The sequence below is a fragment of the Euleptes europaea genome, chromosome 13 (genome assembly GCF_029931775.1).
Source record: "Euleptes europaea isolate rEulEur1 chromosome 13, rEulEur1.hap1, whole genome shotgun sequence".
NCBI lineage: Eukaryota > Metazoa > Chordata > Lepidosauria > Squamata > Sphaerodactylidae > Euleptes > Euleptes europaea.
In genome coordinates, this window is record NC_079324.1 from 52,248,056 (window position 1) to 52,319,185 (window position 71,130).

A 71,130-nucleotide genomic window follows, 5' to 3' on the forward strand; every position below is an offset into this window, starting at 1 on the left:
CGATAAAATGGAGGAGAGAAGAAACCCATAAGCCAGCCCGAGCTTTTTAGAGGAAATCTGGGATTTTTAAAAAAAAAAATGTGATGGAAGCAAACAGGACTGCGGCCTGGAGTCGCTCAGGATTTAAGCCCAGGTCAGTCCAAACCTAACCCACCCCCCACAAGGACGGGTAAGAAAAGGGACGTCACGTGTGGAAACATCTCTTCAGCTGCAGTTGCCTTTGCAACCATTATTTTCCGCCTGCTCCACCCTCGGCGAGGAAGGCAGCAAGAGAAGCACAGGAAATTCTCGCCAGCTGGCTGCTGCAGGCGCTCTTTGCCTTGCCGAAGGGCCCAAAGCGCTCTCCCCCTCCTGTGTGGGCGGGGGTGGCGGCCGCCTGATAGATCGACTGGAGGCTGGGAAGGGAAGGCATGGGCCGGGCTTTCTCTTTTTTGGGCCGGTGGTGACCGCCGGCCCTGCCTGCCGTTGGTTATTATGGATTCAATCATTATTCAGGAACGATTAGTCGAGCGGCTGCTTTCTCCCAGGACTCAGCTCCAGAGAAGCCACTCGGTGAAGCTGAAGGTATATTTATAGCCCTAGCCGAGCCGGAGAGCGGGCGGAGGGGTGGAGGGGAGTGCCCGAGAATGGTGCCCGAGCAGAAGCATTTAGCCAGGCAAGAGATTCCTGGTGGGCAGAGCAACAGGAGGAAGCCGGTAAGGGGGAAAAGGGCGAAAGGGCCAAGGGCTGGGCTGGGAGAAGCAGCAGCGGTGGAGCCAGAGAGGCGGGGATGGTGGATAAAAAGGCGAGCCGTGAAACCCGTGGTGTCTTCCTGTGTCCTGGTTCCTTGCAGTGGTTTCCCTGCTGGCTCCGATTGGGGTGGGTTCACAGGGACGTGGGGGTGGGGTAAGCACACATTTGATGAATGTGCTCGGGGTGGGCCTGCCAGGGGGTTAGGTTTTGGACAGGGGTCTCTTTCGTCTGCCACGCCGGGGGGGGGGGATTCTGGAGGTCGTCCCACCCCTCATTTCCTGCCTGTCTGGGTGGGAGGGAGAGAATCCTGACCGGTGACCTGTTTCATGTCTGCCTGCATTGTGTGGCTTATGGCAGGACATGTGCGAATGGTGAGTGTGTGTTTTGGGGAGTGGGGGGGGGGCTGCGGTTGTGTGTCTCCGATACGGTTGCCGTCTCCTCCCCTGCTCTTGTGGGTGGATTTATTCGTGTTGTTCCATATGATTTAAATATAGCATTTATGTCCTCCTAGAGAGGAGTGCAAAACGGGGAAGTGAGATGCATTTGATCTCTCTCTCCTTTTTATGCCTCGGGCATGGAATCGGGCGTGAAATCTATCTACAATGGCGTTCCTGCGTTCGGGCCCCAGCTTTGCTTTAAGATGCTGTTGGGTCTGGCTGGCTGTTGTGTTGGAGCAGGGACCAGAGCTGACGGATGGTTAAGACAGATGGCAGGCGGCCGGGATCTGTGTGGTGCATTGAGTGGGGGGCGTTTTGTTCTGTCGTCACCCGTTTTCTGAAGGTTTGGGAAGAAAGGAAGAGCTGAATGAGTTACCGTGGGTGGGGGTGAAGGCCCTCTCATCCTCATTAATTCAAGCACTGATTGGCGGTATCACAGCAAGAGATGAACCCTGCAGTCCACCCTTCCTAAGATATTAATGTTAATACTTCACATTTATATGCCTCGTTTTCAGCGTCCAACGAACGTGACATAGGTAATCCTAACAAGGCAGGATAGTATTTGTCTACCACGGTACAGATGAGTGGCAAGAAGTGGGGCTGAGAGCATTTGGTTGCCCTCAGGCTTCCTAATGAGTTCGTGTGATGAAGATGAGGTTTAGGGGTGGCACCTATCCATTGCCACTGCAATACCCCCTTCAGTAGGGTTGCCAGGTCCCTCTTCGCCACTGGCGGGAGGTTTTTGGGGCAGAGCCTGAGGAGGGTGGGGTTTGGAGAGGGGAGGGACTTCAATTCCCAAATCTTCAGGAATTTCCCAAGCCATAGTTGGCAACCCTTGTCCAGTGGGTTTGTGGCTGGGCAAGATCTGAACATCCTGAAGAGTAGTTTAAGGTGCAGTCCTGTGCAGCATTACTCCAGCGTGGTGCAATGGTTAAGAGCGGTGGTTTGGAGCAGTGGACTCTAATCTGGAGAACTGGGTTTGATTCCCCGCTCCTCCACATGAGCGGCAAAGGCTAATCTGGTGAGCCGGGTTTGTTTCCCCACTCCTCCACATGAAGCCAGCTGGGTGACCTTGGGCTAGTCACAGCTCTCTTAGAGCTCTCTGAGCCTCACCTACCTCACAGGGTGTCTGTTGTGGGGAGGGGAAGCGAAGTCAATTGTAAGCCACTTTGTAACTCCTTAATAAGTTAGAAAAAAGGGGGGGTATAAAAACCAACTCTTCTTCTTCTTCTATTGCTTCTATTGGGCTGGATTGTGCTCATATTATATAATACTAAGCACTCCACTTTATGTTAAAAGCAACTATTTCTGCCACTGTAAGACAGCCTTTAGTCTAATAGACGTGTGTTGGGGGAGAAAGGAATAAATGGCCATCTGTCAGCAATGCTGATTCTATGACCTTTGGCAGATCATGGGGGGAGGGCATCTTTGATGAAAATAACACCAATTCAGTTCTGTAACCACCACGGATTCAAAGCGCATAATCAAATCTGTGCCAAGAATTGACTACCTATTATTGTATTTAGGATTGTCATCTGATCCACCAGTCTTTAATGCAAGTTTTTATCAGGCCATAGGAGGGCCTCCTATTGTGTGGCAGGAGCATTTGCAACCTCTCCTCCTGCCCCTTGAAAGTGGCACTGAGCATCTCTGCAAGAACTAGGCTTTCTCTGAATCAGCCTGAACAAGTGTGCATGAAACACAGTTGACTTAAGAGCAGCTGTCTTCCTTGTTCTCTCTCTCTTGGGGTCATGTAGGGTTGCCAACCTCCAGGTACTAGCAGGAGATCCCCTGCTGTTACAACTGATCTCCTGTCGATAGAGATCAATTCACCTGGAGAAAATGGCTGCTTTGGCAATTGGACTCTCTGGCATTGAAGTCCGTCCCCTCCCCAAACCCCGCCCATCTCAGGCTCCGCCCCAAAAACCTCTTGCCAGTGGCAAAGAGGGACCTGGCAATCCTAGGGTCATGGCTGTGTGTGTGTGTCAAGGGTGTGTGTGAAGGGGCTGGGCAGCATCTTGCTGAGGGCCCCGAAACCTGGAATGAATCCTGGGTTTTACACACATTTCTGTGAGAACGAGAGAAATCAGTGTCCCAGTGGGGTATTTACGTGTGCATAATCTCTAGCATTTGCAACGTTTAAGGGTACCGTCTCAGTAGCAGTGATGGCGTTGCCCTTGAGTGCCATGGGGATTACTGACCTTGTAACAAAAAGACGTTCCGTATCTGAGAAAAGGTTCACTGACCATTGGTTTTAACATTCTAGCGAGTTAGATGACAGAAAACATTTCTGAGATATCAGAAAGCATATAAATTCATGTGCCAGGGAACACAAGCACATTCTTTTCCAGAGTAAACAGTAAAACGTTTCCTGATGCCAATCTATGCTTCCAGGTACTTATTTATTTAACTTAAAATGATCACATCAGAACATCATAAAATAACCCCCCCCCCAATAAACTCCCAACTAGGCTGCAAATCCAACTCTCAAAAAGGGCAAAAACGGGCAACAAAAGGACCAATGTCCCCATTAATACTGTCAAAACCATCGTAAAATGTTTCGAGATAGGTCAGTGTCTTTGACAAAAAAAACCCCTACAAACAGAAATATAACACACAGATACCGCAGTGATTTCAAATGGAAATAACCTCCATCAGTAAACACTCTATGTCCCCCATAATCCATAGTCAAAGCAGAGTTCTCCAGTTCTGCTGATCTTTATAGGTTCAAAATCTTATTTATTTACCATTAGGGTTGCCAACTGCCAGGTAGTAGCAGGAGATCTCCTGCTAATTCAACTGATCTCCAGCCGATAGAGATCAGTTCACCTGGAGAAAATGGCCGCTTTGGCAGTTGGACTCTATGGCATCGAAGTCCCTCCCCTCCCCAAACCCCACCCTCCTCAGGCTGTGCCCCAAAAACCTCCCGCTGGTGGCGAAGAGGGACCTGGCAACCCTATTTACTATTATTAATCCTGCTTTTCAGCCAAAAATTGGTTCCCAAACCAAGCCAAATGGCATAAAAATGACAATGAATGTTTGATTTTAAAATGGTTCTTGAGGAAATTAAAACAGTAACAATAATAACAAAAATTTAACCTAACAAATCCCCTGGCATAGGTGGACTCCCTCCATAATTTTATAAGACTGTCTTAGATACACTGTTAGACCCCCTGACTACAGCAATTCAAGAGGGGTGTGTGTATAAAGTGCAGCCTACTTATGGCAACCCGGTAGGTCTTTCAAGGCAAGAGATGAACAGAGGTGGTTTGCCATTGACTGCCCCTGCATAATGACCTTGGAGAGCCAGTGTGGTGTAGTGGTTTAGAGCAGTGGTTTGGAGCGGTGGACTCTGATTCGGAGAACCAGCTTTGATTCCCCACTCCTCCACATGAGCTGCGGAGGGTGATCTGGTGAACTGGATTTGTTTCCCCACTCCTACACACGAAGCCAGCTGGGTGACCTTGGGCTAGTCATGCTCTCTCAGCCCCACCTACCTCACAGGGTGTCTGTTGTGGGGAGGGGAAGGGAAGGCGATTGTAAGCTGGTTTGATTCTCCCTTAAGTGGTAGAGAAAGTCGGCATATAAAAACCAACTCTTCTTCTTGGTATTCCTTGGTGGCCTCCCATGCAGGTGCTAACCAGGGTCAACCCTGCTTAACTTCTGAGATCTGATGAGATCGGGCTAGCCTGGGCCATCCAGGCCAGGACAATTCAAGAGATACAATTCTATAAATCCTGTCCAACATCATGGAATTAAAAAGAAGAAGAAGAAGATATTCCTTGAAGGGCGGATTCTCAGCTGGTAGCTTTCTGTTCTTCCCATGGTGGCCTTATCAGTAAAAACCAGGGTAGGGGCAGGATTTGTCACTAGACAAGAGCTGCAGTTAAAGTGGATGCCTGCCACAGCTTGTGTCTTATTAGGAACTGCTGCTGGCACATTTACCAGAAGAGCCAGAAGGATGGGTGTATCCAAATGGCTGAAAATATTGATTTGGTGTAGGTGGCCTACACAGCTACCCTTGGCTGTGCGGAATCATCTGCGAATCAAGGCACCCTGGCTGTGTGCGTGAGCAAAAGGCAGCCTTTCAAGGCCATGCTCTTTGTGCTCCAGAACGCGATGAAATGCCATTTCCTCTTGGCGGCCGATGGAGACGGTGAGGCGTAGGATCTCAAGGGCAGCTCCTTGCCAAGGCCCTGCGTCTGCACCCTCTACGCCACTTTGGAATCGAGGAGAGAGAGAGAAGTGATGGATGAAGGCACCTGGATGGGTCCAAGCTTAGAAGATATCCCAAGCTGGGGTTTTTCTTTTTGAAACGGTTCTTAAAGCGTTGACGGAGTTGGCCGGGGAGAAAGACGCCTCTGTGTCAGGGGAGCGGAGAGCTGCCAACAGGCCCTCTTGAGTTATCGTGAGCGATGAATGGTGCATTCACAGGGTGTTTGCAGTGCGGAGCCAGAATTCCCCTGGCATGAGCAGGACCATGAATCTCCAGTCCCCCTGAGGGCAACAGGAAGTGGCCGGCCTGATTTTGGAGCCAGTGTAAACACTATGGGGAATGGCGCCTTTGAGTTTGCACGCTTACCCTTCTCCGCCTTGTGAAGGTTGTGGGGACTCTGAAGCGCTCTCTGGCCTGGGCTGTGAGTCGTCTTTGGTCCAGTCCTGCAGATCTGAACATTTTACTTGTCCCTTTCTTGTAGTTTGGTATCGTCCTGTCCAGCGTAATTGGAGAGTTTGCGTGTAAACGGGACTTTGGGGTCCCTTTCACCATCAACATTTGGCACTCTCTTGGATAGCAGAAAAATGGAGAGTATCTCCAGGTAGTTGCTGGAGATCTCCTGCTATTACAACTGATCTCCAGCCAATAGACATCAGTTCCCCCTGGAGAAAATGGCCACTTTGGCAATTGGACTCTATGGCATTGAAGTCCCTCCCCAAATCCCGCCCTGTTCAGTCTCCACCCCAAAAATCTCCAGGTATTTCCCAACCCAGAGCTGGCAACCTTACTGAAGGGGGGGGGCAGTTAGGCAGCACTGAAAATAAAAAAGTCAAAAAAATGCCCTATAGGCTTTAGCAAGGCTATGCCAGCTATTTTGCCAACAGCCGGCAACAATACCTGTCACTCAGCTACTCTCAATATCCTATCCATTTTGAAGACCGCTTATCTTTTGTTTGTGTTCTCCCTTCTCCTTTTCTTTAAGCGAATCTACATGTAGGGTTGCCAGGTCCCTCTTTGCTACCCGCGGAAGATTTTGGGGGTGGAGCCTGAGGAGGGCGGGGTTTGGGGAGGGGAGGGACTTCAATGCCATAGAGCCCAATTGCCAAAGCGGCCTTTTTCTCCCGGTGAACTGATCTCTGTCGACTGGCGATCAGTTGTAACAGCAGGAGATCTCCAGCTACTCCCTGGTGGTTGTCAACCCTATTTACATGACCGTATTTTTCTCCATGCCTGGGGGGGATAGACCCGGTGTGTGGCTTTTGTCCCAGACTCAGGGGCAAGCCATTGTACTGTTAGACACAGCAAATGTCTTTGTGTTAGGAAGGCCAACGCTTTCTGCCATCCCTATTCTCAGAGAACCACCATGGGAGACAATTTCCATCGTATTAACTTGGACTTAGACTCATCTGTTTCACTCTTGGACTTCGTTAAACTTGGGTCTCCTTTGAAATAGCTGATTAAAGAAGCACTTCATTTCTCATTAATCAGCCATAAGTCCCCATCAAAATGCTGCGGAGAGAGATAATTGGGACCAATAAATCTCTCTCTTTTTTTAACCTTAGCAGTATAGCCAGCATCTATTACCAAGGCCCTCTTCAGCTCATCCATCCGTCAGATAACATAATATTCTTCCTGGGGAGATGCCAAGCAATTTAGCAGCCATCAGCTTCCCCCTCCCTTCTTAAGTTTCACTTTCTCCTGAACTTATAATTGACAAGTGTTCCCAAGCTAGGGTTGCCAGGTGCTTCTTCGCCACCGGCAGGAGGTTTTGGGGGTGGAGCCTGAGGAGGGCGGAGTTTGGGAAGGGGAGGGACTTCAATGCCAATGTCCAGTGGCCAAAGCTGGTATGGTGTAGTGGTTAAGTGCTGTGGTTTGGAGCGGTGGACTCTGATCTGGAGAACCGGGTTTGAGTCCCCACTCCTCCACATGAGCGGCAGAGGCTGATCTGGTGAACTGGATTTGTTTCCCCGCTCCTACACATGAAGCCAGCTGGGTGACCTTGGGCTAGTCACAGCTCTGTTAGAGCTCTCTCAGCCCCACCTACCTCACAGGGTGTCTGTTGTGGGGAGGGGAAGGTGATTGTAAGCCGGTTTGAGTCTCCCTTAAGTGGGTGAGAAAGTCGGCATATAAAAACCAACTCTTCTTCTTCCTCAAAGCAGTCATTTTCTCCAGGGGAACTGATCTTTAGTGGCTGGAGATCAGTTGTAATAGCAGGAGATCTCCAGCTAGTACCTGGAGGTGGGCAACCCTATCCCAAGCACCCACCAAGCTCCATTGGGGCCCTCTGCCAATTCCTTGAACTCCTTGGTTCTGCTGCTTTTGCTTGCTCCAAAACTATTCAAGATGATCCCTTGTTCTCTGTGACCAACCACTGCTTGTCTTCTTCTTGCAGGACCATGAAAAGCAGTATGTGGGGTTTGCTACGCTGCCCAACCAGGTGCACCGGAAATCCGTGAAGAAGGGCTTTGATTTCACTCTCATGGTGGCAGGTGAGGATTTTCAGGCACCTCAGTGGAAGCCCTCTTGGGCTTTGCTACCTGCCCTAGTTAAGATGCTGTTGGGTCTGGCTGGCTGTTGTGTAGACGACTGGGGAAGGCGATGGCAAACCTCCCCGTAAACACAGTCTGCCTAGTAAACATCGGGATGTGACGTCACCCCTTTCCCCCTTATCAGAAATGGCTCCACAAAACTTGCCCTACGTGTCTTTTTTTTGTGTTGCATGTATCTCTGCTCGTCAGTGGGGCAAATGGGATCTCCTCCTGCCAGTGGTTCCAAGCCGAATGTGCTGTTTACAAAGCAAAAATATCTGAATGCAGAACCGATCTAGTTTGACCCTTAAAATCTCTCACTGAAAAAGCGAAATGTGGCGTGAGACTATCCATCTGCGGAAAACATTCTGTCCCCCTGTGAAAGATGGCAGTTGTATGATCCAGTCAGGGTTTGTGTTTTCCTGCCATCTGGCTCTCCAGGACTTGAAGCTGCTATGATTTCTGTCTCCCTTGACGTGGTAGTTGCAAAGTGTTGTAGGGGCCATGGAGCCATCTGGATAATAATAATAATTTGAAGTCTTTCTCTGTGGGTTTTTTTATTTTGTTTTCTGTTCTTTTATGAATGGCACATGGACCACTCCTACACATATCTCTTCCAACCCCAGCCTTTGTAGTTTATTTATTGTCAGTTGGGTTTCCCCACAATTTGTGGCTGCCTATGACCAGCACAATTTGCAGTCCAGGATTTAGGTCTTAATTTCATCCATGCAAGGCTTGGAGCTGGATTTCCTAGGATGGAAATTTTGCTTTGGATGGATGTATTTCCTCAGTGGCAAGGGTAGGGTTGCCAGGTCCCTCTTTGCCACTGGCGGGAGGTTTTTGGGGTGGAACCTGAGGAGGGCGGGGTTTGGGCAGGGGAGGGACTTCTGGCTGTTGGGCTGAGGCTTGGGAAACTGTCATTCAGACATCACAGTAAACTGTGGCTTGTTTCAGCTGCACTTTGTGCAAAAACTGTGGTTCGTTTACCATTTGTAACTAACGAAACCAAGTTTGTGTGTAAATGCTGAGGGGTCTGTTCCTTGTCATAGAATCATAGAATCAATTTGAATCATTTGTGAATCATTTGTGAATCATTTGTGAATCATTTGTGAATCATTTGTGAATCATTTTTCACAATAGAATAATAGAGTTGGAAGGGGCCCTACAGGCTATCTAGTCCAACCCCCTGCTTAATGCAGGATCAGCCTAGAGCATCCCTGACAAGTGCTTGTCCAGCCTCTGCTTAAAGACTGCCAGTGAGGGGGAGCTCAACACCTCCCTAGGTAGCTGATTCCACTGTCAAACAACTCTTACTGTAAATATTTTTTTCTAATATCCAGCCGGTACCTTTCCTCCTGCAATTTTAACCCATTATTGTGCTTCCTGTCCTCTGCTGCCAACAGGAACAGCTCCCTGCCCTCCTCTAAGTGACAGCCCTTCAAATACTTAAATAAAGCAATCATGTCCCACCTCAACCTTCTCTTCTCCAGACTACACATTCCCATCTCCCTCAGCCTCTCCTCGTAGGGCTTGGTCTCCAGACCCTTGATCATCCTCGTCACTCTCCTCTATACCCGCTTGATTCTGTCCACATCCTTTTTGAAGTGAGGCCTCCAGAACTGCACACAGTACTCCAGGTGCAGTCTCCCAAAAGAGAGGGCACCTTCCCTGAGCTGCCTGCTCTGTGTCCAGGTAACCGCAAGGAACAGCATTGCATTTGACAACCTGTGGTTTGTGAATTCAGATGTCACAGCAAATCACAGATGATGGTTAAGAAACCTGCTGCAACCCGTAGTTTGAAATTCCATTTTTGATGCCAGCTGACAGTCCAGGATGTGTGTTATCTGTATCGACACATCACCACTAACTGTGGTTTGGTGAAACCACCATTTATTGTGATTGTCTGAATGTGGGCTTGGGATGCCCTGGTTCAGATGGAGGCCCCATCAAGGACACCGTGCACGTGAGTTCTCCTCTTCCAACATAATGGCGTTTTGGTGAGCCTCAAGAATGGGGACAAAGCCAGATAAAACTAGGCTGGGTGGAGCTGAGATACTACATCCGACCAAGGACACAATATCCTAAACAAGAACGTTTCCTGCTTGTGAAAGATAATCCAACTCCTGCCCCCGGTACCCAAAAAGTAACAAAACATTGTCTTGGAATTCAGCCTCAGAAACGGTGTCCAAGATGTTCTCCTAATTCAGTACTTGGATTTGTTTTTTAGGAGAGTCGGGTCTGGGCAAATCTACACTGGTGAACAGCTTGTTCCTGACAGACCTCTACAAAGACCGGAAGCTTCTCAACGCGGAGGGTATGTTGTATCCAGAGCGGGGATTAAGCGGAGCTTTTTATGATGGGGACCGAATGGACTGTCTTTTACAGCTGGCTTCCCTGACCTCACCGCTGCTAGTCCAGCTGGACGAGCAGTGCTTCCATGGGAAAAATAGCTACTGAGGTGCCAAAACTGTCATGGCAGCTCTTAGCCTTTGCAACTGGAAGTGCCTCTGTAACGTTGCACTTCCTGTTCTCCCATTGCCATTGCTTAAATGCTTCCTCCCACCACCACATGGTTTGCCTGCTTATACATATTATTTGACAACTCGTCTTTCTAGAGCTTTTTGTTTAGCTAGATTGAATGCTAACCCCTCTATGGTTATGCAGGGCAGAATTTTGAATATACCATATTCAGACAGGACCTGTCCTTGCTCTTCTGGCTCTATCGATTCACTAGCTCATTCCATTTTGGAATGCCGCTTTTACGAGGAACTTCGATCACATTATATTTCACCCTTTTTAACGTACAAATCTAATGCCTCTGTGTCTGACATAATGCCTTTTCTACTAAGCGATAGGGATTCCAAGGCTACATTGTCAGTGGCAAGATTTGTTTCAGTCCTTATATCCCTCAAACACTAGATATATGCTGCTCAAGATCAATGGATCAAGGAGCTTCTAAGGGATAAAAGGTTAAAAGAAAAGGAAATGCTTCCTTTCCTATATGTGCCCTTGATTGAGAGACGCAAGCCTCAATTCCCCACTCCTCCACATGAAGCCTGCTGGGTGACCTTGGGCCAGTCCTGGTTCTCTCCGAACTCTCTCAGCCCAACTCAGAGGCAGGCAATGGCAAATCACCTCTGAATGTCTTTTGCCTTGGAAATCCTACTGGGTTCCCATAAGTCTGCTGTGACTTGACAGCGCTTTCCACCAGGGAAGAAAGACATTCCTGATACTAACTTGCATTACCTTCTTTTATTTAATGTTTGTATATCAAGAAAGAATCAGTCAGACGGTAGAGATTGTGAAACACACGGTGGACATTGAAGAGAAGGGGGTGAAGCTGAAGCTAACGATAGTCGACACTCCAGGTTTTGGAGATGCTGTTAACAACACTGAGTGGTGAGTACCCACCCCGATGTTTCTGCTGTTGCTAGATGGTAAGAAGTGGGGGAGATGGAGTTGCAGAGCAGTGTAGCCTTCTGTCATCCAGTTTCCCTTTGGGTAGTCATCCTCCTTTTTATCCAACTGGCCTGTAAATTTAATCTGAAAATCGTTGAACTGTCTTGTCCCCTGCCCCCGAATCTAGGAAGTTGTAGTTCTGTCATTGTGTAAGGAAGGGGACTGTAGCTCATTGGCAGAGCACGCAGAAGGTCCCAGGCTCAGTCTCTGGCATCTCCAGCTAAGACTCTGGTAGTTGGCGATGTGAAAGATCTCAGAAGAGAAAGAAAAATAGGGATACGCCAAGCATAAAGGTAAAGGTAAAGGTCCCCTGTGCAAGCAAGCACTGGGTCATTCCTGACCCATGGGGTGACGTCACATCCCGACGTTTCCTAGGCAGACTTTTTTGTTTATGGGGTGGTTTGCCAGTGCCTTCCCCAGTCATCTTCCCTTTACCCCCAGCAAGCTGGGTACTCATTTGACTGACCTCGGAAGGATGGAAGGCTGAGTCAACCTTGAGCCGGCTACCTGAAATGACTTCCATTGGGATCGAACTCTGGTCGTGAGCAGAGCTTGGACTGCAGTACTGCAGCTTACCACTCTGCGCCAAGGAACGTGCCAGCAAACCAAAAAAAGGGGGGGGGAGATGCAAGGTGAAAGGTGACAGCTTTATTGTCATGAAAAGCCCCAATGTGTTTCGCTGTATAAGCTTCGTCAGGGGGATCAGAGTTCTGAAAGGTTCAGCAAAAAGGAACTCTGACCCCCCTGATGAAGCTTATACAGCGAAACTCGTAGGGGCTTTTCATGACAATAAAGTTGTCCTCTTGCATCATTTTTCCTTTTTTTCTGGTTCGGCGAAAGATCTCAACCCGAGACTCTAGAGAGCTGCTGCCAGTCAGAGTAGACATTACCGTCCTTGGTAGACCAACCCAGGGTAAGGCAGCTTCATGTGTTCGTGTGAACTCTTTGTCAGAAATACTGAATCTGAACGCTGCCTCTAACCAGCACGGCCAGTAGTCGGGGACAGCCCTGACCTTTTCCGTGTGCGTGTTTGAACCCAGTTGGAAGCCTATCACAGATTACGTCGACCAGCAGTTTGAACAGTACTTCCGTGATGAAAGCGGCCTCAATCGGAAAAACATCCAGGACAACCGGGTCCACTGTTGCCTGTACTTCATCTCTCCGTTCGGCCACGGGTGAGGCATTTCGTTCCGGGCACAAGCTTGGGCTGCTATGGATACTTTAGGGGTCGCTTGAGGTGTGGAGGGGAGGTAGTTGTGAATTGCCTGCATCGTGCAGGGGGTTGGACTAGATGACTCTGGAGGTTCCTTCCAACTCTATGATTCTATGAGTAAAGGAGGGCCGCTGAATTGTTACGCCAAGCACAGAGGGTCTCCTTTGTTGGGGGAAATTAGCTGGAGACTAGATAAAGCTATGCAAGAGGCTGGCGAGGGGATCTTTTTAACCAGTTATGCGCCAGTTGAGCAAACCAATGGAAAATACCTAATAAAGAGGAGGCTTTTATGAATCTTAAGGTTTTTATTACAAGTAATCAAATAGGGTAAAACACACACACACACACACAAAATTTCCAAAACATACAGAGCTAAGAAAGCAAAGGTTTGAGGGGGTGGTGACAAGGGGGAAGTTATATTTACCTTCTTGAAGAAAGAACAAGGTCCAGAATGGAAACAGCTGCAAGGAAAAGCTAGCAGTGAACAGCACCACTGGCAAGGGAACAGCACATGCAAGCACCGAGGCTAATACTTTTGGATCAGGGCATGTGTCGGCAGCGGCAGGTTCTTTCTCTTTGGGTGAAGCACCCTAGCATGCAGCCAGGAGTGCAAGGGGGAAAGCGGACCATCTTTCCCAGTGGCCTTTGTGATAGGCAAGCACAATGCTGTGATCGGACCCAGGCCTGGGAGACCCGGGTTCCAAACCTCCATTCTACCCAGAGGCTTACTGGCTGACCTTGGCCCAGTTGCTCTGTCAGCCTTACCTACCTTCTGGGTCGTCGTGAAGATAAAATGCAGAGGGGATCAGCCGCATGCGCCATCCTCAGCTCATTGGAGGAAGGGAGGGATAAAAAGGGATTGATTTCCATGTCGGCACTGAGGGTTAGCATGGTGAGGCATCTGCTGAGGCCTGCCTCCAACGGTGGGTCTACCACTGACTGGAGATGCTCAGTCCATCTGCTTCCTTCAGTAATGGAAGATTACCTCTGCAGGGACCTCTGGGGCAGTTTGCCGTTTCATGAAGGGAGAGGGATCCAGAGGGAGGACAGCAGGGAGAGAGCCAGCATGGTGTAGTGGTTAAGAGAGGTGGACTCTAATCTGGAGAACCGGCTTTAATTCCCCACTCTTGCACGTGAGTGGCAGACTCTAATCTGGTGAACCGGGTTGGTTTCCTCACTCCTCCACATGAAGCCTGCTGGGTGACCGTGGGCTAGTCACAGTTCTCTCATCCCCACCTACCTCACAAAGGTGTTTGTTGTGGGGAGAGGAAGGGAAGGAAAGTGTAAGCCAGTTTGATTCTCCCTTAAGTGGCAGAGAAAATCAGCATATAAAAACCAACTCTTCCTCTTTTTTGCTCATGGAGCTTAATGGAGTATGTAAGATTCATGCTGTGCTCCTTCTTCTGGGAGGGTCTGTGTTCATGTGCATGCCTGAGGTAATGGCATACAAAGTGGGGATGGGTAAGGAAGGGTACCTTGCCAAAGGACCCCCCTCCCAAAACCTGGATCTGGCTTTACCCACGGATGTAAAAGTGGAAGCTCCCTTTGTTTGAAAAGTTGAGATAGCTTACCTCGCTTCTCTTTGTTGCAGGCTGAGGCCGGTGGACGTGGAGTTCATGAAGGCTCTCCACGAGAAAGTCAACATCGTGCCCCTCATTGCCAAAGCTGACTGCCTAATCCCTTCGGAGATCAAGAAGCTAAAAGAGCGGGTGAGCAGTGCTGATTTTCAGCTTGGGAGTCCTGGAAGGAGGTGCTGGTGGTGGGGCTTTCAGGCTTCCCGGTTTGGGGATCTGCCTGGAATCCTTCATATGTGCAGCACGATGTTCAGAGAGCCAAACGACACGTTGCTGCCGCCGCCATGGGTTTGACCCGTGGCTGCCGCCATTTTGTAGAAAAATTTGACCATTTAAAAAAAATGCCGTCTTGTCTGCCCCCCATGCCTTATCAAGTACCAAATCAGCCATGGGGAGGGGCTGTTTCAGCACTTGAAAAGGTGCAGGGAGAGGAAACAAGATTGGAAGCCAACTTGGAAGGCTTTAAGAGGAGAGTGGACATGATCATGGAGGAGAGGGCTATCCATGGCTACTAGTCAAAATGAATACTAGTCATGATGTGTACCTCTTCTCTCCAGGATCAGAGGAGCATGCCCATTATGTTGGGTGCTGTGGAACACAGGCAGGATGGTGCTGCTGCAGTCATCTTGTTTGTGGGCTTCCTAGAGGAACCGGGTTGGCCACTGTGGGAACAGACTGCTGGACTTGATGGGCCTTGGTCTGATCCAGCAGGGCTTTGCTTATGTTCTTAAGATTTCCTAACCCCACCCCCGCACAGGCCTGATCAGGATGGGACCCTCTTGGTATTTTGTAGTAGTATCATAATTCGGCCCAGAGTGAACCCGAGATCAAGGGAGGCCTTCACCAGGCTCTTTGCCCACAGAAAGGCTACTGAGGTTTTTTTTTTAAATGATCCTGTATCTTTACGGCCAGGAAGGGTCCCCTGGCTCCTGATAGGAACTGGGCCATCTAATCCAGAGTGGTGGTTATTTAATTTACTGAAAATATTCATATCCTGTCTCTCGGTATACGTTCTCAATATAAGTACTCAAGTATTGGTTCCAATGGACCCCTTGAAAGTGTTTTGTTTTTGCACCATCGACTGGATTTGGTGGTCTAATGTGCTGTTTCCATTCTTACTGACTTTCTACATGTCTAAATGCAGATCCGGGAAGAGATCGACAAGTTTGGAATCAAAGTTTACCAGTTTCCGGAGTGCGACTCGGATGAAGATGATGAATTCAAGCAACAAGACAGGGAGCTGAAGGTGGGAGTGAAGATTTGCCATAACAGTTTTGCCGTTACATTCCTAGAAGCAGAAGGGAAATGGTTAGTGGTAATAGTTAGTGGTAACGCGGTGGGATTGGGGGCTGGTGGTAAATCTGCCTATAAGTGGACTCTAATCTGGAGAACCGGGTGTGATTCCCCACTCCTCCACGTGAGCGGTGGACTCTAATCTGGTGAACGGGGTTGGTTTCTTCATTCCTCCACATGAAGCCAGCTGGGTGACCTTGGGCTAGTCACAGCTCTCTTAGAACTCTCTCATTCCCACCTACCTCACAGGGTGTCTATTGTGGGGAGGGGAGGGGAAGGGAAGGTGATTGTAAGCTGGTTTGATTGTCCCTTAAGTGGTAGAGAAAGTCGGCATATAAAAACCAACTCCTCCTCCTCCTCCTCCTCCTTCAATATTATTTTAATAACAGAAAGAACAGGCTTTGCTTACTTTCCATTGTTTCCAGTTGCATGTATGGAGAACTAACATGTAACTGTTTCATAGAAGTGCTCGGCAATTGCAGCCTTGGCTAATGAAGGCTGTTACCGCACTAGGTATTCCCAGCGATGTATTAAGAGTTTGAAAATGTTATAAAAAACATCGCTTTAAAAGGGTTTTTGGATACCACGGCTAAAAAATGGTTGGAAGACGTCTTCACAGCTAAAGGGGCCAAACAAAGTGTGAACAGTATTTTTTATAACAGTTTCAAACTCTTAATACATTGGTGGGAATAAACAGAAAGTGCGAGCAGAATTTTTTATAACATTTCCAAACTCTTGATACATTGCTGGGAATACCTAGTGCGGTAACAGCCGAAATCAGGGGCAGCTGCAATTTTTAGAGGACCAGCTGCCACCTAGTGGCCACCCTACTAAGGACTGTGCATGTACAAGCAGACCTCGGAGATATTGCAAGTTCGGTTCCTGACCACTGCAATAAAGCGGTACATATATGCCCACCTTTCCTGGAGGAGGAAGCAGAAGAGGACTTTCACATTCTTTTCAGCCCTGTTGGCATGTATAAGGCTGAAAGGGGCATCAGAGAATCAGGCTCTGCTTCCTCCAGACGTCTGTCCCAGCATGAAATGAGATATTGCCCAGATACATTGCAGGGACCTGCGGGGCAGTCTCTCATACCTAGTGAGAGTAGATGGACCAGGCTTCTTTGCCTGGTGATGGGCCCTAAGCTGAATGGTCTCTGAAGATGCCCTCTCTTGCAGAACCTTGGTGCCAACCCTAAATGACACCTCCGTGTCAGATGTGTAGGGGCTAGTGGAGGCTGCCTGACAGTGAGCATGGGAAGTTATCTTATATTGAACTGTGCTGGGTGCCCTCCCTCTGAGCTATGCCCCCCATACTCCAAGATGCTCTTCTCATTGCAGGTAGGGTATCCCTTATCTGGACATCACATATCCAGACTGATCCGAAAATCGGACCCTTCGAGCTGGCACACAGGCAGATCCCTGCTGCCTGCTTTTAGTGTTCCCTCTCACCTAAAAAAATAAAACACAGTCTACACTGCATCATGGGGAGGGGCTGTGACTCAGTAGTAGAGCATCTGCTTGGCATGCAGAAGGTCTCAGGTTCAATCCCCGGCATCTCCAGTTAAAGGGACAGGGCAAGTAGGTAATGTGAAAGGCCTCTACCTGAGACCCTGGGGAGCCACTACCGGTTTGAGTAGACAATCCTGACTTTGATGGACCAAGGGTCTGATTCACTATGAGGCGGCTTCATGTGTTCATGTGTAGGTGGAGACTGAAAGCCTGCTGTTGTTAGTTTGTTTGTTGTCGCTCTTGTTTAACAGCTGATGCAGGTATTCTGGTGAGATAGTTACACCTTCGCTTTCTGATGGTTCAGTGTACACAAAATTATTTAAAATATTGTTTACAATTACATTCAGGCTATGTGTCTGAAGTGTATATAAAACAGAAATGAATTTGGGTCCCATCCCCAAGATATCTCAGTATGTATTTGCAAAAATCCCAAAATATCCCAGTATATGGAAAGATCCGAAATACGGACTACTTCTGGCCCCAAGCAGCCCAGATGAGGGATACTCAACCTGTATTACTTCACATTGCAGTGGTAGTTACGAGTGGTGATTGTCCAGAGTTTCATTATAGCAATCCAAGCACAGATAAACTCGAGGGAAGGGGCTGCTGAAGGTGAATGCTGAAGTTAGCTTTGCAGGGCCTGTTTTCTGAGAGGTGCTCAGGACGGAGAGAGGGGCCATGCGCTGCTTTCTCAATTCTACCTTTCCCCCATCTGTGCCATAGACAGGAATTCTGTCTGTTTCCTTGTGTGATCACACTGCTGGGTTGTTTCTGTCTATCCTTGACCTTGGCTGTAAAATTTCCCAACATGGTCTGAATCCCGGCTCCTCTCGTTCTAGGAGAGCGCTCCCTTTGCAGTCATTGGCAGTAATACAGTGGTGGAAGCCAAGGGCCAGAGAGTACGAGGGCGGCTCTATCCCTGGGGCATCGTGGAAGGTATGTTTTGAAAACCGGCTGGATTCATGGAGGAGCGCACCTTTGACACCCTGACGGAGAAGTGGCATCTCCTGGTTCAGAGGCAACCTACCATGGAGCGTACACAAAAGAGAGATGAATATCATGGCACCAGATACTGGTTGCCCTGACCCAGATAGCTCAGGCATGCCCGATCTTATCAGGCTTGGGATGCTAAGCAGGGTCAGCCCTGGGTTGTACTTGGATGGGAGTCCTCCAAGAAAGTCTGCGTTTGCTATGCAGAGGCAGGCAGTGGCACCCCACCTCTGAACACCTGGAAAGCCCTATGGGGTCGCCGTAAGCTGGCCACAGCTGGACAGCAAAAAAGAAATAAAAATGCTGGTTAGAAGTGAAGAGACTGAGGTGTGACAGTGGAAAATCAGAAAGGAGGAAGTTGCAGGAGTCAAAGTGTGCAGGTTGGTTTTGAACGCTGCAGATGTTCAACAATGCCATCTCAGCTGAACCAGCATGTTCAATTGTGTTGTGATGTTTTTGTGGGTACGTGAAGGTTGGCTCTGTGTTTGCAACAGTGTTGTGTATTAGATAGACTGCTGGGAACACCCGGGTTGCAATCCCGGCTCTGGCCTCGACGCTCACAGCATATGTTGTCTGCTTGCTGTTTATCGCAGTGGAAAACCAAGCACACTGTGACTTCGTGAAGCTGCGGAACATGTTGATCCGGACGCACATGCATGATTTGAAGGATGTGACTTGCGACGTCCACTATGAGAACTACAGGGCGCAGTGCATACAGCAGATGACCAGGTGAGTCCCGATGCTGAAGCCCCTCACCTAAAGGACGTGCACGCACAAACCCATAAGTGAATATTATGCTGGAAGTTCCTTCTGAAAAGCGTGCTGAGCAGTTTTTTTTGAGTTCAGGATTACAAAACCCTTTAATGGAGATCTGGCCCAGGTTTAAAGGGGATCTAGCTGCCAACAACGTAAGAGGGAGAATGGGTATGGAGGGTGAAACTGGGTCTTCCTGATGCGCATTTCATGAATGACTTGTGTCGCTGTTCTCAGTCACTTGCCCAGTTTGTTTATTCTTTTTAAATTCACTTTCCTAGAAAAAGTCATACTGTTATAAATCAGAATAGAAAGCAGTGTACAAAAATAGCTTAACAGGAAGAATGAAGGAGCTTTCAGTGTGCTATTCGTGTCTCTGAGGGTTGGTTCACACGTGCATGTTTGTCCCGTGACTGCAAAAATCACACATGTGTCAATGAGCCTTTGCATTTCTGAGACCCTGATAGAACTTCTGTATCATCTGGTGTACTCTCAAACATGGTGTTTTTCAGTGGAGTCCTTTCTCAGGTTTATCTGCCAGTAATTCAAGTGCTGAATAAATGTGGTATAGAAATCTAACAACATACATGCATATGAAAAGTAGCCTTCAATTACTCAGCCTTTGACTAAAAGGTAAAGGTACTCCCCTGTGCAAGCACCGGGTCATTACTGACCCAACGGGGTGACGTCACATCCTGACGTTTACTAGGCAGACTATGTTTATGGGGTGGTTACCATTGCCTTCCCCAGTCATCTACAGTTTACTCCTAGCAAGCTGGGCACTCTTATTACTCGGGAGGATGGCAGGCTGAGTCAGCCTTTAGCTGGCTACCTGAAACCGTCCTCCGTCGGGATCGAATTCAGCAGAGATTTTGACTGTAGCTTGCATTCATTGAACTGTCTTCATAGAAAAGTACTTACTTACTTTAATGATACAGGCCAATTTAATAATGATAATGGCCAATTTGGCCCTGAACAGTGTCACACTAAGATGATGAAGAAGAAGAGTTGGTTTTTATATGCCGACTTTCTCTACCACTTAAGGGAGACCCAAACCAGCTTACAGTCTCCTTCCCTTCCCCTCCCCACAACAGACACCTTGTGAGGTAGGTGAGGCTGAGAGAGCTCTAACAGAGCTGTGACTAGTCCAGCGTCACCCAGCTGGCTTTGTGTGTAGGAGTGGGAAAACAAATCTAGTTCACCAGATTAGCCTCCGCCGCTCATGTGGAGGAGTGGGGAATCAAACCCGGTTCTCCAGATCAGAGTCCACCGCTCCAATCCACCGCTCTTAACCACTACACCATGCTAGCTCCCAGAATTAAAGAAAAATAAAGAAAGAAAAATATATATTAGTATTTTTTAATCTTAATTGACTGGGGGAAAAACTTGGCAAGTGTCAATGTAGTATTAAAATCCACCCCTGCGTTGAAAAGTACTGTGTTTGCTTTGACATTGGGTGATGCGGACGTTTTGTCTCTGGTGTTGGATCTATGATAGCTTATTCATTGTTTGGTGCTATACAGTCAACGAATGATGAAAATATACACAGGAACCACCCTAGCTTTCCCCCACCCCCAGTGTTATGATTTCATCTGAAGACTGTTTTTTTTTCTGCTTCTACTGTGCTTCCGCAAGCTTCTTCTGAAATCTTTTTTATATCTTCTTTTTCTAGACCTGGAGAAGTAGATCAATGGTAGAGTATTTATTTACTTATTTAAACAAGTATTTATACCCCACCTTTCCATTTAAAAACTTCCGAGGCGACTAACAGAAAATAAATAAAACAAAATTAAATCACTAACAAAATCATAACGAAACAGCAGCAACAGTAACCAACAAAGTTGTTTTAAAACACAAGGAAATAAAGGAGACCATGTAATCTTCACTGGGGTGCCTGAAAGATATCAAGGAAGGCAGCAGGCAAAATGTCCCTGAGAAGGATATTCCGTAACTGGGATGCCACCACTGAGAAGGCCCTGAGAAGGTCATAATCCACCTAAACCCTGAAGGTGGGGCTTCTGGAGCAAAAAATCTGGGACATTCATATAGGGACAGGTGGTCTGTAGATACTCCAGACACAAGTCTAGGGGTATGAGCTTTGTATGTATAACTCTCCAGGTTCAAACCCTAACAACCCTTGATAAATGGCAATGAAAGGTACCTCTGACTGTGCATACAAGTAAAAACATGTGAAAAGGAAGGGTGTTTCAATCCCCCCCCCCCAGCCCCTTTCATTTGAAAATGCCTGCCAGCAAACATTTGTCTCAGCTCTGCCCAAAGCTTTTTGGTTTTTTACTTCTGATTGTTTTATTTTTTAACAAGTTAAAACTTTTGGCCCATGTGATTTCTTTCAGATTTAATTTAAGTTTTGTCTGAACATTTTTTTCTTTTTGATGCATTTAATTAAAAAAACACTACCAATTATGAGAATGGGCAGGCTGTCGAATAAAAGTCAAGGTATCCGCTATCCACATTTGGTGCCAGCATTTCCAGTTTTCCTGTCTTCTTAAGTGAGATAGAGACAGTCAGGAAATCGGCACAGTTGTGATAGTCTGGGGTAACGATCAGAATGCTGGACTAGGATCTGAGAGAGGCGGGCTTCCATCTCCCCTCTGCTAAGATGCTCACCGTGAGCCAGTTGTTCTCCTTCAGCCTAACCTACCTCACAAGGTTGTTGTGTGGATACAATGAAGAAAGGAGAACTGTGTACCCTACCCTGACCTTCTTGAAGGAAGGGCATGATAAAAAATGTACGAGATAGCTAGTCGGAAGAATGATCTTCAGTGTTGAATGGATCCCATCTTTTTTTAAACACATTTTCTTGATGCGTTCACATTCATGGTGCTTACGATATTTGGATTTGAATGGCGCCATCTAGTGGTTTCCTGTTGCATGTTGTTTTATGTTTTGAAACTAAACCATGAACCTTTAACCCTATAAAAAATTAACACATACAAAGGCCATTTATGCATGGGTTGTTTCCCTCGCGGTCACCCCGCGGACTGCCCCGGCGCTTTCTTTTGACTATGCACGCCTTTCCCGTTCGTCAGAGGTCGTTTCGCTCTCCTCGCGCGTTTCCACGCGTTTTGTTCGTGTTTTCCGGATGCTGTTTTAGCGAGAATCCCAAAAATGCAGACAAAGCACGTGGGGAGAGCGAGGCGGCCCCTGATGGTTGGAAAAGGCATGCATAATCAAAACGAAGCACCAGAGAAGTTGTTGGGGGTGACTGCGGGGAAACGGCCCTTCATAAATGGCCAAAGTCAAAAGAGGGACTTTAAAAAAAGAAGTGTAATTAATTGTAAGAGTGTCACCTACTGGTGAAGTGGTGCTAATGTTCTCCAGAGGACACTGCCCCAATCTGGATATATCAAGAGCAGCAATTTCCAAACTGTTTCAAGAACACCCACAGGTGTGGGGGAAGCTTATTTGGTGCTTCTTCATGAGATAAGTTAATAGCTTAGACGCTTCCCTGAATGATAAGTTGCCCAAAACTGGTAGCCACAGGGAGTGCAGATCTTGCCCTGAATTCAAAGAGGGCAACCATAAGGCCTCACTGCATACTTTTTGGGTCAATCCTAGAACAAGCCAGAGAATCCCCTGCAGTAGGGCTGGCGAAGATGGTCCATGCAACTGGGCACTTGCTGAGACCCCCGCGGCCTAGTCAAAAGCCCACGCCTCACATGAGATCCTGGGTCAATCTTGCATTTCTCCATGGGAGATGTTCCTGGAGGCAGCAGAAGAGGCCAAGGAGAAGACAATTGCCCTTGGCTCCTGTCTCTGGACACTCCTTGCTCTGGGCCAGGAGGCCCCTGAATCTTTGTGGTGACCCCGTCTCACTCCTTTTAGAAACTCTGGCACCAACAGGTCTAAAAGGAGTGTGAGAAAGGTGTACTACCTCCTGGCAGTATAGCAACAGTTGGGTGGGGGCTAGGCGAGCCATGGCTGTCTTGATCTTAATGAATGGGCAGGTTCATATAGGAAAAGGGGGTCCGTCCCACCTATAAAGCCAGGCAACCGAGACGACTGCCTAGGGAGCCAGATTTGGAGGCTGCTGGGCTCTGGTTGTGTCTGCCTACTCTCAGCTGTCTGCTTGCTGAACAAACAGTATTAATGAAAGAATTAGAGCTAACATTCTAAGGCAGGGGTGTCAAACTCATTTGTTACGAGGGCTGCATATGACATCAGTGTTACTTGGTCGGGCCACATGTACCATAAAATTTATGCCAGGGACTGGAGATACAAACTTGATAGAAGACACAGGTAAAGCCAATTAATGATATTATTTTTACTTTATTTTTTACTTACAATACAAACATGCTCATTAACAGTAACACCCTTACAGTATTTTCTTTTATTTAACAGTCTTTGATAATTGACCCCTCAGCAGCGGAGGGGGCTGCCCCAGCTGGTGAGCCAGCAGCAGAGGCTTGCCACCCCATATCAGGAGCGGTGTGGGTTGGTAGCTGGCCTGTGGGCCGGAAAAGAGCTCTCAAGGGGCCAGATCTGCCCCCCGGGCCTTATGTTTGACACCCCTGTTCTAAGGCTTATACTTAGTGAAATCCTATTTCTTATCTGTTGACGGTACACAGATCCACTTCTTGATTTTAGTCAGTTTGTGCTATTCCTACAATTCCTAGAGTCTATAAGTGTAGAAGAAACATATTTGTTTTTATTTGCTTATTCGAGGCATGCCTAAATGCAGATTTACGATCCTCGCATACAAATTTGCCTTGCCGTAGAGATAAATTGCATTGACAAAGCACATACCCGTATAATAAAAGGAACCAAAATGCAGTTTTTTAAAAAACAACATTCATACGTGGAATAATTGGAGGGGGCGTATGTGTGCAGAGGATGCTTCCACTCTGGGGGTGCTGTCTGATCTAGGGCCAGCCCCGCAAGTATGCCTTCAAAGTTCCCAATTCCACTAACAATATTTAATTAACATGCACCAGAAAGCAGCCCGGAGGAGGGGGGGTGGTTCCGTATCACATGCCTTGGACTTTCTGTGAGACTCTGCCTATGAAATCTAGCATTTTACCCACTGATGCTAAATGGACACTCGACCTGAGATGTTATTCCAGTCACTGAGATATCTGAGACCACAATTGCATGTTTCTAGGTACAGCACAGGCTTTCGAGGAAAAAGGGAGAATGCTAAGGCAGGCTCAGGAGCAGAGCCTCAGAGGAGCCTTAAGCAAACCTCAAGAACTGCTAAAACGTGTGGTGTCGTCAATCAAAAGAGTTTCCGTCTAAACATTAGGAAAACCTTTCTCACAGTTCGAGTGGTTCCTCAGTGGAACAGGCTTCCTTGGGAGGTGGTGAGCTCTCCTTCCCTGGAGGCTAGATGGCCATCTGTCAGCAATGCTGATTCTATGACCTTAGGCAGTCCATGAGAGGGAGGGCACCTTGGCCATCTTCTGGGCAAGGAGTAGGGGTCACTGGGGTGTGTGTGGGGGAGGTAGTTTGGAATTTCCTGCATTGTGCAGGGGGTTGGACTAGACGACCCTGGTGGTCCCTTCCAACTCTATGATTCTATGATAAGTTCCCGGGATCCTGTAAGGATGGTCAGGGACAGGGTGTCCATTCCGCTTTCATGGCTGTCTGGCAGCATTGTGTGTGCATGTCTCTGCCCTCCTCCTTATTGAGCATGATCCTTGATACGGTCCAGATTGGCCTAAAGTTCCCCACCCTTCTTTTCGTCATCCTTGTAGCAAGCTGACTCAGGACAACAGGATAGAGAGCCCCATTCCGATTCTGCCTCTACCTACGCCAGATGCGGAAACAGAGAAGTTGATCAAAATGAAGGACGAAGAGGTAAGCCGTTTTGGCTTTGGGCCTGTTGAGACATCAGCCATTTGGCCCAAGTTCATTGGCCCTCTTACTGAATACAGTTTTGTGCCACCCCAATCCAGCCGCTCCTTGGAACAAAGGGAGGAAAACAGGATCACACCAAGGGGGTTCATCTAATCCAGCTGCAGCCGTGCTTTCAAAAGCATTTGGCAGAAATTAAACAGGGGAAAGAAACAGATTTCCCAAATTTCACAGGTACAAGTTAGCCACAGTAAATGAAGAGACAGTGTGGTGTAGTGGCTAGAATGTTGGACTAGGACAGTCCCGGGTTCAGGTCCTCACTCAGCCATGGAGCTCATAGGGTGATCTTGAGCCACAGTCTATGTCCCTCTCAGCCTAACATATTTCATAGGGCTGTTGTGAGGAGAAACTGGAAGAGGAGAGAACCCATGTACATCAGACACGGAATGGAGAGACCTGGGTTCAAATCCTCACTCAACCAGGAAGCTCATCCTAAGCCAGACATATTCTCTCTCCCTGCTTAACTTGCCTCATAACCAGGGGAGGGAACCAAATAAGACATCTGGAGCTCCTTGGGTGGAGGGGAGGGGGAGCCAGCGTGGTGTATTGGCTAGAGTGTCAAACAGATCTGGGAGGCCCAGGTTCGAATCCCCACTCTGCCTGGGAGGCTGGGTGGGTGTCCTTGGGCCACTCATTTTTGCTCAGTCTGACTTACCTCACAGGGTAGTTACTGTGAGGACATAATGGAGGCGGGGAAGACAACATTGTAAGCCACTTTGGGTCCCTGTGGGGGAGAAAAGTGAGGTATAAATTTCCAAATAAACATATCCTTGACAGAGGGGTACCAATTCAGAAATTGTTTCAGAGGGTAGCCATGTTGGTTTGCAGTAGACTAACTAGGTTTAAGTCCAGTAGCACCTTAGAGATCAACAAGATTTTTTTTTTTTGGAGGGGGATATGCGCTATCGAGAGTCAGAGGCCATTCATGCATGGTCGCTTTAACCTCCTTTATTCCCTGTTTCAGCCAGGATCAAATTTTTCTGTATGCACGTTACCTCATTCCTTGTCGGCTCAACCCTATTTCAACGCAAAATGAACCCGGCTTTTCCCATTACCCTTCTGGCCCGAATTAAACCGTTCATCCTGGCTCATTCCGGAGTCACTGAGCGAGCGCACACCTTTCTCTGGTTGAGCTTTGCCCCACCCTTTTCCAAACCCCTTTTCAAGGCAGCATGCTGATAGCCAAACAGGGGAAGCACAAAAGATTGGCTTCTCTCTCATCCAATCACAAAGCAGTGTGTAAATTCCAGCCAATGCATATAGTCTCCCCCAACCCGGGTTACTTTGATCCTGGCTGAAACGGGGAATAAAGGAGGTTAAAGTGACCGTGCGTAAATGACCAAAGCTCCCTTTGTCAATCCAGGAATTGTTCAGCGCATTTCTGACCCTGCTCAGCCATTAGCGGATACTGCTGCTATCGCTATTTGCCAGGCCCAAGTTGCCTCACTGCTGACCTCTTGTCTTGTTGCAGTTGCGGAGGATGCAGGAGATGCTGCAGAAAATGCAGCAGCAGATGCAAGACCAGTGAGAGGAGGCAGGCTGGGAGGACAAAGGGAATCCGCCTCGCCACCACCAGCAGGTCAGCGGGAATTGTGGACGCTCTAGGAAGGACTTTTCCCCGTGCACAAGGACTTGTGAGCAGGAGCGGCACCCTCTCTTTCTCATTCAACAGTAGCACCCTTTGCCAGCGGATCGCCCGAGAGGTGGACGGGAAAAGAGGTCAGGTCGCCGCAAGCCCTTCCCACGTTCGGAATACGACCTCAAAGGCATCCAGCTATTTTATTTCTCTTCTTTTTTTAAAAAAAGAAAGACCATCCATTTCTCACTCTCTCCCCAGATGTACTCTCCGTCTTGTTTAGGGAACTTCTTGGTATTTCGAAGTCACGGTTTCTATGGCTAATGAAGTTGAGGACTCTGTGTAAATGCACGTACTTGTTTACTCCTAACCAAGGTGCTGCGATCCTCCTCCTGCCCCCTCGACTCCCCGTTTACCCTCCACCTCTCCAAGTTCATGCTGGGCCAACAACGGCTTGGGACCCAGGGTTCACAAGACAGTTCTGGTCAGATCTGTCACCTGGGAGATTCTGTCGTTTTCCTGCCACTTTGGAGTGGACAAGCAGAAAGGTGTGTTGATCCTCAGGTGAATGCTGGTTGGATTTGGAGGGGGGGTTTCCAAAGATTCTCAGAAACATTCCAAGATGGGGTGTGTGTGTGTTTCCTACTAAGCAACTCAAGGCTCTTTTGCACTTGGGGGAGGAAGCAGAGGCCTGCTTGAGAGGGCTGATAACTAAAAACCAGCTCTCACTGTCCCTGTTTTAGATGGAATTGGGTACCACAGAATGGTGTGTTGCTAATAGTAAGAAAGGAGTAACTCAAGAGGGTTTTGTGTCATTCCACCATGCTGGTCTGTGTTCACTCTCAGGCCAAACACAGCACAGATTGGATTCCCAGGCGAAACTACAAACTGGTTCATACGCAGCTGAGTGGATTCCCTCGGTGCACTTTACGAAGGAACAGTTTTGGGTCTCCTTTCGGGCTTCCACTGAATCCCCCCCTAGAGTAGACGTTGCAGCAAGATGGGTAGTTCTGCTAGCCTCAAGTTGCACTGTGAAATCGAAAGTGGGTTGATGAAAATTGTATTGCTTCAGTCAGGTCCACGGGTACAAACGTTTACTGTGGAAATGTTTGGTGTGTTTTTTGCTCTTGGCCCGCAGTCAGGCTGTGTCATGGATTTTGTTGTTTAAGGCTGCATACGCATATGTTAGCTTTACCAACTACAAAGTGCATGATGCAGTTCAACTCTGAGCGAAACTACACCTGAGAATTTCATTGTTTCTTCATGCGGAAGATTACACAATCCATAATGTAGGAGTGAGGTGGGAAGCAAAATACACATGCAGAAAACACCCAGGGACTGTAACTGAAGTGTGCAGTTGTAAATATTGGAAGTACTGCTGTACAAGCAAAAGCCGTTGAAAACTGGCAGGGGAGCAGATTTTCTACGCTGGCTTGCGAAAATGTTTGTAAGGGGCAGTTCTTTCTGGGCGTGTCCCCTGTCCTCCCATGGCCAAGGGACGTTTCTGTCTCACATCACCTTTCACACCAAGAAAACTCAAAATGTTGTGTGCAGGTCAATTGCCACATACGTACATGTTCCTGTTTTGCATCGAATGGCTCCATGCATAGCCTCGTTCTAAGGGTTTTTATCCCACTAGAACTTGGAAATTTCGGCAAATGCTGTGGGGGGGTGATAAGTGAGGTATAGGAAGTGAAGGACGAGTGGAAAATGACTGATGGCCACCAGGGAGGGGGGAGTCAATGCAGGGCATAGCAGCCCTTCCTTTGATAGACTGGAATTTTTCAAACCGGCTTTGCCACATGGCTCGTAATATGTTCAGTCGCCTTTTCTTTACTCAAAGCGAAGGATCTCAGGGCTCCAAATCGCTTTCATCCAGGCTCATTCCTCAGTTCCGTTGGGATGCAGCCTGAAAGGATCGAGGAGAACCAGACAGCATCTGATGGCCGAACTACACCCTGCATTGCAAATTCCAGGCCTTTAAGGGTTGTGTAGAAATTCTGGCAAGTGCAGGTCATCAGGCCGGAACAAGCAGGGCTGCACTTGTTGAATCAACAACCCTTAAAAGTAGAATCATAGAATCATAAAGCTGGAAGGGACCACCAGGGTCGTCTAGTCCAATTTCCTGCACAATGCAGGAAATACACAACTAACTCCCCCCAACACCCTAGTGACCCCTGCTCCATGCCCAGAAGATGGCTAAGATACCCTCCCTCTCATGGTCTGCCTAAGGTCATAGAATCAGCATTGCTGACAGATGGCCATCTAAAAGTAAAGGTCCCCTGTGCAAGCACCGGATCATTCCTGACCCATGGGGTGATGTCACATCCCGACTTTTACTAGGCAGATTTTGTTTATGAGGTGGTTTGCCAGTGCCTTCCCCAGTCATCTAGCCTCTGCTTAAAAACCTCCAGGGAAGAAGCGCTTACCACCTCCTGAGGAAGCCTGTTCCACTGAGGAACTGATCTGTTAGAAAATTCTGCCTAATGTCTAGACGGAAACTCATTTGATTTAATGTCAACCTGTTGGTTCTGGTCTGACAGGAATCCCGTCAAACCAGAACCAACAGACTGCCTCTTCATCTGGTTACCCTTTTGGAGAGGGCCGGCCCACACTTTGAGAATCCTAGCTCCTCCAAGAAGGGGTCTGCAGTCTTCAACAGAGTCCCGGCTCCTTTTTCATTTTGTAAGGAGGAAAGCAGCTTTGTGGATGGGGAAGGTCAAGAAGGGGGTTGGGGGAAAGGGATACTTAACACTTTCCCCATCCCCATTACCCTGTTCCAAATCTCCCACCCTCCTGCCTTTTCTCCTGCTATGCAGAGCTCCTAATGGGTATTTGCAAAAACACGCACACATGTGGGGTGGAGCGGGTTGGAGCTGGGTGGTTTGAAACCAAGAAGCAGGAAAAGGTTTAAGCAAACCCTCGTCTTGAAACCTTCTCTGTTCCAAGTACCCCCCACCTCAGCTGTTCTTTTCAAAAATATATGTGTATTTCTGTGCATAGGCTTCCTTGCAAACACCCACATGTAACACGTAATTGGCCCTGGCAGAGTAGGAGATTGGAAAGGGGTTGAGTTCCCCTGGTATGCATGGCTGGCTGTTATTGATGTTTTCCAGTTTTGAGGATACCATTGCTTAGAATCATAGAATCATAGAGCTGGAAGGGACCCCAGGGTCATCTAGTCCAACCCCCTGCACAATGCAGGACATTCACAACCACCCTATACCCCCAGTGACCCCTACTCCATGCCCAGAAGATGGCCAAGATGCCCTCCCTCTCGTGATCTGCCTAAGGTTATAGAATCAGCATTGCTGGCAGATGGCCATCTAGCCTCTGCTTAGAAACCTCCAGGGAAGGAGAGCTTACCACCTCCCGAGGAAGCCTGTTCCATGGAGGAACCATTCTAATGGTTAGAAAATTCTTCATAATGTCTAGACGGAAACTCTTTTGGATTAATTTTAACCTGTTGGTTCTGGTCTGACCTTCTGGGGGACCAGAAAACAACTCGGCACCATCCTCCATATGACAGCCCTTCAAGAACTTGAAGATGGTTATCATATCTCCTCTCAGTCTTCTCCTCTTCAGGCAAAACATACCCAGCTCCTTCAACCTTTCCTCATAGGACCTGGACTCCAGACCCCTCACCATCTTTGTTGCCCTCCTCTGGATGCGTTCCAGCTTGTCTACATCCTTCTTAAATTGTGGTGCCCAGAACTGAACACAGTACTCTAGGGCCTTGCAAGATTCTCTCCCTTTTCCCTTTCCTTTCCTCTCCACCAACAGCTCCCTGACATTCACAGTTCCACCTACCTCCATCCCAGCTTTTCGGCCTTCCTCCTGTTCATCTTCTCCAGGACCCTTTCGCCAGGAAAGCAGAGAGAACTGTTGAGTAGAGATAAGGATTGCCCTTTCTGCCGCAGTGAGTCGCTTCCCACCCCCAGTGAAGAACATCACCAACTGTATGGCTGTCCCTGATAATACAGTACATACTTAGGGGAGACCAGGGAACCTCTGTGGCCACACTGAAGTCATTGGGGGCAGCTGAGTGCCTGGACTAAAAACTCAGTGCCACGTTGGGTTGGCTTTGCTGTCAGTCTGACTTCATGATATTGCAGTGTCATTGTGTGGCTGTGCGATCCCTGCTTGTTTGGGAGCCCTGTTCTCTGTGAGACAGCACTGTTGTTTTTAAAATATGGTTAAAATTCAGCTGCGTAGAAGAGGAGTGGTATAGTGGTTAAGGTGTTGGACTAGGATCTGGGAAACCCAAGTTCGAATCCCCCCCTCTGCCATGGAAACTTGCCGGTGACCTTGGGCCAGTCACACACTCTCAGCCTCAACCCTGGCAAGCATTTTAGATGGGAGACCTCCAAGGAAGTCCAGGGGTGTGACGCGGAGGCAGGCAATGGCAAACCACCTTTGAATGTCTCTTGCCTTGAAAACCCTGTGGGGTCACCATAAATCAGTTGTGACTTGACGGGTGGTGGCGATGAAGAGAGAGGACTCAAAAAGATATTTGGGGAGATCTTTCTCCGCAAATTCATAAATCATCTTGAACCTTTTAGAGCAGAATGAACAAAAATACACCCATTGTATTAAGAACATCTCGTTCATAGCATTCTAGGTTCTCCCTTCTTGGAAGTGTTTAAATGGTAGTTGGATGGTTATTTGGCAGGGATGCTTTAGGTCATCCTGCATGGTGCAGAGGTGGACTGGATGGTCTTTAGGCCCCTTCCAACTTTTTAATTCTATGGTTTCTATGATGATCTGTGTTCACAGCTGAGCCATGGTGGTCTTCTTGGACTTCACCCCAGCATTTTTATAGAAAGTTATGACACCAGCGGAAATTAGAATCCCTTTCTGGTAATGGAGTCTTTGGTGCACTTGGAATATAGAGTTGCTGACTCAAACCCACACAGCTGAGTTGCATTGTGAGGAGATGGGGAATCTGTAGGCGAGGGGAAAGCAAAAAAGAAAAGCCTTTACTACTGATGTAATTGCTGTTCTGTGAAAGCGATCACGGAAGAGAGGGGAACTAGAATCCCAGAGGGTGGCAAGCCAAATGATCATGGAGGTGGGATGTGAACCTGAATAAGAAAGAAAGAAAGAGAGAAAGAAAGAAAGAAAGAAAGAAAGAAAGAAAGAAAGAAAGAAAGAAAGAAAGAAACTCCCTGTCCGAAGTGGAGTGGTTCTTGGCCTTCACATGAAGTAGCAGGTTTAATTTGCAGGGCTGACAGCGAGGATCTTTGTGTAGCCACCTGCAATAATAGTTTTGTGGGTGGGGGTGGGGAATTGACAAACACTGCCTTAAGGATGCTGCTTCACTTCCCAATACACTGAAATGCATCAGAGACAATGATGGGTTTTGTTGATGCCTGTGGCCAATGGCATCTGATGGAGGAACATTACAATGGCCCTTGAAGCAAAGTAGGCCTCTCCATGTCCACTTTCTACCACTCCTCTTGGCTTTATGTGGGGAAAGGCCAGATTTTGTAACCAGAGTTGGGCTTCACTGCCTGGCTTGGCCAGCCCTGCCTTTCGAGGATCCGGAACCAGGGGTGTCAAACTCAATTGTTACGAGGGCTGGATATGACATAAATGTCGCTTGATCGGGCTGGGCCATGCCTCGCCAGCCCAGATTGAGAATGGGGGGTGGGTGGCTGCCTTGGCTGGCTCGCGGGCGGTAAGAGCCCTCAACGGGCCGGATCCGGCCCGTGGGCCTTCTTTTTGACACCCCTGTCCTAAAGCAAAAGAGCACAAATTGGCTCACTGCTTTCCTTTCCTGTCCCCTGGCACTCCTGTGCACTTCTACACTGTCTACGCTCCAAGGTGCCCTGTTGTTATGATTGGGAACCTCTCTGGGGGTCCGTGCCCAGAGCTTCCACAAGCAGGATGGGGGGCAGGAGTGGTCCCGGATTTGTTGGGCCTGACTTGGGAGGAGCTGTCCTGAGCCTGTCTTTAGTGCCCGTCTGCCGACTGCGCCTGTGATCTGTGGATGGCCACATAACGGTACTTGCTTTGTGCTCGTTCTCACTAATTGCTCCGCATGCGTTTTTCCCCCTCCCTGGGGGTGATACATGTGTGTGTGTGCGCGCGTGTGTGCGTGTGTTGGAGTTTTGTTCTCCGTGCTGTGTGCTGGCACCTGCCTTTCTCAGCCTTCCTCGCCTCGGTCTTTGCAGCCCTGTTGTACCTGCGGCTTGCTAGTGCTTCTGTGACACTCGCCACGCCTTGCTCGTGCCGTTCTGTACTGCGCTCTCTCCCCCTCTCCTTCTCTCTTTTTTGTAAATTTTTCCCCCAGTTGAACATTTTGTCATTGTGATGGAAGAGGACAGAACCTTTTAAACATATCCATTTTATTAAAATTATTATTATTATTATTATTATTATTATGAATAACGTTTACTACCTGAACTGATCAATGAAGTAAATTAAAAAAAACCCAACAACTAAAAGATGTATTGTTGTCGTTGATCATTCTATTGAGTCATCCGTAACAGAACTTCTCGCTTCTCTCCCTTGGGGTTTGGTGCTTTGCAGTCCCAAGTTGGTGAGCATCTGTGTCTACCTTAGAGGCATCCTTATGAAGGGAGGGGTTGTCTCAAAAGTCACAAATCGTTATCAGCGGAGTCTGTGAACCAGGTGGAAAATGCGGAGCCAGTCTGCATACAGGAATGCTGTTATAAGAGGCTGTTGATGGTCTACCCCTGTATAGAAGAACATTGTTGTGTTCTATACCAGCTGCATGTTCAAGAGCAGACTCGGGCTTCATATTACAGAGGCCTACCTTCCAGACTAATGAGAGGCACAAAAAAAATACTGCAGGATCTGAGAGCTGCAGCCTTCTTACCAGGTGGGATTGCCAAAATACAGTTCTGGTTACAGGTCAGTATTGCCCACTCTGGCCGTGGCTTTCGAGGGTCTTCACCCTACCGACCTTCGAATCTTCTCTGCGGATTTTGTTGCTTTTCGCCTCCCCCTCTCCACATTTTTCAAAGTCTTTGGAAGCTCTTACCACTGGACTACACACATCAGGTTGCTACTCCTACACTGTCCAAAACATTTTCAGTCCTAGGGGTGGGGCTGTGAAAGTGGGGAGAAGGGGTCAAAGACACAACTTTGTTCCAAAATCTCTCTGCTTCTGTTCCCGGATATCTGTCTGGCTCCTCTGGAAATACTCCACAGTAAAAGAATATTGACCTACTGACCCTTGATAATTTGGCTGGCCAATTGACTGCAATCTCTCTCCTACTTTGCCACACCTTGCAAGAAATAAAGGTTATGTGAAGAGACCAGACTTATAAGCATGTCCTTGTATTGTGCTGGTTGTAGTGTTTCTGCCAAGCACACAAACCACGAGTGGCTGGCTGTGTGGGGGAAGAAACCTTTTTTGTGAAGAGTCTCACTGTCTATTGAGGGTCATTTTAAACTCGCCTTGTTCAAATTACTTGAACCACACAAATGGCTTCCTATTCAGTCAGAGTTAGGATTGAGCTGAGTATCGTCTTGGGATTGTTTGAAGTGCTCATTCTTTTAGCATCCCTGGTCTTGAAAAATGGTCTGGGTGTCTCAGGGAGTGTTTATGGTAGACCTTGGCCATTCATTCCAAATACATTTGGGTTGGTGTGATCGGGCATCTGCCGGGACTCACAAAAGACCTACTGCACGTCCTGTCTGCCAGGGCAACAGGTCTCATTAAGTGGAGTTGGAGAGTATGTTGAAGCCCTTTGCTGCTTCCTCCTGGATGTTACATTCAGCTGGATCTGAGTTATGCAGCATCGCGGGGGGAGGGGCATTGGGGCTGCGTTTCTTTGCTGGCGGGGAGGGCTGCCCATGTGGTTCAGGTTTCTCAACCATCTTGAAGTATCCTCAATCCTGACTGGTGTTGAAGGAGCTCTACGGTACACAAGGACATAAGAAAGGCCCTGCTGGGTCAGACCAAGGCCCATCAAGTCCAGCAGTCAGTTGACACAGTGGCCAACCAGGGGCCTCTAGGAACACAGGCAGGATGGTGCTGCTGCAGTCGTCTTGTTTGGGGGCTTCCGAGAGGCACCTGGTTGGCCACTGTGTGAACAGACTGCTGGGCTTGATGGGCCTTGGTCTGATCCAGCAGGGCCTTTCTTATGTTCTTAAGCCCCAAACAAGACGACTGCAGCGGCACCATCCTGCCTGTGTCCCACAGCACCTAATATAACAGGCATGCCCCTCTGATACTAAATAGGTATGCAGCATGACCAGTATCCATTTTAACTAATAGCCATGAATACCCCTTTCCTCCATGAATATGTCCACTCCCCTCTTAACTAATCCATTTTAACGGTAATACTCCACTCCTCCCTCCAGCAAGAAGAGAGGGTATGTGTGGTGCACGCAGGCACACGTGGAGGTGTGTGCACATGTGAGGGAGTACATAGAAGGTCATTTTGCCCAGAATCCCTGCCAAACGTGGAGATGTATGGCTCTGGTAATCTCTTCCCTAGCATGCTTCCTCCTTGCACAAGATGTGGTCAAACCTTCCTTTTTAACAAAGGGCAGCATGTGCTTGTGGTTGTCAATTTATCGTCATTTGTCGAAGGAAGACAGGGATCTTCTGTGCAATACCATAGAAGCTCAATTCCTGCATGGAAATGATGCATGCAACAACAGCAATCCAGTACCAATGGCCTGCCTGGGTCTACAATGGTCCCACTTAGAAAGGAGGCTATTCATCGTATCTCTTTGCCATATGTTGCCCAAGGCAGCTCTGGTAAAGGTGATGCATAAATGCATCTCTGCAGAAGAATACATGGAGCATTGCAGTGCAGTATTTTATAGTGTGGGCTTTTATAATGTGGACTCTTAACAGGTGCTTTCTTTGACTCAGAAAAGGTGCTAGAGTGAGGGATCTGTTCAGCAAACTTCAGAGACCGCTGTGCTATAATGCTGCCAACAGACCTTGCCACAACGATTAGGTTATTGCATGCATGATGCAGCCCGGTTCTCAGTTGGAAAGTGAACTGCAGCCGGTTGGTAAGAAGAACTTGGTAACCTAGTTGCCAAGTCCTAGGGTGTCAAACTATGATCTGGAAGACCCAGGTTGCACAGACAATGTTCCTCGGTTTGAGGAAAGTTAACCCTGCCATCCAGGGGTTTTGTTTTGTTTTCTCCTTTTTCTGAAAACCTGGAGGGGGTCCCCTAGGTCTGCAGAAGAACCCTATCTGAACCTGGCCCCATTGTCTAGATCTGTCGATCCTCATGGGGACCAGGTCTGCTCTCTCGGCCTCACTTACCTTATAGAGTTCTTGTGAGGATAAAATGGAGGAGAGAAGAACAATGTGCACAGTCCTGAGGGCGGATTTAAAATTTGAATAAATAAAATGCACGAGAATATTGTGTAGTCACTAGGAAATGATTCGGTAGGAAGAGGCGTCCCCTTATCTTTCTGGTCCATGCTGGAACATTATCAGGGTTGCTCAGCTGGGCAAGAGCTGCTTCTCTCACTGCCTGCCTGCAACGTTTGCTTCTTGTTTCAGAGGGAAACTAATCGAGAACAGTAAGTCCAGAGTCATTTTTCTTTGTTGGGATAGAAGGGTGGTGTTGGATGGGGACGTTTGTGGGAACTGCCATTCAAATCCATGGCATGGTAACAACTCCAAAGGGCTATGCTGTGAAATCCAAGAAGGGCACAAAAAACAAAAGGGGGAAGGAAAGACTCAACCTAAAACAAAAGCTGGGTACCCAAATGGGAAAAGACTCAATTATGTATAGAAACATATTTATTTTAAGGCACTGATATCTATATTAAAAACTTTAAAAATCATATTAAAAGAAAGCACAAATGGCAACTAATACAGGTTGATAAGCTAAAACCCTTGGTTTCTCCTCCTCCTCCTCCTCCTCTGTCATTTCTACTCCTCCTTGCTTCCTTCCAGGCATCACTGGCTTTGTGTGTTTCAGTGCGGAAGATGATATTCCTCTGGCTCTTCCTTGGGTTCCTGCCTCTCGTTGCCCCCACCTGCCCTCCACCTTGCCAGTGCGCCACCAACATAATTGACTGCAGGTCGAAGGATCTCACGAAAGAGACCATTCCCACCTCCTTCAGTTCCTCGACCGTCAAGCTCTACCTCGTCAACAACTATCTCACCTCCATCCCCAGTGGGATCTTTGACAACCTGAAGGACCTCCAGATGGTCTACCTGTGGGGCAATCCCTGGGAGTGTGACTGTGACATCCTCTATTTGCGCACCTGGCTCCAGTGGCAGCAGAACCGCACCCTCTACCGGAACGTGATGTGCTCTTCCCCGTCCCACCTTCAAGGCAGGATCATCAGTTACTTGTCAGAAGACGAGATCATCGCCACGTGCCGATCGTGGTACTGCAGCATGGCCTTCATCGCCCAGATCGGCCTTTTCATCTTCATCCTCATACAAGCCATTTTGCTTTTCTCCATCATCTGTTACCTGAGGAGATTCCGGAGGCTGGCCAAAGTAGCCTGGAGAGCAAACACAGAGTTGTACGAGGGTGTCAATCAATGGGCAGTTTCCCTTCATGATTGATTTGTGGGATGCTTAGGGACACAAAGATCTGCAGGACAGCCGCTTTACAAACGAACCTCTCCGCACAAAAGAAAGCATTTCTTTTGACAGCTGTCCCTTTGCTTCATGGAGGATTTCGCAGTTCCGCACGGGATCTGCCAGATTAGTTTTTAAATGTTCACAACTTCTGGGCAGATTTCCCTGAGAAGATGGCACAGTTGCAGAATGGCAAAATCTAGCAGGTTCACAGGACAACTTCTACTTGTAGGGTTGCCAGGTCCCTCTTTGCTACCGGCGGGAGGTTTTTGGGGTAGAGCCTGAGAAGGGCAGGGTTTGGGGAGGGCTGGAGATCAGTTGTAATAGTGGGGGATCTTCAGCCACCACCTGGAGGTTGGCAACCCAAGCCATGTGGCCCTGTGACTGCCTCCCAAAGGATCAACTAGCCCCTCTTCACAGAAAGGCAGTACTGAGGCTAATGAATGACTGATCTTTCCTCTTCAAGGTGCACCATACGCTGTCTTCCCTTTACCCCAGACGTTGGGCCTGTCCCTGGATTCAGTTGGGAGAATTCTGAAGATTATGGTATTGGGACTCATGGTTGCTAGAATGTCAGTTGTCTCCTAATTCCCAGGGCTGCTGAGGGGGTGGGGGCCAGAGAGACAAAATTATAGGTGCTCACAGAGCAGGGCAAGCCTTGTGGTCTGTTTTCATACGATGATTGAGTTGGATCTGGGTGAGGCGAGGGAGTGCAAGAGGGGATTTTTGTTTGGGGGGCCTATGGTGGGTGTCAGCCGTTCTGCTAGTCATTCCCCTCTGGAGATGAGAGGGCATCTTCTCCATCTTCTGGGCATGGAGTAGGGGTCACTGGGGGTGTGTAGGGGAGGTAGTTGTGAATTTCCTGCATTGTGCAGGGGGTTGGACTAGATGACCCTGGTGATCCCTTCCATCTCTTTTATTCTATGGTTTCTCTTTGTTGCCATGGGAAGGCATTTTTCAGCAGAGGTGGAGCAGCACAGGTGGTTGAAGGATCTTCCTAGAGTGGCACTTCTGGTTCCTGGAAACCATTTTCAGCCCTGGGGAAATTCTTGACTGCTGAAGATAACCAGCAGACAAAACATCATGGGTTTAATGGCTGATTCTATGCCTCTACTTATTTTTGTCAAGTGCGACAAATGAGTTTTGTATGGAAAGGCGGCATAAAAATTACCTTAATAAATAGTTGTATAAGTGTACATAGACTCTCTTTCCAGCACAATTCAGCCATAGATCTGGATTAGGGGGACTGGTTTTACACATTTCTCCAAAGCAAGAATTGACGATAACCATACTCAAATGACACAACCATGGGGAATCAATATGCATGTGTTGGGGAGTGGGGCTACAATAGCACCCCCTGCACCTAAACTACATGCCTTCAGCTCAGCGTCCGCATAGAGCCTATATGGGCACATGCCTTTTCCCATGCAGTCAGGAACACTTAACAATACAAGTTCAAGTTTCCAGGCCAAAGGCGCTGGTTTTACCTTCAAAGCCCTAAACAGCCTGAACCCAAAGTTCTTGCAGAAAAGTAACCTTGATACAATCACTATTATTGTTAAATCAGGTTCAACAACATTGATAACTGCAGAAAAGTAATCTTGATATTATTATGAGCACAGCTGAATCAAGATTTTTGTTGGTGTGCATGGCGCCTTCTCCAGTGTGCAGCAATATGTGTGCATCAGTAAAAGAAATTTAAAAAAAACACACAACCTGACACCATCACATATGTATACTTGCATCAAAGTTGCCTTTGTATACTGTTTTATCAAGATACTTGTGCACATCCGTCACTTGCGTGGGGGAAGAAACAAATGAACTGGAGATCCTGAAGGTTGGATTTAATTTTAGAAATTCTCCAAGTTAAATCAGAATTCCGGCGATACAGAACATAGCACTATATGAAATACCGGAATAAGAAAGGAATATGTGTGTGATAAGTGCCGTCAAGTGGCTCCAACTTATGGCAACCCTATGAACCAGTGACCTCTAAAATGTCCTATTGTTAATGGCCTTGGTCAGGTCTTGCAACTGAGGGCCATGGCTTCCTCGATTGAGATTCCATCTCATGTTGGGTCTTCCTCTTTTCCTGCTGCTTTCCACTTTTCCTAGCATTATTGTCTTTTCCAGTGAGTCTTGTCTTCTCAAAATGTGACCAAAGTACGATAGCCTCAGTTTGGTCATTTAATTTTAGCTTCTTATTTTTTTGCATTTCAGGAATTAGAAGTGAGTGGATTTCTTCAGTTTTGTTCACTTCTAAGAAATGAATACAACTGAAGAAATCCACTCCTAATTCCTGAAATGTGAAAAAGGGAACAAAATACAGCTGATGATTTAACACGGGCAGCAATTGGGACTGTCCTTGATAGATCAGGACAGTGGGAGCTTATGATAGCCCACGGCTCTGGAAACCTTCCACCCAGAAAATACATTCTTTCTCTCCGCTGGCATCATTACTGCTTGGCACGTTCAAGGTTAAAAGTCCTTCTGGCACCCTTTTCACCTCCCACAGAGTACAAACAGCTTCAACGACATGATAATGAATCACACCAGGGCCTAGAATGATTTGTAAGCCCCAAGAGGCAGCCGGTCCATAAATCTACAGCCTGCACTTCTCCACTCATCTCTAGGCTACGGTGCACACTCAGCCCTACGTCTGTCATGCTCATTTGCCTGTGACGGGGTGGGGTGGGCAGGAAGGGGCACTGGTTTGAAACGTCCTTATTCAGGTAGGTATGATTTATCCTTTTTTGTTTTTTTACCATGACCTAATAATGAGGGAATCACAAAGAGGAGATTCAGTGATTTTTTAAAACTCCCAGCAATTTTTAGTTTACTTTTTCCATTAACTTGTGCACAATACAAACTCCCATTTTGTGAACAGGCTTCATACTATTTGGGGATACGCTCATGATAGGATTGCCAGGTCTTCTGGTACCTGGAGCTAGAGATGCCAGACTGCAGGTGGGACCTGGGGATCCCCCAGAATTACAGCTCATCTCCAGACTACAGAGATCAGTTTCCCTGGAGAAAATGGATGCTTTGGAGGGTACATTCTATGGCATTGTACCCCACTGAAATCCCTGTCCTCCCCAGGCTCCATCCCCAAATCTCCAGGAGTTTCCCAACCTGACAACCTCCAGGTGGAGCCTGGAGATCTCTGGGAATTAGAACTGATCTCCAGGCAACAGAGAGTGATTCCCGTTGAGGTAATGGCTGCTTTGGAAAGTGGACTTTATGGCATTTATACCCTACTGAGGTCCTCCAAGCCCCTCGCTCCTCAAGCTCCACCCCCAAAATCTCCAGGTATTTCCCAGCCCGCAGCTGGCAACCAAAGCAGCTATTGCACAGGTACCAAGCTTCTCAGCATAGTCTTCAAGACGAATTTTGACAAAAACGTATAAGGCGATTCAGTCAGGGGTTGCCCTCTTGTACAAATGGAGAAGGCCGATCAAGGTAAGTTATCCTGGCAATATTGTCAGACGCCTCCGGGCCAAACTCAATTTTTCGCAGGTTAGAGCTGTGTTTCTCATACCTGCCTTGCAGACTGTGTCACATCATGCAGCTGGGAACACATCAGGCCCCCCAATTCATATCAGGACTAGGGTTACCAACTTCCATGTGGTTAAAAAAAATAGACACCTATGTGTATACAGTAGAAGATATAATGCAATTACACACAGACTGGCAAAATGCTGCAATATGAATATATTAGGAACACATAAGCCAAATCCAAAGCAAAGCTGGTCAGAGTATGCAAAACAAAGAATCAATATATACAATATCACTTCAGAGAGTCCATATAAATCCTCATATATATATAATATTCCTTCCTTCACAGGGGAGTATATCTTCACAAGAGAGAGTATCTCCAGCCGATGGAGATCAGTTCACCTGGAGAAAATGGCCACTTTGGCAATTGGACTCTATGGCATTGAAGTCCCTCCCCTCCCCAAAACCCTCCTCAGGCTCCCCCCAAGTCCCTCCCCTCCCCAAAACCTCCTCAGGCTCCGCCCCCCAAAACCTCCCGACGGTGGCAAAGAAGAACCTGGCAACCCTAATCAACCCTAACCTCCCTGTGCCATTTACCTGATCCATAATGGCCTCGGGGGGCATTATTTGCCCCACTGGGAGGGCTGTATGTGTACGGAGCCCAGGCCCAACTCATCAAAAATAATAATAATCTTGTCTAGTTTGGCCCTCAGTGTGCCTGGTTTTCAAACTTCTGTCATCATGAACTTCTGCCACGTTCATGGAGGAAAGGGGTATTCATGGTTACTAGTTAAAATGGCTACTAGTCATGATGCAGACCTATTCTCTCCAGGATCAGAGGGGCATGCCTATTTTATTAGGTGCGGTGGAACACAGGTAGGACGATGCTGCTGCAGTCGTCTTGTTTGTGGGCTTCCTAGAGGCACCTGGTTGGCCACTGTGCGAACAGACTGCTGGACTTGATGGGCCTTGGTCTGATCTTGCATGACCTTTTTTATATTCTTATGTTCTTAACTTGAGTAGGCTCCTTGTCCGCACTTCCTCTCTGTGTCCAAGAGGTGACGCTCCAGCCTCATCCGAGCCTTTTCTTCTGTTCTACCTGATCTTTCATCGCCATGTTAGCAAACTAATTCTCCCCCCCCCCAACAACGACGAGACTTTAATTTCCTCCTATTGATCATGGCCAGGGAAGAAAGGTGAAATGGAGATTTTATTTCCAGGACAATGGTCCCCTTATATGAAATGCCATGATCCTTTTGTGGAAAGCCCAGCCAGCGAAATGAAGGAACTCACCTTGGCTAGTTCTGTACCTTTTCTCATGGCAATTTTTAAGTTTTATTATCAGCTGTCTGGATTCCTGTGGACAAGGGGGGATGAATTACAAAACCTTTACATGCTGCTGACTGAGCAGATAAATGTACTCCCTTTGGCACTGGATGGTTATTTTATAGTGGACTTTTTTGGGGGGGGGAGGGGAATCCCCAATATTTCAGTGGCCAGCAAAGTTATACTTTGGCAGAGTGAATCGATTCCCACCCCCCATAATTTATGTTTGTATACCATTTATTTGATAATAGTGGGCATTCTTCACCCATGTATTCCACTATCCCTTGCACCCCCCCCCCATAGTCAGCTGTATCTGCAATACAAATTAAGGTTGCCAACTTTAGGTTGGGAAATTCCTGGAGATTTGGGGTGGAGCCTAGGGAAGGTGGGGTTTAGGGAGGGAACTCCATGTGGTATAACGCTATAGAGTTCACATCCAAAGCAGCCATTTTCCTCTAAGGCACTGGTTCCCAACCGGGGGTCCGTGGACCCCCAGGGGTCCGTGAGAACTAAATTAAGGTCCACGAAACAAAGTTATAAACCCATAATAAATTAATATTTTCAATTAAAAGTTCCCTATTATAAAAACATATATTCAAATATTATTCTAAGTTTAATGTTTAAATTAAACTTGGTTAAAATTTGGTTTGTATAATATTTCAATTCATAGCTCGCCCTCCTCGACCAAGGCCAGGCTCAGGGCGACAACAGCCATAAAATCAAATAAATATGTCAATAAAACAAATACTAAAACACAGCACAGAAATCCTGTTAAAACCATAGGTGGCGCATAAGATCGGAAACCATTTGCTGAAAGGCTGATTAAAGTTTATTTTCAAATCCTCGGAATTTTTATTTTGAACCTTGGGGTCCCTGCTCCGAACCAAAAATGTCCTAGTGATCCCTGGCCAAAAAAAGGTTGGGAACCACTGCTCTAAGGGAACTGCTCACTGGAGATCAGTTATAATTTCAGGAGATTTCCAGGCCTCACCTGGAGGTTGGCAACCCTAATGACCAATTCAAAGAACTTTCAGGCATGTTTGATTTTTCTGGCTTCCAGTCAGTGACCATATCCAACATTCTTTATGTGTGTCAAAAACCTCCCTAACCCCTCAACTGTTCCTCAGGATCCCACTGCTTACACCACAGTCTCCTCAAGAGACAGTGTAACACTCCTTCCCTGCTTGGTGTAGTGGTTAAGAGCAGTGGTTTGGAGCGGTGGGCTCTGATCTAGAGAACCAGGTTTGATTCCCTACTACTCCACATGAGTGGCGGACTCTAATCTGATGAATCGGGTTGGTTTCCCCACTCCTACATATGAAGCTAGCTGGGTGACCTTGGGCTAGTCACAGCTCTCTTAGAGCTCTCTCAACTCCACCTACCTCACAGGGTATCTGTTGTGGGGAAGGGAAGGTGATTGTAAGCCAGTTTGATTCTTCCTTAAGTGGTAGAGAAAGTCGGCATATAAAAACCAACTCCTCTTCTTCCTCTGAGTTCTGAGATGGTTTCCTAACACAAACGTGTTAGGAAAACAGAGCTCATCTTAATATGGGGGGAAAGCCGACAGGAGCTAAGAAGCATCCGGTTCGGGCAGACTCAATGTAAATGGACAAAGGGAAAATTGCTTCTGATTGCCCACATGGGAATGGGGTAGTCATGAAAGGGGATGGTAAAGTAAAGCTGGATAGCCACTTAAGGATGCCATCCTTAACACATAATTAAATTGTGGAACTCCCTGCCCCAGGATGTGGTGATGGCTGCCAACTTGGAAGGCTTTAAGAAGGGAGTGGACATGTTCATGGACGAGAGGGCTATTCATGGCTACCAGTCAAAATGGCTACTAGTCATGACACATGCCTATTCTCTCCAGGACCAGAGGTGCATGTCTATTATTTTAGGTGCTGTGGAACACAGGCAGAATAAGCACCTAATTCCTAAAGGCACCAGCTTGGCCACTGTGTGAACAGCCTGCTGGACTTGATGGGCCTTGGTCTGATCCATAGGGTTGCCAACCTCCAGGTGGCGGCTGGAGATCTCCTGCTATTACAACTGATCTCCAGGCGACAGAGCTCAGTTCACCTGGAGAAAATGTCCGCTTGGGCAATTTGACTCTATGGCATTGAAGTCCCTCCCTTCTTCAAACCCCGCCCTCCTCAGTCTCTGCCCCCAATATCTCCAGGTATTTCCCAACCCGGAGCTGGCAACCCTACTGATCCAGCATGGCTTTTCTTATGTTCTTACGGAGAAAAACATCTTGCCCCTGATTGTACATCAGAAATATGGGACTGTTCAAAGAAAACGACCCTGCAAGGACAGACGCTTTTATTGATTTTGACTTTTTGCAGTTCTGCTGGCCCACCACGTCTGTTTCATGTTGCATTGTGAGATGTCAGCCTTTGAAGGTAGCAACCGACGCAACCCATCTTGCAGTGTGACTGAAAGTTTGCAAATTGGAGCGAATGCATTTGCGGGGGGCGCAGGGGAGAGGCAAGGAAACGGGTCTTGGTTGGTCGTCCAGCCATTTTTCTCTCCTGGTGCCACTTCACAACACCCTTGACTTTGATGAATAGGCTTCGGAATAAAATGTTAATCTAACGGGGGTTCTTTGGGCCAGGCCGCGGCCCCCCCAAGCCCCGGCCTCCTGCTGACCTCGCCTCAGAAATATGGGAGAAAAACACACAGAGGTTTTGTGTCTCCCTGCAGCGAGCTCCTCGCTGCTTTTGATTAATGGGTGGACGGGCCCAGCTCCTGCTTCATGGCATCTCTCCCGACTGCAGAAAAATAAGCAAAAAGTCACGAAATGTGACACAGAAAAGAAAAGTCTCCCAGTCTATAGTGAGTGGAAAGAAGGGGGGGGGGAGATGGCGGCGAGCTGGAATCCATAACCTGGGATGGGCCCACGACCTCACTCTTGAATAAAATAAATTACAGGTTCTGGGAGCAGTCACAAATCTGAGTAGGTGGGCCTGACAGGTTCACATAAACAGGCCCCGATCCAGCTTCAGTCATGTGTCAGGTTCGATATCTAGTGGCTATGAGAAGGATACATCACCTCACCGTAGGCTTGCCAACTCCAGGTTGGGAAATACCTGGAGGTTTGGGGGGTGCAGCTTGAGCAGGGTGGAGTTGGGGAGGGGCTTCAATGGGGTGTAATGCCATACAGTTCACATTCCAGAGTGGTAGGGCTGCCAGGTCCTCTGGCAGGAGGTTTTGGGGGTGGAGCCTGAGGAGGGTGGGGTTTGGGGAGGGGAGGGACTTCAGCGCCATAGAGTCCAATGGCCAAAGCGACCATTTTCTCTAGGTGAACTGATCTCTATCGGCTGGAGATCAGTTGTAATAGCAGGAGATCTCCAGCTAGTACCTGGAGATTGGCAACCCTACAGAGTGGCCATTTTCTCCAGGTGAACTGATCTCTATCGGCTGGAGATCAGTTGTAATAGCAGGAGATCTCCAGCTACCACCTGGAGGATAACAGCCTTACCTCACCTGGACTGAAAGATGTTCACTGGCTCGTCAGCTAGATTTGAGTCCAGTAACACCTTAGAGTATTGTTGCCAACTCCAGGTTGGGAAATACCTGGAGATTTGGGGGGAAAAACCTGTAGAGGGTGGAGTTTGGGAGGGGAAGGACCTCAGTAGGGTATAATACCATACAGCCCATCCTCCAAAGCAACCATTTTCTCCAGGGGAACTGATCTCTCTAGTCTGGGGATCAATTGTACTTCTGGGAGATCTCCAGGCCCCACCTGGAGGTTGGCAAACCTAGAGACCAACAAGATTTCGAGAGCCTACTGGACTTGAATCTACTGCAAACCAACATGGCTACCCTCTGATACTGGCTTTTCAGTGAGCGATATTGTGATATGGACCAAGGGGTCATCTGCTGAAGCTGGAGGGTGAGATTCAAAACAGATAAAAGGAAGTATTTCTTCACACAACGCATAGTTAAATTGTGGAACTCCCTGCCCCAGGATGTGGTGATGGCTGCCAACTTGGAAGGCTTTAAGAGGGGAGTAGACATGTTCATGGAGGAGAGGGGTATTTATGGCTACTAGTCAAAATGGATACTAGTCATGATGCATACCTATTCTCTCCAGGATCAGATGAGCATGCCTATTATATTAGGTGCTGTGGAACTAGGGTTCTCAACCTCCAGGTACTAACTGGAAATCTCCCGTTATTGCAACTGATCTCCAGCCGATAGAGACCAGTTCCCCTGGAGAAAATGGCTGCTTTGTCAATTGGACTCTATGGCATTGAAGTCTCTCTCCAAACCCCACCCTCCTCAGGCTCTGCCTCAAAAACCTCCCGCCGGTGGCGAAGAGGGACCTGGCAACCCTATGTGGAACACAGGCAGGATAATGCTGATGCAGTCATCTTGTTTGTGAGCTTCCTAGAGGCCCCTGGTTGGCCACTGTGTGAACAGACTGCTGGACTTGATGGACCTTGGTCCGATCCAGCATAGCCAGGGTTGCCAACCTCCAGATAGTAGCTGGAGATCTCCTGCCATTACGACTGATCTCCAGACGTTAGAGATCAGTTCACCTGGAGAAAATGGCCGCTTGGGCAATTGGACTCTATGGCATTGAAGTCCCTTCCCTCCCCAAACCCCGCCCTCCTAAGGCTCCGCCCCAAAAACCTCCCTCTAGTGGCAAAGAGGGACCTGGCAACCCTAAGCATGGCCTTTCTTATGTTCTTATAATGGCTTTTGTATCGAGCACGCCCAGGTTGTACCTGCATCTCCCTAGCTGGATTGAGTCGAAACCCCACCATGAAACCTTCCTTGAAGCCTTGTAGGGCCTCTTAGGCCTTGACTGGCTTGTCACCCAATGCAGCTGATGGCTGACATGCCTGGAGGATGCAGCCGTCTGCGCTGACAACTGCTTTGTCCCCACATGACGGATGGCTTTGTGGCCGGAGTCCAGCTATTGTCCGTAGGGCCGGTGGCCCTTGCCTGGGCGATCTTTATCTCTTCATTGGCCATTCAGCCCCTTTAGAAAGGTGATGGTTGGAGGAGTGTACGCTGCATCCCGTCTATTGTGTTTTCTCCGCAGAGGAATCTCCAGGGCTGGGTCGAGCCAACGGCCGCCTGCCGTCCCGAGAGGTTCAAGGAAGCGCTCTCTTGTTTACCAATGACTGTGGGGCATTCTCTTCTTATCTGTGAGGGGAAGGCATGGATAAAGAGTCTTTCCTTAGCCAAACAATTGACTCGATGGGCCTTGTGGAAGACTTCATGTAATTACGATCCTTTGGCGATTGCCCCCCCCCTATCTTGTAAATCAACTATCCATCAACATCAGTTAGGCCTTGTGTTCTTTCGGAATTAACCAAGCAAACCACAAGCACATTTTCAGGGTATCTGGGCCATGCCGGAGTGACAAAAGAAACCTAGGACAATACTGTCTTCTTTCCTCTTCCCTGCCTTGCTCTTTCCTCTATTATTTTTGGCCCTCTTGTTCTTAGGCTCTCCCACTTTAGTTTCTAAAGCCAGTGCTGACTGGCAAAAGCCGCTGTCAATAGAAAAGGAAGTTCACGAAGAGGTGGGGTGGCAGTGAGAATCAGAGTGGTAGAGAAATTAGAGCATCGATCTAGGATCTGAGAGACCCACGTTCAAATCCCCACTCACTGGGGTTGCCAATCTCCAAGTATTTGCTGGAAATCTCCCGCTATTACAACTGATCTCCAGCCAATAGAGATCAATTCCCCTGGAGAAAATGGCCACTTTGGCAACTGGACTCTATGGCATTGAACTCCCTTCCCCCAAACCCTGCTCTCCTCAGGCTCTGCCCCAAAAATATCCAGGTATTTCCCAACCCAGAGCTGGCAACCCTGTCACTGACATCCTCTCCCCAAAACTTGTCAAGTCCTGGCATCTCACTTTCACTACCATGCCAGTCCCCAAACTGGAAACAAGCTCACCAGATGCCATTGTAGGATTGCCAGCCTCCAAGTGGGGATGGAGATCTCCTGGAATTACAGTATTATCTCCAGACTACACAGATCAGTTTCCCTGGAGAAAATGGCTGCTTTGGAGAGTGGACTGTATGGAATTATATCCTGCTGAGGTCCCTCCCCTCCCCAGGTTTCACCCCCAAGTCTCCAGGAATTTCCCAACTCATAGGGACCATAGGGACCACCCGCCAAAGCATCGATTTTCTTCAGGGTAACTGATCTCTATAGTCCGGAGATGAGCTGTAATTCTGGGGAATCCTCAAGTTCCGCCTGGAGGCTGGCATCCCTAGCTGGAGGTCTCATGTAATTTTGGAGATCTCCAAGCCCCACCTGGAAGCCGGCAACCCTAATTTGGAATTCGAATATAGCTAAATGCATGTTAAAGTAATCTACTTTATGATATGACCAACTTACTAGCAAACTGCATGTAGTAAATAGTCATAATTCTTTGGGCTTAAAATCATGTAGCAGATTTCGTAGAGGTACTGTAGCAAAGTTAAAATGTCAGGGTGATGTCTTGGTACAAGTTGAGTGGTTTATATTTTGCAGGGGCTATTACTCCTTCCTGTTGGCAAGTCTATGTGTAATATGAAAGGATCCCATTTGGCCGTGAAGTTCTGCTTTTCAGGCTGGCTTCCAATGATGATAATTTACCAGGTAAGTCTATACACAGTCTTGACATCCCATATTTTATTTCGCCCTTGTTCCTTGGAAGGGTGTTTTGGAGGCCTCTGGGTTTCTGGCTATGCACATCTCAGCGACAACATGCAATTTTAGTAAGAGAGCCTTTCTGTCCCTAATTTGAGCCACCCTGTAAAAATATGAGGAATGAAGATCCAGGGTCATAAATATGAGCCTGGGTTGCAGTTTATGAAATTGCTTCATAAAGCAATGCCACTTTAATGATTTAGAAACCAATGAAGAAAACATTTAGTTAACACGATTGTTTATCTAAATACCTCCTTACTTTGGTCTGCATGTCATTTTATATTAGCCTTCTGACCTACATTTTGTGTATTTCTCAAAAGCCAATTGTTTTATTTGGATTATGGGTATATTCTTGTAATAGATTTTATCTGTTCTTCAAGCTTTTTTGGTTTCTCAGGTGAACTGCTCTATCGGCTGGAGATCAGTTGAATTAGGAGGAGATCTCCTGCTACTACCTGGCAGTTGGCAACCCTAATTATCAGATTGCTGGCTGTTCCTCAGAAATGCAATGTATCTGTGGGGAAAGATGGCCATGTAGCTTATGTGTGTGTATCATGGCTGCATAATTTCAACTAGCACAATCGTCAGGGCGTGCGATCCTTCTCTGCCAGCTTCTGCTTATATGTTCTAGCTAGGGCTGCCAGCTCTGGGTTGGGAAATTCCTGGAGATTTGGGGGGCGGGGAGCCTTGGGAAAGTGGGGTTTGGCGAAGGGTGGGACCTCAGAAGGGTATAATGCTTTAGAGTCCCCCTCCAAAGCAGCCATTTTTATCTGGAGGTTGGCCCCATTAATAGGGTGGCCATCTTCCAAGTAGTAGCAGGAGCTCTCCTGCTATTACAACTGATCTCCAGCTGATAGAGCTCAGTTCACCTGGAGAAAATGGCCACTCTGTCAATTGGCCTCTAGGGCATTGAAGTCCCTCCCCTCCCCAAACCCAGCCCTCCTCAGGCTCTGCCCCAAAAACCTCCCGCCGGGAATGAAGAGGGACCTGGCAACCCTGCCCCTTGGGCTTCATGTGGAGTCCAAATTGCTTGGCACAAACCCCAGGATTCCTGGCCATATGCAAATATGAAGGAATATGTTTCATTTAGCCATTACAGGGCCTTATAGGACAATGATTAGCACATTACTTTTGCAGGACAATACTCAGCTCAAACCCAACCCCTTTCTGACTATATATTACTCTTCCTACACCCTTGACACTGAGAGACACTGTCCTTCAGTGTTACTACTCTGAAGATGCCTGCCACAGCTGCTGGCGAAACGTCAGGAAAGAAAATTCCAAACCAGGGTTACACAGCCCGGATAACCTACAAGAACCAATTACAGGGCCTACTTTCCATAGTCCTGATGCTTAAAACCCATCAAGTGATACAGTCTAGCTGGGGTGAAATTTATACCTCCTGACAACTGCGGTAGGCCAGAGCCTTGTAATGAAAAAAAAAATGTTGCTTGCTTAACCCCTGTGACTTAAAATGCTATTTGTGGCTCTAATTTGGGCCAGTTTCCTGAGACGGCTCTCTGTGCTATAAATTACGTCGCCGGGCCCTGCTGTGGGCAAAGCCCGAGAGAATGGCCTTGGAGTGACCTCTTGGTCCCATCCCAGGCTCTAAGGACGTGTGCCCCAGTGACCTGGTCAGCGATCCCGGTATCCCCGGCCTCATGAATTCCCTCTTGGAAGGCCAGTGAAGCACGAGAGCCCTCAGCTCAGCGGACAAGAAGGTCTCTTACCACTTCGCTACATCTGAATGGAGAAGGGGAGACCCCTCGGTGTTTATTTTCCAGGTCTTATTATTGACAATTTATCGCCAGAGGCCAGGAGCTAATTGAAGGTCCGTCTTTTTTTAGTGCACCTGTGTAGGCGGTGATCAGGCCACTAGCTGGGGTGGGGGGAGGATGACCCATAAAGCATCCTTTAATAAAGGGCCATAAGTGTACTTCAGCACTGTCCTCCTCTTGAAGTGTTAGAAGGAAGGTTTTATATTTCTATATTTCCGTTTGTTCACAGAGACGGTTTAGAATCGCCTTAAACCGATGGGTGCAATTTGATGGGTTTTTCCAGGAAAAAGGGCTTGTTCGTGAGGTACCATACAAATCCCTTGAAGATAGCTTAGGATGCTTTTACTTTGCTCTTTTATTTCCCCATTAGGAAGGTAAGCGGCAGCTATTAATGTAGATAAAGGTGAGTGCTCTTTTCCCCCAGGTACCCTTCTAGGCAGTTTCTTCTCACCAAATGCTTATGTTTTATTCGTTGGCTGTTAATCAGAAAAAGTTTTGCAAGAAGCTTTGTTATCTTCGTTTAAAACTCCCTTAGATACTTCTAGGGATATTTCTGATTTTCCTCGTTCTGATTGCTGTCTGGATTTTGCAGTTCCAAATTATTTGGTTTCCGAAGTAGAACCAATGGACTAGGAATTGTGCACGATGTAGTGGTTAGAGCGTTGGACTAAGATCTGTGAGATCCGGGTTTGAATCTCCACGCTGCCATGGAAGCTTGTTGGGTGACCAGTGACACCTAGGGTTGCTAGCTCTGGGTTGGGAAATACCTGGAGATTTTGGGGTGGAGCTTGAGGAGGGCGGGGTTTGGAGAAGCACCTTACCAATCCTAAAGGGAAATATATATAAAAAGTCTGTCTGTATAAAGTAGGGCCAAAAGATGCACTAGGAGGGACAGCCCCCCATGCCCCCCCCCCGCAACAGCTCTGCACCCCTGAATCTCCTGGGCAATGCACAGAAGTGCTTGTCTTCATGCTACTGAAGATGGCTTGCATGATATAGAATGAGTTCTTTGCAGGCAGAATGTTTGAACACCATTTCCCTTAACAAAGTGGGCCCTGCTGCAAATTTTAATGGCCTTTTCATCCCACACGAATAACATGTGAACATTCCTTGCTGCATACTGCTGGAGATCACACGGAAGGTGCTTTTCGTACTATAGCGGAGGTCATCTCCGGCCTTTTCCGAGTGCAACCTAGCCTCCTTATATCTACGGCTGTCATCACCCCTTCAAAGGTAGGCCCCCACAAACGACAATCCCATTGCTCTAAAAACAACTTGCCTTTCAGCAGAGGTGTTGGCTGAATCTCCAAAGAAGGAAACCAAGACATGCTTGTCTCCCACCAGATAGAATGGCTGAGAAACCTGCAAATGGCACTCCTCTGAATGCCAAAAGCTTTTGTTGTCAAAGTAGCAAGCATCTTTCATCCAACCTTATAACCCAAATTAGAGTTACTTCCCAGAATCTCTTTGCTCATGGTGTTCTCTCTCCTGTGATGCTTCCTCCACTTTCATAGGGATGTGGCCTTTCGGCTGCTTAGGGTACAAAAAAGTTCAGGTGGCGAAGGCTTTGCCCTCTCCTTGCTTCTGAGCATATAATCCACAAGTGTGGTTGGGAGTTGGTGTGGAACAATGGCCCAGAGAATGAGGTGGGGACCCAAGAGTCACATTTACTGATGCCTGTTCCTCAAGTTCCTTTTAGGTGGAGCGCAGGGGCCTTCTTGGCCAGCGTAGTGTAGTGGTTAAGAGCGGTGGTTAGGAGCAGTGGACTCTGATCTGGAGAACCGGGTTTGATTCCCCTCTCCTCCACATGAGCTGCGGACGCTAATCTGGTGAACTGGATTTGTTTCCCCACTCCTACATATGAAGCCAGCTGGGTGACCTTGGGCTAGTCACAGCTCTCTCAGCCCCACCTACCTCACAGGGTGTCTGTTGTGGAGAGGGGAAGGGAAGGTGATTGTAAGCCGGTATGATTCTTTCTTAAGTGGTAGAGAAAGTTGGCATATAAAAACCAACTCTTCTTCTTCTTCTTCTCGGGCTTGAGGCCAGGGTCTTCTTGAAGCAAAGCAAGCCACCTGTGATAAACAGGGTGAAGGGCAGGTTTCAGTAGTAGAGCAGCTGTGTCTTGGTTTGGGTTCAGTCCCTTTTATCTCCAGTTCAAAGAGCCAGCGTGGCGTAGTGGTTAAGAGCGGCGGACTCTTCCCCACTCCTCCGGGTTCGCTTCTCTACTCCTCCACATGAAGCCTGCTGGGTGACCTTGGGCTAGTCAGTTCTTGCAGAACTCTCTCAGCCCCACCTATCTCACAAGGTGCCTGTTGTGGGGAGAGGAAGGGAAGGTGATTGTAAGCCGCTTTGAGACTCTTTAAAAAGGTATAGAAATGCAACGTCACACTTAAACACTCAGTCATAAATTTTGGCCAGCCATGGAGACACCCTGGGTGTAATCCGATATGGAGTAGCCATGCAGGATGTTGTTATAGCAGGCTGGCAAGAGGTGGTAAATGCCACTGTAGCCTGGTTATAAGCTTCCAGTTGGGGACTATTGTGGCTAAGTTGTAGAGCATCTGCTTGGCATTCAGAAGGTCCCAGTTTCAATTCCCGGTATGGCATGGTCAGGAAGTAGGTGAGGTGAAATACTTCTACCTGAGACCCTGAAGAGTTGCTATCAGGATAGACAATACTGACCTCGGTAGAGCAACTGATTGACTCAGAATAAGGTAGCTTTGTATGTTCCACGCATCTTGCTGGCCACGGCGGAACACAGAAGACCAGACTAATGGAACTGGCTTGATCTAGGAAGGCACTTGTTCTGTGTTGTGTGGGCTTGCTGTCTACACGAAAACTAGCTCTTCTAACCTTTTTGGAGAAAAGTTGCCCAAGGCCTCCCAAGGTGAGCCTTAGATTAAGAAAGGCTATGCTGATATAGGCCAGCAGGGAGCACCATTGGCTTAAAAGAACTCTAGAAAGAGTGCTCTAGTTACTGAGTGGGAACTCAGTTCTATGCTACTGGACTGTTTTACACACACGGACACTGCATGGTTCAGATATTGAACACTGTGTAGGGGTGCAACCAGGTTTTACAAATGTACTGGTTCGATTTGGTTTCTCCCTGCTCAGGGCAAAACTACGGTCAGTTTTTCATTCCCGTCTCCCAGTCCATCCTAATGAAATGTGATAGAAATTTTGCTGTTTGAATTGACATCTGTGGCATATAAGTTGAAAACGGTATAACAGAAACAAATGAAAATGGGACATTGGCCAAAGAAAATAGGTGGGATGGAAATGTCCTTCCTACCTTTGCAAGAAAATGGAAAGACCAGTTTTTGACAGCGAACTTTGAAACCTGAGGATTTCAGGCTACTTGTTACTAGAAGATCTGTCTTTCCCTTTAGACTGGCCCCATTCTTTCTCCCTGCGCAACACAAGATTTTTCTTCTCCTGCTGCACATGAGTCTGTAGAGAAGGCAAACCTGGCACATTAACTATCTAGGGGAGCATGGCGCCTGCTTATGCTGTACCTGCTCTGGTGATACTTAAAAAGGTAAAGGTCCCCTGTGCAAGCACCAGGTCATTCCTGACCCATGAGGTGACGTCACATCCTGACGTTTCCTAGGCAGACTTTGTTTACAAGGTGGTTTGCCAGTGCCTTCCCCAGTCATCTTCCCTTTACCCCCAGCAAGCTGGGTGATACTTAGGCCTGATATATACACGTATGCCACAGTTTGCAGATATTACAAACCGTGTGTGTCAGGAGGCCAGCAGCCGTGCACAGATCCTTCCAATACACGTGGTGGCTATGTTGTCTGAAAGGGGCAAGAAGTGGATTTTCAAGTTCAGAATGCACAAGCAAGAACCCGTGGGTGGGTGGGGTGGAAATCAGGTTTTCATATTGTATATACAGAGGCTGTACATGTGCGTGCAAAATTGATGCTTTGCTCCTTTCGGACAACCTGCCAAGTGCACATATTTGGAGGATCATGGGTAGTATATGCTCCTGATATGCATGGTTGGCAGGCTCCTGGTGCCCATAACATATGAAAAAGTCTTGTGTTTCCACTTGATTGCTTCATACTTGGCAGCTCACAGTCAAAACGGCTGAACTGATTCCTTTGGAGAACACTGTGTCTGGTGTTGTGTCTACCCATCCATGTTCACAAAACAACACTTGTTGTAGTCAGCGAGTGATTAACATGCATTAAAGACCTCTAGCTGAGACCCTGGAGAGCTGCCACTCTGAGCAGACAATACTGACCATGATGGACCGATGTTCTGATTTGGTATAAAGCAGCTTCATGTGCGTACAGATCCTCAGTTGAATGGTGAAGCACATTCCTATGGTGTTTTTAGGTATCCTGTTCATACATCATTTAGAGCAATGCCCCCCAAAGTGGTGTCTGTGGGCATCATGGCACCTGCTGATGTGTTTCCTGGCATCTGCTTGTGTCTTTCCCAAAGCAAAGTGCCAATCCTGTATTTCCCCCACCTCAATGAAGCAAGATGTGCTCCAGAATAACCCAGGAGACATCACCTGTTGAGTTTGCCGGGAGCACTCGTTCGAAAATGGCAGCCTCCATTACAGGAAGATGCTTGGCTGTGGCAGCCATTTTGTTGTGGTGCTCCCTACGTGTTCTCGATATTCCAGAAGTTACCACAGGTTCAACAAGAAACCCCAGATTTAGGGTTTAATTAAGGCACTTTGAATTGTGTTCAGAAACGTACTGGTAGCTCTGGGCTAGCATTGTGCCAGGTTCATGTGGCCCTTTTCAGTGGAAAAAAGACCAGGTCACTACCAACAAGTCAAAGTGATTTTCAAAACAGTTGTGGATGGAATTTTTTTGTTTCAAAAAGCTGAACCTCTCAGGATGCTGAAGTCTTTGTCCAACACCCAATTCTAGTTTGTTTGGTGTGATTTGGGGAATACTAATGCACATGAAAGCTGGCCCACCAAGAATGAGGCGTAAGCAGAAGAGACTCAGTCATTGCAAAAAGCATGCTTAATTTGATTGCATTTCCCGTCAGCTTTTGTGGTTTCTGTCCTGCCTCCCTCCCTCCTGGCACCCTAAATATGGCGGCCGTCACCGCCTTTCCTATTTCACAAGCACATTTTCTCCCAAACCCATCACTGCCCATGCTGTCCAGATGTCGAAGACCTCCCAATGCGAAATGTAATTGGCCTTAATGGGTCCACTTGAGTGAGTCAAATCAGCAAGATGCTGCTCAGTGTAGAAAATGGGAGGAGAGCGGTTGTTGTAAAACACGACCTGGGTCCGTGACAGCGGGATCCAATCCGAAATGGTAATTAAAATGTTGTGCAGCCAATCTATCTTTGTGCAGAACACACTTTGTGCATATCATCAGCAACTGTTTAGTCCCTTTTTCGTTGACCAAGACAATGCAGTTCTATTGTCCTCTCTGCCGGCAGGTGGGATCAACAGCCGGGTGGGAACATGGCTCTGCCGTCAGACCCGTGAGAAGAACCAATGGAGGGTAGTCCTATTGAGAGGCCCATAGTGTTCCATTTGGCATCTGAGAGACCTTTGATCCACTAATGAGAACAGTTATATTTTCAAGTGGATGGCTTCCATCTTTATTGCTTCTTCCTAGCATGCAGTGTCATCCCAGCTGACCACACTCTGTGCCTATTGAAGTCTGCTAAACATCCTATTCAGACAAAGAGGCCTTAACACCATGTCCCAAAAGATGAGTTTTTCGCTGCTTTCTCCCTTTTTGTGTGTGTGGGGTTTGAAGAAGAGGAAGAGGAGTAGGAGTAGGACTTGGTTTTTACATGCCGACTTTCTCTACCACTTAAGGAAGAATCAAACCGGCTTACAGTTACCTTCCCTTCCCCTCCCCACAACAGACACCCTGTGAGGTAGGCGGGGCTGAGAGAGTTTAGAGAGAACTATGACTAACCCAAGTTCACCCAGCTGGCTTCATATGTAGGAGTGGGGAAACCAACCCGGTTACCAGATTAGCATCCACTACTCATGTGGAGGAGTGGGGAATCAAACCCAGTTCTCCAGATTAGTGTCTACCTAGGGTTGCCAGGTCCCTCTTTGCCACCGGCGGGAAGCTTTTGGGGCAGAGTCTGAGGAGGGTGGGGTTTGGGGAGGGGAGGGACTTCAGTGCCATAGAGTCCAATTGCCAAAGCGGCCATTTTCTCCAGGTGATCTGATCTCTATCGGCTGGAGATCAGTCATAATAGCAAGAGATCTCCAGCGAGTACCTGGAGGTTGGCAACCCTAAGTCCACCACTCCCAACTACTACACCACGCTGGCTCTCAATAGCAAGTTGTATTATAAGAAACATAGCAGATGGCAAACAATACAGTGACACATAACCATCTATCTTCAACTTCCTCTCAATCCCCAACTTTCATTAATTAAAAAAGTCACTAGGCCTTTTTGTTGTGGAGTTATGATTATCTTAAATTCAGATATGGGGGGGCATCGTGCTAGCTGGGGGATATCTGCATGATTGGGGAAGACTTTCCTAAAAAGAAGCAGAGCAGATCAAAGACAACAGCCCTCGAAACCTCCTGCAGCAGCCCTGCGGCATCAGCTGACATGTAACTAAAACCTCTCTACCTTCATCTGTGGCACTCGCCAAAATATCTTTACCTTCTGTGGAATCGCAGACTGACTCAAGGTCACCCGGATGGGTCAAAGGGCGCTCCGACTTGGCCTGCGTCATTTTTAAACGCCAAAGGTTATCGTGATTTCATTACAGTTGCGAAAACAGGGAGGCCTTTTTTTTTTTTTTTTTAACTGGTCTAATTTGCTGAGCATCATGGAGTGTCAAGGGAAAAACATCCCAAATCGTGGCTCAGAGTTAAGAACATAAGAACATAAGAAAAGCCCTGCTGGATCAGACCAAGGCCCATCAAGTCAAGCAGTCTGCTCATGCAGTGGCCAACCAGGGGCCTCTAGGAAGCTCCCAAACAAGACGACTGCAGCAGCACCATCCCGCCTGTGTTCCACCGCACCCAAAATAATAGGCACACTCCTCTGATACTAGAGAGAATAGGTATGCAGCATGACTAGTATCCATTCTAACTGACTGCCATGAATACCCCTCTCCTCCATTAATATGTCCACTCCCCTCTTAAAGCTCTCCAAGCTGGCAGCCATCACCACATCCTGGGGCAGGGAGTTCCACAATTTAACTATGCGTTGTGTGAAAAAATATTTCCTTTTATCTGTTTTGAATCTCTCACCCTCCAGCTTTAGCAGATGACCCATGTTCTAGTATAATGGGAGAGGGAGAAAAACTTCTCCCTGTCCACTCTCTCCAAACCATGCATAATTGTATAGACCTCTATCATGTCTCCCCTCAGCCGCCTTCTTTCCAAGCTAAACAGCTCTAAGCGTCTTAACCGCTCCCCATAGGACAGTTGCTCTAGTTCCCTAATCATTTTGGTTGCTCTTTTCTGCACCTTCTCAAGCTCTGTAATATCCTTTTTTAGGTGTGGTGACCAGAGTTTCCTGGGTGCTTGGGTGGGGTGTGTGGGTGCGCATATTTTTCCATAGCTGAGCACATAACTGAAGTGCATGGATGATAAAGACCCTATAAACTGAAAGTGGGGATCAAGTCCAAGTAAAACTGGAGTCCTGCGATTGGAACATTTAATCTGGCCCCACAAAATTTTGGCAAAAGCCATCGGCGGGAGCTCTTCAGCAGCGCATGACGCACCTATGTCACTTCCAGGTTTACTCGGAAGCGACGCGGACACTCTCTGCTGAAGCTCTATGGTTTCCATAGAGTTTCTGCGGAGGTTGCTAGAGCGTCCACATCGCTTCCGGGTAAACCTTAAAAAAAAAAACTACCATTTTTTTTTAAAAGCCTGTGTGGCACAGTGTTGGGGTGGGTAGGGTTGCCAGGTCCCTCTTAGCCACTGGTGGGAAGTTTTTGGGATGGAGCCTGAGGAAGGCAGGGTATGGGGAGGGGAGGGGAGGGGATCAGTTGTAACAGCAGGAGATCTTCAGCTAGTACCTGGAGGTTGGGGTATGGTGGGGGAGGCAGCCATGAGGGGATCGCTGAGGGAAGTGCACAGGAAACCCCCCTGTGGATGCTTCATGGCCATTGGGAATGCCTCTGCTTTTGCCGAGGTGCTGAATTTGCAAGAGAGAATCGTTATGGCTGTAGCCGTGGACTAGTAAGTTCCAACTAGGGTTGCCAACCTCCAGGTAGTGGCTGGAGATCTCCTGCTGTTACAACTGATCTCCAGCCGATAGAGATCAGTTCATCTGGAGAAAATGGCAGCTTTGGCAATTGGACTCCATGGCATTGAAGTCCCTCCCCTCCCCAAATCCTGCCTTCCTCAGGCTCCTCCCGCCAGTGGCGAAGAGGGACCTGGCAACCCTAGTTCCAACTGGTGTTTTCCACATGTGTTTCCAAGCCAGGATTCCTTTCAGGCATCATCATTTCATGCTGAAGGTCATGTCTGGCCTTTAAAATGTTGCCTTTTCTAAAGCCAGCAGTGGAGGATCTATAACTCTGTAACCGAACACCTGCTGAACGGGTGAAGGACCCACGGCCAGGCCGTGTAGCAGCAAACCCTGTGCTTGAGAGACTGCTCGAAGCAATCAGGCCACGATTGATGGGCTGTTGGTCTCCTCCTTGTTTATCTGCAGTGTGGACTTTGAGAACTATTTGTCTGCAAAGCCTTTATCAGATTTATGCCTTAGCTGAAAGAATGTCTTGTCCGGTCTTGTGCTACTCAGAGAATACAAACAATCTGGAGGCACCTTCAGGAATCCTAATTTATTGTATTGCAAGCTTTTTGTAGTGAGGGGCCTGTTCCTTCACTGGATGCTAAAACAAGGTGTCCTTTGCCTTTCCCTTGGCCTGTGGCATGATAGTTACTAATTTCTGCAGAATCATGAGAACACATGTTCCTAGGAAGGGGAAGTTTAGAACAAGCAAACTACTATATAATATTCACCCGTTCTCTTTGAATACCATGCCATCTCCACATGGTTATGCCCATTTCTGCCCTCCAGTTCGGTATTGCCTTTGCTAAATCCCCAATTTTAATCCTCAGTCACAGCAAAGTCAAAGTTTTTTTATGCATGGGAATTTTACTTTGGGCTTGAAGCTCCCTTGACCCACACTTTTCTGATCTGAATTCTCAAAATTCTACACATGGTGGTTGTTTGCCCTGAAGAAGGTCCTGGAGTGTCAGGAGTAAGTTTTTGTGCTGCACAATGACCAGCACAAATCCGGAGCGTTGGAGTCCCTGCCCCTTGAAAATGCTGCTTTGTAAGTGGCCTGCAATGGGATGTACCAAAAAGAATGACAGAATTGCCCACTGGAAACAATGGGAGACGTTGCAAGGCCCATTGAAGATTACGGGAGCCAGGATTGCCAATTGACTTGCATGGGCGCCACTGAAATACATTTGTGTGTGTGTGTGTGTGTGTGTTAAGTGCCGTCAAGTCGCTTACAACTCATGGTGACCCTATGAATGAAAGTCCTCCAAAATGTCCTATCTTTGACACCCTTGCTCAGATCTTGCAAACTGAGGGCTGTGGCTTCCTTTATTGAGTCAACCCATCTCTTGTTGGGTCTTTCTCTTTTCCTGCTGCCCTCAACGTTTCCTAGCATGACTGTCTTTTCCAGTGACTCTTGTTGTCTCATGATGTGTCCAAAATATGACAGCCTCATTTTAGTCATTTTAGCTTCTAGGGTCAGTTCAGGCTTGATTTGAACTATAACCCACTGATTTGGTTTTTTTTGGCCGTCCATGGTATCTGTAACACTCTCCTCCAACACCCCATTTCAAAGGAATCTATTTTCTTTCTATCAGCTTTCTTCACTGTCCAGCTTTCACACCCATACATAGTAATAGGAAATATGATGACATGAATTAACTGAATCTTGGTGGCCAGTGACACATCCTTACACTTCAAAATCTTTTCTAGCTCCTTCATGGCTGCCCTTCCTAGTCTCAATCTCCTTCTGATTTCTTGGCTGCAGTCTCCCTTTTGGTTGATGGTGGAGCCAAGGAATAGAAAGTCTTACAGCACATAAACAGTTGCAAAGAAAACACAGAATGGATTTTCCATTAAGGTCACTTGACCCAGACAGACTACTCAGGCACTGGATTGACAGCCCCCAGAGTGCACAGTCATTCCACTCTGGGGGCTGTCATTCCAGTCCCAGAGCACAGATTCTGTTCCCTGGGTCTGTCATTCCACTCTGGGGGAATATTCTTCCTTTAGCAAATATCACTCGGGGGGGGGGGGGTTGGATGAAAAGAGAACTCAGTGTTGTGATATGAAATTGGTCCATGAATTAGAGCAACAACCTTGGAGATTCCTAAGGAATCGTCTATTTACTGACAAGTTATATGAAACGACCTTCTACAGAATCAGACCGTTGGTCCACCTAGCTCAGGGGTCCCCAAACATTTTGAGCCTGTGGGCACATTTGGAATTCTGATGCAGCATGGTGGGGTAAGCATAGGGTTGCCAGATCCCTCTTTGCCCCCACCAGGAGGTTTTTGGGGCGGAGCCTGAGGAGGGTGGGTTTGGGGAGAGGAGGGACTTCAATGCCATGGAGACTGATTGCCAAAGCAGCCATTTTTTCCAGGTGAACTGATCTCTATCGGCTGGAGATCAGTTGTAATACGAGGAGATCTCCAGCTAGTACCTGGAGGTTGGCAACCTAGGTAAGCAACAAAATGGCAGCCACAGGAGGCAAGGCCAGCCACACGACAATTGCCGCAGCTTAACTTCCGTAACACAGGGTAGATCCTTGTGCTGTGCTGGCAGCGACTGCCAAAGCAACATTTTAAAAAATCTGCACAATCAAATCTCCAATAGTCACTCAAAAGCCCAACCTGGCCCTGCCCACTTCCTAAAAACACTTGGCGGGTGCCGGAAAAGGTGTTGGTGGATGCCATGGCACCCATGGGCAACCTGTTAGGGACCCCTGACCTAGTTCAAAGTTGTCTACTCTGTCTGGCAGTAGTTTGTCAGAACCATAAGCAAAGAGAGCTCTTTTCCAGCACCTACTGCCTGCAATCCTTTAACTGGCAGTTGCAGGGATTGAACTTGGGACCTCCTGCGTGTGAGGCATGTTCTCTACCACTGAGCCATGATCCCTGCAAGGTAATGTTGCACTAGAGACTAGTGGTGAATTAGTGTGCTTCTTCTTACCATACCCTTTCTGTAGTGTTAAGAAGGAGGGCATTTTCAACCTTTGGACAGAGTAGATTTGGGGAGCACATTGGTTTCCCCACTCCTACACACGAAGCCAGCTGGGTGACCTTGGGCGAGTCAAATTCTCTCAGCCCCACCTACCTCACAGGGTGTCGGTTGTGGGGAGGGGAAGGGAAGGTGGTTGTAAGCTGGTTTGAATGTGATGAATTTATTTGTTTGTTTAGCCATAGGCCATTACAAGATATTACAAGATAACCTTACATATGTACAAAAAACCGAAAATGGTATCTAAAAAGGATAAAGTTGCATCAATATACATTGCCTGGATAAAAACTATTTCATGTAAGCCAGTTTGAGTCTTCCTTAAGTGGTGGAGAAAGTCAGCATATAAAAACCAACTCTTCTTCTTCCTTAAGTAGTAAGAGAAAGTCTGCATATAAAAACTTCTTCTTCTTCTTCTTCTTCTTCTTCTTCTTCTTCTTCTTCTTCTTCTTCTTCTTCTTCTTCTTCCTCCTCCTTCTTCCTCCTTCTTCCTCCTTCCTCCTTCCTCCTCCTTCTTCCTCCTCCTTCTTCTTCTCCTTCCCCTTCCCATCTGGCCTGAGGACTCCAGGTGACCTCTGTAAATTGCATTGAGAGTGCCTGCATGAAGAGGGGGAGGTGGAAAGATGAGGGTAAAACCATCCAGGAAGGAAGTGGCAGCCCCGGAAAGAGCATCCTCATGTCCTTCAGAGGCCTCGCCCATCCGTCATCCTGGCACCGACCGGATCAGGCTCTGGTACAGAGCTAAACAAACTCCTTTCTCTTTAGGGACCTGCTGGTGAAGGCTGGGAGGGTTTTTTTGTTGTTGTCTTTGGGGGGTTGGCAGGGGAATAAACAACTGGAGGGGACCCCCCAGTGCTGAGCCACAGCTGGTGTCTTCCCTCATTAGGGCATGGAAAGATTCGGTTTCCCAGTGAAACTGAGAAGGGCAGTTTCTTGACAGCTTGGTCTTGTCGTCTTTCTTGACAACCCCTCTGCTGGAGTACCTGGAAGTTTGGAAAGAGGAAAGCTTGATTTCCTTCTACCCCCCACCCCCAAGTACACAGCCTTGCTGTCTGCAAGGCAAGAGAGGAGTTCAAAGTGGTCTTATTGATTTCTTGTTGCTCTCCGGGAGCACCCATTTATCATCTCGGTCACTCTGTGACAGGATTGTGACCACAATGAGGCCGGTGTGTGCAGAATACGAAGGCCATATTTAGATTACCATTCTAAACCGGATGTCATCCGTTGTTGGCCCGTCTTGGAATAAAGCGATACAAAGATGGGTGTTTATATTGCTCATTTCAGTCCGTCTATGAGCCATCTCTAAAGCGCTCTGGCCGGTTCACTCATCACCCCGATTGTTTTCCGGCCTTTTTTTGCGGGCGCGTTGTTTTCCGGCCTTTTTTATTTTTTTTGGGACCGTTCCGAGATTTGCGGCGAAAAAAACGCACTGCAAAAAAGGCAGGAAAACAATTGCGGTCCTTCCCAAAGCGCTCCAGGCAGTTTAGACAGCACACTGGAGCGATTCAGAGCTGAAAGGAAGAACTGAAAATGGTTGAAAGCAGATTTTATAAAAAACACCTCAGCCTCGCTTTGCAAATGGGACACAAACAGCTTTGTCTGAACAGGTGAAAGACATCCATTAGCAGCCAGGAACCAAACCGATTGTGTCTCCAGCTAGTACTTGGAGGTTGGCAACCCTAGTGGAGGACCAGTCCTCAAATGCTGAGAGACTCCAAGCCAAGAATCCTGTTATGATGGGTGTTGTTTGCAGACACATAGGCGAGGCATCTTGGGTTACTCTGAAGCACGCCCTTCTACAATAAGGTAGAGGAAACAGAGACTGGCTCTGTTTTGAGGAAGCAGAGAGTGGGTACCAAGAAAGCCATAGACAGGCTCCATGGCACTCATGGGCACTACACTGGGTATCATGGCATTCTCTCTCATGCCCTTAAGCCTCCTCAAACCAATCATCCACAGTGAAATTTTTGCAGCATGCCAATTTATTGGCTCAAGGTGACCAAACAGGGTTGCCAGCTCCAGGTTGGGAAATACCTGGAGATTTTGGGGGCAGAGTCTGAGGAGGGGAGGGTTTGGGGAGGGGAGGGACTTCAGTGCCATAGAGTCCAATTGCCAAAGTGGCCATTTTCTCCAGGGGAACTGATCTCTATCGGCAGGAGATCAGTTGTAATAGTGGGAGATCTCCAGCTAGTACCTGGAGGTTGATAGAGAAACCTGACACCTCTGTGTTCAATATAAGGAAGTAGATCAAAAATAAACACAAATTGGTAAAAATACAACTGACCTTCTATATTGTGTCTCATAACTCAATTCTTATACTAGCCTAACATAAATGATGCACAACGCACAAAGAATAGTCTCTATGTAACATCAGAGAGTCCATACATGTTCCTCATAGGTATCACAAAAGTCCAAAAATAATCCTCCAGGGTATTACTCCAATATCCTCTTCTTAGTTTAGCAGGAGAGTATGCACGTCACCAGGAAGATGATGACTATTCTTGAGAACTCCTAATTTCAAATCCCAAGTTTCTTCCTCAGTTGCCCAACAAAGAACTTGCCTTCTATGCAACAAACAGTGCATCAGTGCTAACTCCAATGCATAAAATATACAAAATACAATATTACATACTACTCACCGGTGTGATTAATTTTCTAACATGCAGTCGTTTCAGTTTACAGACCTATTGCCGTGTTCCACCGCAGGGCTGCATGTTGGAAAATTTATCACGCTGGTGAGTTGTATGTAATATTGTATTTTGTATATTGTATGCCATATAATTAGGAAAGCTGGATTAAATTTAGGTGTAGGTGGAGTGAAAATTAGAGGGAGGAACATTAACAATTTGAGATATGCCAATGATACTACATTACTGGCAGAAAATAGCAAGACTTAAAACGACTACTGCTGAAAGTTAAAAGAGAAAGTGCCAAAGCAGGACTACAGCTGAACATCAAGAAGACAAAAGTATTGACTACAGGAGACTTACACAACTTTAAGGTTGACAATGAGGAAATTGAAATTGTTGAAGACTTTCTATTCCTTGGTTCCACCATCAACCAAAAGGGAGACTGCAGCCAAGAAATCAGAAGGAGATTGAGACTGGGAAGGGCAGCCATGAAAGAGCTAGAAATGATTCTTAAGTGTAAGGATGTGTCATTGGCCACCAAGACTAAGTTCATTCATGCCATCGTATTTCCTATTACTATGTATGGGTGTGAAAGCTATACATTGAAGAAAGCTGATAGGAAGAAAGTAGATTCTTTTGAAATGTGGTGTTGGAGGAGAGTGTTACGGATACCGTGGACAGCCAAAAAAACCAAATCAGTGGGTTATAGATCAAATCAAGCCTGAACTGACCCTAGAAGCTAAAATGACTAAACTGAGGCTATTGTATTTTGGTCACATTATGAGAAGACAAGAGTCACTGGAGAAGACAATCATGATAGGAAAAGTTGAGGGCAGCAGGAAAAGAGGAAGACCCAACAAGAGATGGACTGACTCAATAAAGGAAGCCACAGCCCTCAATTTGCAAGATCTGAGCAAGGCTGTCAAAGATAGGACATTTTTGGAGGACATTGATTCATAGGGTCGCCATGAGTCGGAAGCGACTTGACGGTACATAACACACACTAACACATATTGTATGCATTGGAGTTAGCACTGATGCACTGATTGTTGCACAGAAGGAGAGTTCTCTGTTGAGTACCTGGAGGTTGGCAACCCTATGACCAAAGAACGTCCCTAATCAATGGACACGAACCATCAGGAGCTGCATTTGAGAATGGAAGATTGCATCTTATGCTAAGAGGATGTCTCTTGGAGGCAACTGTGAAAGGACCCGCAAAGTCTCACTGCGATGTGAATGTCTCCAAGGCTTCCCAGAGGAGCGAGGGGAAGGGGTGGGCAGCAGAAAAGCAGCTGGAATGTATTCAGAGTCCTGACAAGTCTCTTGACGGCCTCCAGCCGATGTGCGGCAGCTACAGTTTCAGACTAACCGAGGGGGAGCCTGTTGCTAATTAGACGCGCAGCTAATTAAGCCCAAGGTAGGCCAACGGAGGCGGCTTGTGTGTTCGGCTGGGCGATTTCAGGATGGCTCCTCCATCCTCGGTAGCCCTTTTGAAAACAAAGAGGGGCAGAGACAGGGGAGGTCGCATTTCAAAGTAATCTAAACAAGGGCAAGTCCCTCAAGAGGTAGAGAGGGCTGGGTAAGACTTAGCTAGGGTAGGAAGACAGGATCTCCGAGTAATGCATTTTCCCACTTTTATCCTTAAACTGCTGTTAATCTTCCATAAGTGTCTTTCATCTATCAACTTTCTTTATCCTTGGATCAGGGCTGCTTACCAAATCTTTTATATCAGTGGCAGCAAGGAGGACCAAAAAATTGGTCATGGGCTTGCCAAAATAGTGAAACAAACTTATTTCCCTAACCTAATTACATGTTCCATGATCCCTCCCTTGGATCCCACTGGATTAATTTTATTTATTTGAGTAACTGATCACTAGGGTTGCCAGGTCCAAACTGGGAAATACTTGGAGATTTTGGGGATGGAGCCTGAGGAGGGTGGGGTTTGGAGAGGGGAGGGACTTCAATGCCATGGAGTCCAATTGCCAAACTGGCCACTTTCTCCAGGGGAACTGATCTCTGTCGCCAGGAGATCAGTAGTAATAGTGGGAAATCTCCAGCCACCACTTTGAGGTTGGCAACTCTACTTATCACCCTGCTTTCTGCCTGATAGGGACCCAAAGTAGCTTACAGAAATACCTGATTTACCTGCAAACAGGAAGATGTAAAACACGGCTGGGAGTAGGGTTGACAGGTCCCTCTTTGCCCCCACCTGGAGGTTTTTGGGGCGAAGCCTGAGGAGGGCGGGGTTTGGGGAGGAGAGGGACTTCAATGCCATAGAGTCCAATTGCCAAAGCTGCCATTTTCTCCAGGTGAACTGATCTCTATTGGCTGGAGATCAGTTGTAATAGCAGGAGATCTTCAGCCACCCCCTGGTGGTTGCCAACCCAAGCTGGGAGGTTCCCACAACAATTCCCATCCCTGTGTGCCTTGTTGACAGGACCTTCCCATAATGATTTCAGGAAATGCACACCTGCTGTCGGGTGTTGGGGGGCTTTCTTGATTTGGCCCTTGTCCCTCCCTTTGGCAGTGAGTGAAAAGTGAGAAAATGCAGCAAAACATAATCTATGAGATCTATGAGACCACGTGATTCATGACAACTCCACAGAAATGTGTGTAATAACAAGCGTTGAATGAAAACTTGGGCTTGATCCAACATTGTTAATCTCAAGGAGGAGCCCCGCTTTCTTAAGGAGTCAACAGATTCAGGAAACCAAGGCAACTAATTGAACGCCCTCCTTGTAGAATCAAAGAGTGACTGCCGCCATATCTGCTTTAGCAATTGCAAATTATCGGAAGAACAGTTGTTAGCACTAAAAGCAATTCGCCCACAATGGGGATCTTTACAGATGGACGTGTTCTTTCAACGGGGCTGGTGTGTCAATAACATCAGCTCACGCTGTGTTGATGGGATGACAATTGACAAGGAAGGCAACAGAACAGGAAGGAAGCGCTCAGGGTACTTTGAAATGTGGTAGGATAGTTACATGAGCTCGGGGAGATCGCTTGGCCGTTCAGAATGAATTGTGGTTGGGTTTTAGCAACCCTTGGCTTTGTTTTTATTCCATTGACTGGTATGGCTTTTTTTTTTGTTTTCCTCCTAAATCTTATAATTGAAACTAATTCTGCCTTTTGGATTTGAAGGGTCTGTGCGTATGCCTGTTGCTTAGGGTTCCACTGCAAGGAGCTGCAGAAATGAGGTCCGGCCATGACAGCAGCAACAGGCAGCATAAGAATTGGCAGGAACGGCAAGGCTGTTGGAAAGATTGTAGCATGTGTGTTAAATGCTTTGAATGCTTGAAGAAGGCAAGATGAATGTTAAGTATGTTTCCTGAATGTACCCAAGCATGCACCTTCCAGACTTTTAAATGAATGGCTGTATCAAAGTAAATGAATACAGGAGGTGCCATCAGCATAGGGTTGCCAAGTCCCTCTTTGCCACCAGCACGAGGTTTTTGGGGCAGAGCCTGAGGAGGGTGGGGTTTGGGGAGGGGAGGGACTTCGATACCATAGAGTCCAATTGCTAAAGCAGCCATTTTCTCCAGGCTGGAGATCAGTTGTAATAGCAGGAGATCTCCTTGCCTTGGCAGAGATTGGGAAGGTGGAGTTTGGGGAGGATGTGATGTCACTTCCAGGTGATGCTTTAAGAATTTCCCCTAATCTCTATGGTAAAGACTGTAGAGACATGGGGAAATTCCTAGAGTGTCACTATGGAGGCTATTAATTTTTTTCTCCTGCCCCTCAGTTTTTTGAGGGTGAGGAATTGGGGTCAAGGGCAGGGATTTATCCACCATGGGTGGGCAAATGGCAAGCCTATCCCACACCATTTTCTCAACCCAACATAGTCCCAGAAGGCCACTCCTGGACCCAATGGAGAAACTGACATATACTGATGGTTACATGAAAGTTTTCCCAGCAGGGCTAATAGTTGCTCCCTGGGCTCTTTTAGATCAGAAAGTGGCATAGTTTTAAGCCTGCCCCTTTCCCCATAGGCCATGATCCTATTTCAGTTGGGGCCCCTGCACATCTGGGAATTCTGAACATGGAAACCCAGATCGTTGCTATTTACCAGACACATAGGGCACCTAAGGACTTTGTAGAATCATAGAGTTGGAAGGGACCACCAGGGTCATCTAGTCCAACCCCCTGCACAATGCAGGAAATTCACAGCTACCTCCCCCCACAACCTCAGTGACCCATACTCCATGCCCAGAAGATGGCCAAGATGCCCTCCCTCTCATGAACTGCCTAAGGTCATAGAATCAGCATTGCTGACAGATGGCCATCTAGCCTCTGCTTAAAAACCTCCAGGGAAGGAGAGCTCACCAGCTCCTGAGGAAGCCTGTTCCACTGAGGAACCACTCTAACTGTTAGAAAATTCTTCCTAATGTCTAGATGGAGACTATTTTGATTTAATTTCGACCCATTGGTTCTGGTCCGACCTTCTGGGGCAACAGAAAACAACTTGGCACCATCCTCTACATGACAGCCGTTCATATCACCCTTCAGTCTTCTCCTCTTCAGGCTAAACATACCCAGCTCCTTTAACCTTTCCTCATAGGACTTGGTCTCCAGATCCCTCAGACTTGGTAGTATATGAATTGGCCCTGTCACATACTGGCCAGGTTGAGTCTCCATGTCACTGCCCCCTCTTCTGCTCCCAAGAGGACATCTCGTCCTTGCTTTCACCCAGATGAACACTGCAATTGACCCATTCATCTTGTGAAGATGAGCAGCTGCCAACTTGTATGGGTTTTAAATCCTGCTGAATGCCCACAGCTGCACGGTCTCACTAAGGGGCATTTTACTTAGATGCTTCTCTTTGCATGTGAGACACCGGCTAAATATTCCCCATTCCCTTGGCCCAAGCATGCAGTGGAAACAAAAAGCGTAGGAGCTGGTCTTTGTTTAGAGAGGGTGATGATTGTTTTTCTTACGAATAGCGGAAACAAATGGGGATGAGCTGTATCTTCTTGCTATCAAATAACCTCCCCCTCTGCATTAAACATGACGAACTCCCCCAGTTGAAACTCATTTATCTTCTGTGCCAAGGTCATTGCCTTTTTTGCACAGACAGAAGCCCAAGGGCTCAGCGGGAAAAGCCGTGCCTTCCCTTGCATGTAGCTGTGCAGAAGTGAGACATAAAACATATGAAGCAGTTGCGTTATACTGAGCCGGACCACTGGCCCATCTAGCAGAGTTAACATGTAGGTAGATTTGCCAACCTCCAGGTGGTGGCTGGAGATCTCACCATAGCCTCTTCATTGCTGCCTCTGGTTGGCTGAGATGGGCCACTTCTGACTTGAGGACTTGGCTGCAGGATGCTTTACATGCAATGAGGAGGGTGATGCACCTGGGCCAGTGAGATATGAAGGCAAATGATGACAAACTGGTAGGCACATCTGCAATTCCATTCTACATTCCAAAATAAGTCATGTTTTTCAAGGGTTTTCTGGGTGGAAAGATGCTGACATGAACAGGGTTGCCAACTTTGGGTTGGGAAATACCTGGAGATTTTGGGGGTGGAGCCTGGGGAGGGTGGAGTTTGGGGAGGGGAAGGCCCTCAGCTGGGTATAATGCCATAGAGTCTACCCTCCAAAGCAGCCATTTTCTCCAGGGGAACTGATCTTGGCCACCTGGAGATCAATTGTAATAGCGGGAGATCTCCAGGTGCTACCCTAGGGTTGCCAGGATTTTGGGGAGGAGCCTGAGGAGGGCGGTGTTTGGGGAGGGGAGAGACTTCAATGCCATAGTGTCCAATGGCCAAAATGGCCATTTTTCTCCAGGTGAACTGATCTCTAGCGACTGGAGATCAGTTGTAATAGCAGGAGACCTCCAGCTACTACCTGGAGGTTGGCAACCCTATGCTACATGGAGACTAGGGTTGCCATGTCCCTCTTTGCCACCCGCGGGAGGTTTTGGGGGCAGAGCCTAAGGAGGGCGGGGTTTGTGAGGGGAGGATCTTCAATGCGAAAGAGTCCAATTGTCAAAGTGGCCATTTTCTCCAGCTGAACTGATCTCTATCGGCTGGAGATCAGTTGTAATAGCAGCAGATCTCCAACTAGTACCTGGAGGTTGGCAACCCTACTGGAGGCTAGGAACCCTAGACATGCACTGATCTCTTCATGCATTCTCCTTGCAGGCAAAGAACTGGAACTGAGTGGGAAAAGGCAGTCTGGTTGGGAAGGGAATCTGAAATGCTATCAAACGATAATCTGACACAAAGCCTCACAATCCAGTGGACTTTATAAACTTTTCTTGTTTGTGACTCAGACTGCATTATTCCAGCCCTTCGAAACGGTAGATGATGATGTTTAAAAATCGCTGACTTATGTGGTACTGCAGGCCGGTTTGGAGACGATCCCCTCGGGGTCCTTTCTTTCTGCTAATTTATAGCAATGTTTGTTGACCCATGAAGTTATGGCCTGTACAAGGCTTGCTGTTAGCCTTTCACAAACTCTCATTCTTACCCTGACAGGGTACCACAAAGGGGGGGAGGAAGCGAGACAGGCCTGGGAAGAGCAATTCAGTAATGATCAGCTGGTTTCCAGATGGGTGGCCTTCATGGCAACTTCGGGTCTCTTGAGTGCTGTAAGCTGGCCTTGATTTTGCACTCTCAGAAAACAGATACAAACTCTCCTTTTCTTTCTGTTCGCCCTTGTAGTTATTAAGGAGGTATTTAGGAAGCCCCCCCCCTTCTCTTTCTGCTAACTGCAGCTCCCGGCACTCCCCCCCCCCATTTCTAGCTCCAGAAAAGAAGCCTCTTAATAATTTATGTTCTTCTGGGTTGTTTTCCCATCAGAAACTAAGGAGGTGGACAACAGTCTATAAACAGAGAAATTAGCCCCCGAGGCATAAAACTACCCACACGAGGCGATATTGCGACTTGTTCTTTTTATAGGGTTGCCAGGTCCCTCTTCGCCACCAGCGGGAGGTTTTTGGGGCAGAGCCTGAGGAGGGTGGGGTTTGGGGAGGGGAGGGACTTCAATGCCATAGAGACCAATTGGCAAAGCACCCATTTTCTCCAGGTGAACTGATCTCTATCAGCTGGAGATCAGTTGTAATAGCAAGAGATCTCCAGCTGGTACCTGGAGGTTGGCAACCCTAGGGATTACTGATGAGTTGGGCGAAGATTGCCGTTTTAAGTAAGGAAGATGCAGCCCTCTGGGACATGGCAACCCTAGGAACCCTTCGTTTTACAGTACATGATTGGTAGGGTTGCCAGCTCCGGGTTGGGAAATACCGAAGATTTTTGGGGAGAAGCCTGAGGAAGGCGGGGTTTGAGGAGGGGAAGGTCTTCAATGCCATAGAGTCCAATTGGCAAAGCGGCCATTTTCTGC

General features: G+C 47.6%; 2 protein-coding genes across 3 annotated transcripts; both read left to right on the forward strand.

The window, feature by feature from the left end:
- The first annotated feature begins 432 nt into the window (after positions 1–432).
- SEPTIN5 (septin 5) lies at positions 433–26,235 on the forward strand. 2 transcript variants are annotated; one of them, XM_056859291.1, is made up of 12 exons: positions 433–564; positions 7,778–7,874; positions 10,141–10,227; positions 11,189–11,312; positions 12,413–12,547; positions 14,177–14,294; positions 15,304–15,405; positions 17,803–17,899; positions 18,547–18,682; positions 20,379–20,399; positions 24,421–24,523; positions 26,052–26,235. In XM_056859291.1, the coding sequence occupies exons 1-12, from the start codon at positions 475–477 to the stop codon at positions 26,106–26,108; spliced, it is 1,167 nt and encodes a 388-aa protein (XP_056715269.1). In that variant the 5' UTR covers positions 433–474; the 3' UTR covers positions 26,109–26,235. The 2 variants fall into 2 exon arrangements, with proteins under 2 accessions (XP_056715269.1, XP_056715271.1); XM_056859293.1 differs by lacking the exon at positions 20,379–20,399.
- A 9,859-nt stretch (positions 26,236–36,094) lies between these two features.
- On the forward strand, positions 36,095–36,685 carry GP1BB (glycoprotein Ib platelet subunit beta). The gene has a single exon (XM_056859074.1). The coding sequence runs from the start codon at positions 36,095–36,097 to the stop codon at positions 36,683–36,685; it is 591 nt and encodes a 196-aa protein (XP_056715052.1).
- Positions 36,686–71,130: the final 34,445 nt, after the last annotated feature.

Excerpts from the sequence above, each read along its gene's own strand:
- SEPTIN5 (XM_056859291.1), top strand. The coding sequence starts at position 475 with ATGGATTCAATCATTATTCAGGAACGATTAGTCGAGCGGCTGCTTTCT. Across the intron at positions 565-7,777 it reads GCCACTCGGTGAAGCTGAAG|GACCATGAAAAGCAGTATGT; the intron begins GTATATTTATAG and ends TTCTTCTTGCAG. Across the intron at positions 7,875-10,140 it reads TTTCACTCTCATGGTGGCAG|GAGAGTCGGGTCTGGGCAAA; the intron begins GTGAGGATTTTC and ends TTTGTTTTTTAG.
- GP1BB (XM_056859074.1), top strand. The coding sequence starts at position 36,095 with ATGATATTCCTCTGGCTCTTCCTTGGGTTCCTGCCTCTCGTTGCCCCC.